This window comes from Bidens hawaiensis, unplaced genomic scaffold (genome assembly GCF_021521415.1).
Source record: "Bidens hawaiensis isolate Kalapana, Puna unplaced genomic scaffold, B.hawaiensis_p1.1 tig00003141_1, whole genome shotgun sequence".
NCBI classification, from domain to species: Eukaryota; Viridiplantae; Streptophyta; class Magnoliopsida; order Asterales; family Asteraceae; genus Bidens; species Bidens hawaiensis.
In genome coordinates this window covers 2,872,189-2,937,873 of record NW_027491170.1, presented here as the reverse complement: position 1 = coordinate 2,937,873, position 65,685 = coordinate 2,872,189, and the positions used below count along the sequence as shown (strand labels likewise).

Sequence of the window (65,685 nt, the reverse complement as noted above, 5' to 3'; positions counted from 1 at the left end):
ATCAAGCCTGAGCTCGAGCGCAAGCCTTGTTTGGGAAGATAGTATAGGCCCGTGAAGACTTAACGAGCCTTTTGTGTATTTTGAAAATTAAGCTCTTTTCGGACTTCTATGTATTAATTTCACACTAAACAACTGAACTTGAGCCGAGATTTGGCTTGTTTAAGGTACTGCACATGAGCTCGAGTTGAGCTTAGGCTTGTTTAAGGTACTGCACATATAACTTTTATTTAATATACTTATATAATTTCTATTATTATACATAAACATATTATAAAACTAATTAGATAATAAACACTATATTATATACATAATAAAATAATTAAAAATTAAATAAAAAACACTATATTATATAAAGAAAACTATAACTAAAAATATACATAAATAAAAATAATTAAAAACTTAATAAAAAACAAACGAGCTGAGCTTGACAATATACTCATGACCCAAGCTCAAGCCCTCTTAAACTAAAATGAGCCTAAATGAATGAAGTCGAGCTAGACTGAGCTTGTTTACACCCCTAGTTATTGGCTCGACCTCGTTTATTATTTATTATTTAAACTATATATGTTTTTAATTAATCCTATATCTTTAGAGAAAAAACTTAAACGAGCCTAAGCTCGTCTGGAGCTCGGTTGTACTTGTGCAGTGTGAAAATAATACACACAAGTCCAAAAGTGGTAAAACTTAAAAATAGACAAGGATCGTTAACACACGACGAGCCTAATCGAGCTCGATAACTAAACAAGCTTTATTTATCAATGGTATCACAAACGGATGCTAATTAATATGTATTATTTTTATCATCTTAACTAAACCCTAAGTAATTCAAAGCATACATAAACCCTAAGTAATTCAAAGCATACATAAATCCTAACTAAAGAGAGTATATCTGTATATATATATATATTTATATATAAGTAATACTAATTGAAAGAAGAACCTGGAAGATATTTAGGGCATCGGCGAGTGCGAGAAACGACGGAGATTCAGACGAAAGAGAAAGCAGGTGTTTGAATGACGTGGCGTCTTGGTAGGAGATGACGTCAGCGAATCGGTTCAAGTAGTCGGTTATCCGTCTGTGTGATTCACCCATGCTCATATGAGACGCCATTGTTAACACTGTTTTGATGTGACTGGTACTAAATTAGGGTTTATATGGAGTCAATTGGAAACAAAAATGTGGAAATTGCTTCCTTCGAATTGGTAATGATTTGTCGTTAGTGCTAACCGTTTCCAATAGGTTGTAAAACTCGAGTTATGGTTGAAGGCACAACAAACCCACCCGAATCCGGAATCGGGCCCCAGAAAACCCGAAACTGGTTTTTTTTACCTGAACCCGTACCCAACCCTACCCTTAGGGTACGGATAGGCCGGTAGGGTATTTATTTTAGTACCAAAACTCATAACCGAACCGGGCTCGATTTGTACCCAGTAATACCCGAAAACCCGAACCGGTTCCATACCAGGCGCCGGGTTTTTCCAATACCCGAAACTGGGTTTTTCATATCCGATCTATACCCGAAATTACTCGAAAAATACCCCTAAAAAGTGCAACCCCTAAAAAATCCCAATCTGTATCCCGAAAAAAAAACCCGAAATATGCTTTTTTCAATACCCGGAAATAGGGTATTCAAATACCAGGTTTTAAAATACATGGTTCTATACTCGACCCGAACCCGATACATAGGGTATGGTTTTTAAATACAACGCCCGAGCCCGACTCGAGTATTATTTGTGCACCTCTGGTTGAGCCGAGACCAGGCTTTAAATAAAGATTGTTTAGTTTTCGAGTCCAGACTCAAGCCTTGTATGAGAAACTCATTTAGGCTGGTCGAGCCTTGTGTAGTTTTAAGGTTCCTTATTTTTAACTCCTTACAATATTGTGATACATGACTTATCAACTTTTTCCTTCACACGATAAATAATCCCAGACACACAGGTGGACCACTAGAGGCTTCGTCCGTCCGGACTTGTGCCTGGATCGGGCTACCTTTAGCCAATGGGGTCCGCGTACGAAGTACCCGGCGTTACTTAGTTGGTCGTTCTAAAAAAACTATAAATTACAAGCAGGTTAATAAGTAATAAGCAATCCCAAACACACCCTAAATGTTGTCTTTATTGGACTTCTATGTGTTAACTTCACACTTCACAACCTTGATTCGTTTAATGTACTAAACGAGCTCGAGCAAGCTATTAAGGTTTTTCTCAAAATATATAAAAATAAAAATGAATGTGTATAAAATACTTAAAAAAGCGTGAACTACGATTTTCATCTTGCAGTTTGTCCCAATTTACGGTTTTAATTCAATAGTTTCAAATTTGTGTTTTTCGTCCCTGTGGTTTCATTTCACTTGCAATTAAACCCGAACTCACTAGCTCCGTTAAGTTTGCTCATTAAACTTTCAGTGTGCCACTCACGTAAGTGCCAATTTTGTCATTCACGACAAAATTAAGACCAGATGGTGTTTATTAGGGAAATATAATGAAAAAATTGTCTCTCACGTGAGAGACACGCTAATTGTTTAACGAACATACTTAATAGGGTTGCTGAGTTTGGGTTTAACTACAAGGGAAATGAAACCGCATGGACGAACCATGCAAATTTGACTAAAACCGTATATTTTAACAAACCACAAGACCCGTAGTTCATTCATTAAAATATGTACATGAATTAATTAACAAATAAGAAACGAGTCTATGACAAGCTTGAAAAAACAACTCATGAGGCCGAGCTCGAAACGAGACTAGTCGAGCCCGAGCTTGGCTCATTTACACCCCTAGTTTACGAGGATAATGATGGCACGAGAGGTTGTTTCTTGGCTAGTTGTATAGTTATGTCCCAACATTACTATATACTTATTTGTCATTTATGTTAGTGGGGTCACAATTGCAATCCTCACATTAATTTACAAATATGAGTAGTAATTGTAACAATCAATCAACAAATATGAGTAGTAATTTAAACAATCAATCAGACTTTTTTTCTAAAATTATCTCAAAATCAATCAGCTTCACTTTATAAACCTTTTTTTTAATCACAAATCACCAAACTTCATAGTCAAACACACCCAACCAGCTTTCTTTTCAATCAATCCCTACTACTATTTCAATTTTGGATCTGCCCGTCAGGTGTTCGATAAAATGTCTCAATGAGTTAATCGGTTTTTTTTGGGTTTACAGAGGGGAGAGCAACTGGCGGTTGCTCTCCTTTCTCCTCTTAGTTCCGGTTTTTACTCCCAAAACTCAGCTCGAGTTTGTTTGTTGGCCTTTTTGTCGTGAGGGGTTATGACAAAGGCTCAGATTGTCAAAGGAGCCCCATCGGTGGAGGTGGGCACGGGAGGTGGACATGGTTGTCAGTTCGACATCATTTCTCGTGGTGGATTAATTGATGAGGGTGCTATATCTAAGACCCTAGAAAATAGTGTGGTTTCGGGGGGTGTTTGGCCATGTCCTTTTAGGGGGTTCCATTGTTGCCCGGATGGACAGGCGGGGGTCAAAGGGGATCTCTGGGTTGATTGCGCATATCAAACGACTTCATTTGTCGTCGGATGAGCAGAAAGGGACCCTACGGGACGCCATTTCCACGGATTGTGATTTATTTATTTCAGTTGGGGAGGCTTTAAAGGCCTCGGACCAGTGGCTATATGGGTTGTGTATGCGTCCAAATGCTCTTAAACGGACGTGTCATCATGCTGATGGAGTCACCAAGTACAACGAGGGTGTAGGAGCTGTGGAGGAGTTTATTGTGGGGATTGATAAACCGCATGTTATGAGGGATGTTGCTCCCTTGGGAGGGATAGTGGTGGATGAGGCTCTCCTTGACCGCGTCTTCTCTCTTCCTATCACAACTGTTAAGAGCATCCCTCATAGTTGTCGTATGGCATTTGCTCAAGCATTAACTGCGGCTCTGGGTAAGGTGGTTGTTATGCCAGATTCTGTTGAGGCGTGGGTGAAACTTTTCTTGTTACCACGGTGCACGTTGCGTGTTTTCAGACCTTCTAAACGTCAGGAGCGCAGGTCCGGTAAAGTCTTTGCAATGTCATAGTATTCGACAGGCATTAACAACTTGGGGTGCTAAGGATGGTTTTGATGCGCTTATTTTATCCCTTTTTGCCACACCTATAAGAGTGAACTCGAGTCATGAGGAGCCTCTCGCTAAGCACGATGATGTTGCGGTATGCGCCAATGTGAAACAATGTTTACGAAAAGTGGCGGACGGGCATTTCACTGCCGCCATTAAAGTATTATGCTCTTCAGGGGTTGCACCTTTTGGCAATGATACTTTGAAAGCGTTAGTGGCTAAGCATCCCAATATGCCCCCGCCGGTTATGCCTGCTTCATTGCTTTCTGAGTCTCCTCGATCTTGTTGTTGATGAGGATTGTGTGCTTGGATGCATTAAATCCTTCCCTAAAGGGACGTCATGCGGACGAGATGGATTAAGGGCACAACATATATTGGATGCATTTTGTGGAGAGGGGTCGTCGATCGCTGTTGGGTTACTGAAGGCTACTACTGCGATGGTTAATTTATGTTTGGAGGGGAGATGCCCAAGGGTTTTGGCAGAGTTCATTTCGTCGCTTCCTCTCACACCGTTGCTCAAACCGGACAATGGGATTAGACCCATTGCCGTAGGTGCCATTTGGAGAAGACTGATCTCAAAGGTGGCTATGAGGGGTGTTGGGAAAGACATCACTAAATACCTGTGCGACTTTCAGTTTGGGTGGGAGTCCTTAGTGGTGCAGAAGCCGTTCTTCATAGCGCGAACAGGTTTTTAAGTAAGTTTCATTCTGATGGGTCATTGGCTATGCTTACTATTGATTTTTGTAATGCCTGCAACTTGGTGGATAGGACTGCCCTTCTTAATGAGGTTCGGGCCCGATGCCCATCTATTTCCTTATGGGTGAACTTTTTATATGGCCAACTGGCCAAGCTATATGTGGGGGATGGCCACATATGGTCCACCACTGGGGTTCAGCAGGGGGGCCCTTTGGGGCCTCTTCTTTTCGCCTTAGTTCTGCACCCACTTATTCATCTAGTCTAGAGTTCCTGTAAGCTTCTCTTTCATGCTTGGTACCTGGATGATGGTACAATTATTGGGGACTCTAAAGAGGTTGCTAAAGCTTTAGATATTATCAGGTCGGAGGGTTCCCGACTGGGCCTTGAACTTAATATTAAGAAACCGAAGTATTTTGGCCGTCGTTCAATGGGGTTAAGGTGCAGGAGGGGGTGTTTCCCTGTGAGATTGGAAGACCGGTGCTAGGTGTGAAACTCCTCGCGGGAGACGTTAGCCGGGATGTCAGGTTCATCAGTGAACTTACTATGAAAAGGGCTTCGCAAGCTGTGGAGTTGACGAGCTATCCCCCGCATTTGCGGGACCCTCAATGCGAGCTCCTTTTGCTCCGCTCATGTATGGGAGTTGGAAAGTTGTTGTTCGGTCTTAGAACATGTCAACCTATGTATGTAGGGGAAGCAGTTTCTGTGTTTGACAATGGCCTTCGGGGGGCGATTGAGGACATCGTGGTTTGTGGTGGTGCCTTCTTTGGAGATTTTCAATGGAGGTTGGCATCACTTCCGGCTCGTTTTGGAGGTTTGGGTTTATGTTCAGCTTCAGTCGTTTCTACTTATGTGTTTGTGGCCTCGAGGGCGCAATCTTGGGAATTGCAAGACCACATTCTTCGAGGTGTGGTATTGATGGGTTTGACTCCGATTATGGGAGTGCGATAGATCAGTTGCACGTTTCATTTCCCGATTTTGATATTAGCGGTTTCTCTAATAAAGACACCGCGCCCCCCTAAAGCCCAACATGCTTTGGCGAGTGCCCTTTATAGTGGAATTATCAAGAGTTTGGAAATGAAGTTTGATTTATCCCCTCATCAGAAAAGCGGTGTTTAAGTGTCTTCGGGCTCCTCGGGCTCAAGATTTATTAAATGTTCTTCCTATTGAAGGATTGGGCCAACATATATCGGCTGTGGAGTACCGGGCCATCCTGAAGTATCGGTTAATGATCCCTCTGTTTCCGATAGATGAGTCGTGCCCAGTTTGCCATAAGGTTTGTTTAGATTCTTTTGCCGAGCATGCGGTTCACTGCAAAGAGTTGCATGGGTTTAAGTACAGGCATGATTTGGTGAGGGATGTTCTATGCGATGTTCTTAAACGAGCCGGAATTTCGGCTAAAAAGGAAGCCCCCGTAAACTTTCTTACCGATATTCTTGTTTTGGGTGGGTAGGGGGAAAACACGCTTGTGTCGACCTCACAGGAGTGTCCCCTCTTGTTGGGGTTAGGGACAATGGGTTTGTAGCAGGCCAGGCAACATTGAAGGCAGCATCGGGCAAGGTTGCCAAACACGAGAGAGCTTGTTTGGAGAATCAACACGTGTTTATCCCCTTTGCCTTTTACACTTTTGGTTTCTTAGCTCCGGATGCCATGAACCTTTTGAATAGGGTTCAAAAAGTTGTGCATAGTAACGTATCGGCCCATAAGAATCGAAACTTTGTTTTTAGTAGGATTGGGTTTGCTATCCAAAAGGGGGTTGCGGCGCAGCTTGTTGCCCGCTTACCTGCCACTTCATTGTAAATTGTTTGGATGTTTCTATCCAACTCTTTTATTAATGTTTAAAAAAAACATTTTAAACTTAAAAAAAATATTATTAAGAGTTTGTTTCTTATGTGATAATGAAATTGAAAACGTAAACAAGGAAATTAATATTTTCCCCATTTATTGATTGGATTTTTGTACGCTCACCCTGTTTCTCATTTGAGTTTTAACAACCAAATTTAACTTAAGACCTCGAGTTAGCTCGTGCTCAATACAAATCGGAGCTGAAACATTTATAATAATTGTAATGACATTTCTCATTTATGATTTTGCATGTTCATTAACCTATACTATTTATCTTCCTAATGTATAAATAATTTACAATAATTGTTAAATTTCTTGTTGTATAAGTAACATTTGCTAAAGTATTAAAATTTATGCTTTCTTGAGATTGTTAAGGCATTCTTTGGTGACTCCCTTAACCCAGTTAGTAAAAGCCTTGATGTCTTTGTCCTCACTACCTGATTCGGCGAAGCAATCGTTGCATGCTTCGACATCGGTGGCGATACCAGCAATATCAACATTAGCCTTTTCAAGGTCTAGATCGTTGATGCTCTCAATGCTTATCTTGACACCATCAATCGCATATTCAAGATTTTCCTGGCATTGCGCAAGGCAATTCTTTGATGCTTCTGACCCGGGCCCCGATTGCCGTTTTGTGACGACTGTTTTGAATTCTTCGATTTTACGTTCAATTCCTTCTAGTTGTTTGTTTGCCACTTTAGCTCCCTGGCTTTGTGGTATCGCTGCCTTTTGTATCCCAATCTCGGGCAACGAGAGTTCCAAAAGTTCAGAAGTTGCGATTGGGGTGTCAGCGGTGGGTCCTGCTGTGAGAATAGTGACAGGCGCAGGTGTAGGGGATGCGTCTTTCTCGGATGGGGTAGGGGCAGGGGCAGAACCACGAGCTAAAATCGTTTTAGAACATTGCGTAAATAATATTAGTGTGAAAATAGAAACAAAACTTGTTGTCTGCTTCACGCGGGCCATTGTTTTCAATATTTGCAAAGCTTGTGATTCGAACAAATATAACGGTTTAAGGATTGGTGATTCTTATTTGTAATCAACTTTCTAAAAGTGGAAATTTCTTGGTTAAGGATACGAGGTTGAGGATCTTATTGTTTGTGGTTATTGTTAACCAGACAAAATTGACCATTTATAATGTTGTTCTCATGAATTAATGGTTAAGATTAATTAGTCATACATGGCTTTCTTTATGATATTCATGTGCGAAAATTTATTTTGTCTTTATTTTTGTTATAAGCTCTTTAATCGTCAAAGACTGGATTTCGATTAATTTAATAGGTTTGCAATACGAATCATCGATTCCTCGCAAAATTAATGGCTAATCAGTTGGAAAAGGTGTTGAGCTCGATTGTTAGCCTTAAAAAGTTGCCTTTTGTCAAAGTTTGACATAATATGTATGGTTTATTAATAACGAATGAAGTGATCATTTGGTACAAGAAGAATAAAAAGCTTATAATAATGATCTATTGAAAACGTGTGTTTCTTTAAATTGAGATTACTTTGTGAAAACAAATGTTTTTTTATAGATTCGACAATAAATGGATGCATTCAGTAAAAACATGTTTTAATGAATGGAGCCTTACTACTGAATTTCATACTCTTAGAGGTCTTAAACAAGGAGATCCTATATCTTTGTTCTCGTTTATTTTGTCGATGGAGGGTGCACATGTGGCTTCAGAAGATATGGTGGTGGACGGTTTTTTTATTGCTCAAATAAGGAGAAATGGGCTTATTGCTTCCGTTAACACGAGTCAATGGGAACGAAAACCTAACTTCAACATCCATCATGAAAGATCAGACAGGTCCTAGAAAACAATTTGTCATTTATGATATGCCATTTAATTACGTTTATATGAATGAATGACAATGCTACTTCTTGTAACCAATTGTTTCTTTAATCAAACAAATACTTGTTGTTCATGTTCATTTAAAAAAAATGAACATGTTCGTGTTCGTTTGTTTAAAATTTAAACGAACAGACCTACATAAATGAATATATCTGAACAAAGATAAATGACAAAAATGACCGTACATGAACTATGTAAATGAACACAGACATATATAACTGAATACAAATGACTCATCCATATAACATCCAATTATGCTATATTAATATGTATACAAACATAAACGAATTTGATATAAAAAAATATAAATAAACGAACGCTCACAGACATAAATGAACGAACACAAACAAACTTTTCGCTGAACCTTTACTGAAGTTTCGGTTAGTTTACCCGTCTGTCTAATATTAATAAAACTAGTTTGAGGCCCGTGTATTACACGGGTAATTGTTGAAAATTTTAAACTTTGACCAATAAGTGAAATACAGTCAACAAATTGATTATATATTATTAGTACAATTACAATTAAATTAAACTTACAGAAATTGCATAACTAAGATTACACAAATATGTTACAAATAGGTAAAAACTTATTTTTACATTACATTTGTGATTGTATTAGCAGGTATACATTGTTTATCAAAAATCAAAATCTTTAGTTCATGTTTGATTGTAACTCTTAATAAAGTAACATTTTAATAAAGTAAAATATAGGCCTGCTCATAACTCTTGATATAGCCATATATAATTGTTCGTGTGACAAAAAAAGGTTCTCCAAGTACATACGAACTTTAAATAAATGATAATATATATCCATGATACTAATAAAAAACTATTCATACACATAAATTATCATAGCTTTTAATCAATTAATATGATGTCATTTGAAAATTTCTGCTCATGTTTATAAAAAAAAAACAAGATTATCCCAAAAATCATATATCTAAACTTTGGTGATATAATCATCATTGGAATCTTTACAATTTGAAATTGATTGATCATGATAAATTTATTGTCATTAATATTCTGTGTATGACAAATTTTTAATTGACTTTATATTTTACAATAAAAAATTGTATACTCAAGCAACATAAAAACTGAAAATTTAAATATAACAAAATAATTTGTTTATTTAATATGAATGTAAATAATAGTGATTATTTTGAGTTAGAAGAATACTAAAACATTTAAAGTTGTATAAAGTGAAGGTAGTGATTCTTATTTATAATCGTTGAAAGTAGGGCTATCACTTTTACCCGTAACATGAAACCCAACCCAAGAAAACCCTACCTGAACCCCAATTAACCCGACCCGAGAACCTCGAACCCAAGAAAATACTAACCCAAACCTGAACCGAAGTAATTCCGGTTGGTTCTTGGGTCCGAATTCTAGGTTTCGTGTCAACCTGAAAACTTTTAGTTTTATAATCATATGCATTTTTAGGTATTAAAGGCTAAGCCTTAGCCGCTAACGTTATCAGGATTTAGTCTAAGTCGATTGTTCTCATTCCACATATTATGAATCGAATGTTTATTGTTTATTATTTTGAATATAATTCATAATAAACACTTTAATTAACACTACAAAATTCACTATTCGTCTCTTGTCAATTCATATGGAGAATACTTGTTATATGTAATAATTGATTTAGTAGAAATAAACCAATAATTTTAATGTCATATATTGAAATGACTTAAAAGATAATGACCATATATGAAAATTGGTTGAAATTACTTAAAAGATAATGACCGTATTGACAAGCGGCAAAATTGGCAGGGTTTTATTAGGAGAGAGAGAGAAAGAAAAACCTTTGCGTTAAATGAGAAGAACGATAGTGTTGGCATAAGATACACTTCACCTCGGCTCACTTTAGCACACCATACCATTCACAACACAAAACACACATACTGCCGTCATACACCGCCGGCAACCGCCACCGTCACCGCCGCCGGCGACGTCACAATGTCACTGAAGCAACTTCCTCATCTCTTCTTCTTCTTCTTCTTCTTCTTCTGTTTTACATGTTTACTTGCAGCCGAAGACTCGATAAGCTTAACCGAAGATGCTAACGTGGTGAATGTGACGGTTACTGGATCGAATAATAATAGATCTAAGGAGGATAGCTTTGCTGGAATGCTTGATCGTGCGCTTGAGAAGGAGTTTAACGAGAACGATGATGAACAGTCTGACGGTTAGTTAGTTAGATCTGATATTCTGTTGGTTAATTTTATTAATATTAGATTAATTGTGAATTTGTGATGTTTTAGTTGCTGCTAGGTTTAATTAGGAACTGATTAATACTAAAAACACTAACATTATTAAACAGTAATAATTGAGAATTAAGAGTGAAAATATTATCGATGCCGAGACTTCACATGAGGACCGATAACGCACCGAGAGATAGTGACTGCATCGATAGTTCTTTTAATTAATTAGTTAGTTAGTTAGTTAGATCTAATATTCTGTTGTTTTAGTTTGATGAATTGTGATGTTTTTGTTGCTGATAGGTTTAATTGATTGTGAATCTGTGATTTAGTTTCACATTGTGGAGCATAGGATATTCTGCTTGTTAATTTGATGAATTGTGCTGTTTTAGTTTCTGCTAGGTTTAATTGATTGTGAATATGTGATTTAGTTTCACATTGTAGACTATAGAAAGTTAGGTGTTTTTAGAAAATGTGCTTAGTTGATTGTGATTTCTGATTTAGTTTGACATTGTAGACTTTAGGATCAGATGTTAGTTCATGTTACTAGTTTAGAGGCTCATAGTTTTTAGATCTTTAGGGAGGACAGTCAGGTCTGTGAAATCATTTGAACTGTGAAGTCTTAATTGAAATTTTTTGATATGCATTAGTAATATGTAACTATAACTATATTGTTCTTTTAATCAGTTAGTTAGTTAGATCTAATTTAGCTGTTTCAGTTTCTGCTAGGTTTAGTTGATTATGATTTCTGATTTAGTTTGATATTGTAGAGTATAGATTTGAGCTGATTAGGGCAGACAATTAGGTACACATAGAAATTAGTTTAGTTGATTGTGATTTTAAATTTAGGTTAACTTTGTAAAGTAGAGAATCAGAGGTTTTGATATATTTAGGGCAGACAGTTAGGTACATTGAGAAATGTTCTTGTTAATTTACCCACACAAGGAATTAGGTTTATTAAATTGTTTAAACGGTGAAGTCTTAACTGAAAGATTGTGCTATGCGTAAATAATATGTAACTTTATTGCTCTTTTAGTTAGTTAGTCAGTTAGTTAGATCTAATACTTGTTTTTCGTCACTGTTCTTTTTAATTTGATAAACTATGCCGTTTCAGTTTCTGCTAGGTTTAATTGATTGTGACTTAGTTTGATATTGTAGAGTATAGGATCAGATTACTATTTTTTTGAGCTAATTAGGGCAGATAATTAGGTGCAGATAGATATTATGTCTAGTTGATTGTGATTTAAGAATTAGGTTAACTTTGTAAAGTAGAGGATCAGAGGTTCATAATTTTTGAGATATATAGAGCAGACAGTTGAGTTAGGTACATTGATAAATCTTCCTGTTAATTTTACCACATTAGGAATTAGGTCTGTGAAGTCTTAATTGAAATTTTTTATATGCATTCATAATAAGTAACTTACTTTGCCTAATTTATCTATCTTACTACAGCTACTGATCCTGGGAGCTTCAATAACAGTGTTGCAGGGCAACAGGTACGTCATATAATCCCATGATTTGAGGTTTTTTTGCTTAAGTTTCAAACTTTATGGCTAATAAAGCAAACTGTGCGCGTATAAATGCTATTGACTCTCTTTTTTGAAACATCAAGTATCATTCTATTCATTTGTAAAGATAAACTGGCTGAGTTAGGTGCTATGATGTTGTGCTCTGTCATATTCACATTAAATTCTGTACCAATCCTAAGGTTATGGTTTTTATCATTAGTTTTTGACAAGTTTCATATGTCAGGCAGTTCTGGAAACCGTTGCTAGAGTCAAGTCGAAGAGAAATGAAAGCAAAGAGGAGAAGTACGTGCAGCTCATTATGTTCACTTTTAACTATCTATTCACACCATAGCGCATAGATGTGATATTTATACCTCTTTTGATTCAATTTCAGTGATAACAAACTTAAAACGTTCCTCATTACTCTTGTCCCTTGGTTATGTGGAAACCAGTAGCGTAATATAACTAACCTTCACGTTACTTGGATATTTAGGTCATTTCAGCTTCACGATGTTTTCAATTTGGATAATGAAAACCGTCCTGAAGATACACCAAGATTAATAGATAGCAAGGTAACCTTTAGAATAAAATGTTCTTTTTCTGATATATGTTTGTTTATGTGTGTGCAAATATGAAATCCAAATTCTATCAAGAAATTCATCTTATCTTCCAATCTTTGCTCAGGACAATGTCTTTATCATGTCTAATCCCAAATCTAAGTATCCTGTGCTCCAATTAGACTTAAGGTACACTTTTTTCTGTTATAATTCAAGTTTTTCTAGAATTTGTTAGCTAATGCCTAAGTTTTAACAGATTGATATCGGATTTGGTTGTTGTCATTGTTTCCGCAACTTGTGGTGGCATTGCATTTGCTTGTGCTGGACAGCCGGTCTGGTCATTGTTGATTATATATATATATATATATGCTCAGTACTCCCATCTCTTCATAATTCTAATACATGTCTGCACATTATAATACAGGTTATTACAGGATACTTGCTAGCAGGATCTTTGATTGGACCAGGTGGACTTAGCTTTGTTAATGAATTGGTTCAGGTACGCATTGTATTAAATAGTATGCTAAGTTTCAATTTTTGTTCCTGGGTTTGACAAAAATTACAAAAGTTTTCCCTGACGTGACATAATTACTCCGCACACCCTTGCTTTTGTCTGTTCCATTACAGTTTTAGTCATTTTACCTAGACCAGGGAACAAAACTGTAAAGAAGTAGTGAATGGGTTGGCATCCCATGGATCGTCTACTTGTTGAACTTTGATTGTGGTTTCTTACTTTGATTAGCACACATGCACAACTCGTATATATTTTGTGAAAAAGAAATAAGATAATGAACAAGAACAGAATTGTATTGCTTACAATAACAGACTGTATTGATTAATCACAAACTGTTTGGACATCGGATTATATAGGGGTGAGGTGGCATTCCATAAAAGGTGCGACTGCTCGCTTATGACGGTTGAAGGCAACCGTCTAACACCGTTCTTTTCAGTCGTCAAATACCGTAATCAATTGATGGTATACAAACATAACATCGATTACAAACGGGCCTGTTTATAGTCTTAAAGCCCAAATACAAGTAATACAAAGTGTTTAATTTGTGCAAACTAAGATAAACGGGCCAGCCCTTTTAAATGGATTATAGGATAACAGAATGCAGGGACGCAGAGTGTAAATATGTCCACATCAGAGACAATTTTTGTAACTTTTGACAAATCCCAAGGACGAAAGATGTAATTTCCTCTGGTTACTTTGTGTTGATTCTTATCACTTGTGCATATATTCATGCAGGTTGAGACTGTTGCTCAGTTTGGTGTAATTTTTCTTCTTTTTGCATTGGGATTGGAGTTTTCAGCCGCAAAGGTTTTTCAACCTCCTCTTTTTTACACACATGCGAAGCTTGCATAAAGAAATTTAATCATATAACAGTAATTTACTGTGCGTGTGACACTCATAATCACGTTTTCACTCTTGTGTAATTTCAGCTTCGTGTTGTCAGAACGGTTGCCATATTAGGAGGTTTGGTCCAGATATTTCTTTTTATGTGCTTGTCTGGAGTAATTGCTGTGGTGTGTATATCTTTTATAGATTTCTCATTCTTATTGCAAGGCTCATTTTATTTTCTATAATGTTAAGATTTCTAAACGAAAAATTCTCTCTAGAATTAGTTTCATGTTTAGTGAATACTCAAAACCAATATAGTTTTTGTTAGTGGACATTGATAGTTAATTAGTTATTATCTTTCTTTTGCAGTTATGTGGTGGTGAAGCTTCTGAAGGTGTATTTGTTGGTGCCTTTCTGTCTATGTCATCAACAGCAGTGGTAGTTACATATGACAAAACTGAAATATCCAAAATATTACTTTATTAAAGTATTAATTCGTCATTAACAAATATATTTGATGCCGTATTTTTGTTTTGGTATACCCAGGTTTTGAAGTTTTTGATGGAAAAGAATAGTATTACCACTCTTTATGGGCAAGTGACAGTTGGCACACTTATCTTGCAGGTAAGTTTCTTCTTTTTTATATTCTCTGTCTAAAGGTTAAAGTAAAAAGGGAATAACTTTTGTCAAAGATTTATTTTTGTGCATACAACCTCTATTGTTAATAGATGTATCTGTATATCTTTTTATATTTTATTCCAAATTTATGCATTACTTATTCTTAATGTTTTTTTTGGGTGACAGGATTGTGCAGTGGGTTTATTATTTGCACTACTTCCAATCCTAGGTGGCACTTCTGGAATTTTTGAAGGCATGTTGTCTATGGCAAAGACGTGAGTAAATGACTCTGAACCTACTAATTTTCTATATGCAAAATTGTACTAAATTCTTAATGTAGTAGTTAACTTACAAGTTTTGTTTACTGTTAACTTTTTCTAAGTTTATAAAGCTCGCTCTCTTCATTTGTTATCAGGTTGGTGACCTTAATTACATTCTTGGCTGTTTTGTCGGTATTCTCCCGAACTTGCATACCTTGGTTCTTTAATCTAATGATGAGCCTATCATCCCAGGTAACTAATGTCCCTTTTTAATGCGATTAAATTTGTATACTTTTTGATATAGGCCTGTAAACGGACTGAACGTTCAGTGAATCGTTCGGCGGGAAGTTAGTTTATGTTCCTCTAATTAAATGAACAAACATGAACACAGGTTTTGTTTGTTCATTTACGTCCATTCAACCCATAATAAACAGGAGGGCATGTTTATGACATGATGAATTTAGACGTTGACATTATTGGATACTTGATGTTTGTTCAATTATGCTCACTTACGTTTGTTTGTGTTTGTTTGCGTTCACGAACTGTTTGTTTAGAATTTTAACGAACGAACATGAACGAAGACACATGTTATTTTCTTAAGGAACAAACATGAACATAATTTTTTTTTTAGATTAATTGTTCCTGCTTGCTAAAGTTAAATGAATAACTATGAATATGCACCCGTTTTTGTCCATTCGGTTCGTTTACAGGCCTAATTGATATCTAACAGGATTAATTTCTCTTCATAATGATTCATATGTTATTTCATTGACAATTTGCAGACCAATGAACTTTATCAGTTGGCATCTGTAGCTTTCTGCTTGATAGTTGCATCGGTTAGTTCCACAATTTCATAACGTTTTAGCATCTTATGATAACTACTCATTGTTAATTATTAAAACAAGTTATTATTATATTATTTCAGTGTAGTGACAAATTGGGTTTAAGTCTTGAACTGGGAAGCTTTGCTGCTGGAGTGATGATATCAACAACCGATCTTGCTCACCATACTCTTGAACAAGTAAGATCAACTTATCAACATAGGCTCAACCATTATTATATTCATTTTTTTTTGCAATTATTTTACTTCAGGTTGAACCCATTCGCAACTTTTTTGCTGCACTTTTTCTTGCAAGCATCGGGATGCTTATTCATGTTCAGTTTCTATGGAACCACATTGATATCTTATTAGCAGCTGTTATACTGGTGGTGGTTATAAAGACTTTTGTAGTTGCTACAGTTGTCAAAGGATTTGGATACACTAACAAGACTGCTCTTCTTGTAAGGCTTTAGACTATCTATAATTATACTTCTTAATTTAGAGGTGGCAAAATGGGCAGGCCATTCGGATTAGGTTTTTGGGTTTTTGAAAACCATTCGTTTTACAGTTTTCACAATTTGGTTTGTTTTAGGTTTTGGTTTTGGTTTTGGTTTTTATAAGTTTGCCATTTGGGTTTAAGTTTTTTGGGCTGAAAAAAACTGGTCCAAGATAATGAATTTGGATCTGACTCTTTTGGTCTAAAATTTTTTTGGTTAATGATTAATTGATTATTTCACAGTTGGGATTAAAATATTTTGGATATACCATTTATTAATTTTTATATAAATTACTCAACATTTAAAAATAGAACTATAATCATAAATTCAATAACAAAAGTCCGGATTTACGGGGTCGGTTATAAAATTCGGTTCCATTTTTACGGGCTCGGCTCGTTTTTTTTTGTTTTTGGCACATGCAAAGCTGAAAATGAGATCGGAAATTCGAGTTCTTTTAAAAGAACATAAAATCAAACCATCAATGTTAGGTTGGGTTCGGTTATATCGGTTATTTCTGTTTCATGCACGCCCCTAGTTGACTTTTTTTTTCTGTAAACTATTGGTGTGTCAAATATGTTTTTCCAAATTATATTATTTCGGTGAGAGTATAAATTTTGGATAACAATGTATTAGGAGGTTACGTGCTATAAAAGTACACTTTGGGACACATCGTTCAACCTGCTTCTTTTTTAGCCAAATATTTTATCTTTTTTTGACAAACGAGCCTTAGTTAATAAGTTTATGTAGGTTGGAATGTCCCTTGCCCAAATCGGGGAATTTGCTTTTGTTCTGTTAAGTCGTGCCTCGAATCTTCATCTAATCGAGGTAATATTTCAATTATTATTGTTTTATGTTATCACAAGATAAGAAATTTATAAATGAAAAAAACATGCATTTTGCAGGGAAAGTTGTATCTACTGCTTCTAGGCACAACAGCTCTCAGCCTGGTATGTATATTTTACACGTGGCAATTTCGACACGCAAGTTTTTATTAACCATATTTCCTTTTGCAGGTGACGACGCCGTTTCTTTTTAAACTGATTCCAGCTGTTGTACATCTTGGAGTATTATTGCGTTGGTTCACACCCGATATCCCCACAGAGGTACCGTACCACACCTTCATAATAATAATATTATACGCATCGTCGTAAACGTATAGATTCTCATAATGTTATAAATTATTTTTCAGATGCTGAAAAAAGGGGAACTGATGCGTTCAGACACTGCCAAACGTATTAGTTTAATGGTAGATGTCTCTCATGATTTATAACATAATTGTAAATATAAATTACGAAAACAAAGACGTTACTTCAAATCTCTCAGGCTGTACCCGATGCACAGCAAATACTTGGGACAAATGCATCAAGAGTTGACCTGATCTTAAAGTCAAACCTGAAGGGACAAGTTTAACATATCGAGTGAAAGAAAATGATAGCCATATACATGACAAAACTAATCGAGCCTGCATCACTATGTACATATATAGATATACGCCTCGGATTATTCGGATTTCATTTTTTTTTATTTTTTTGTAGAAATTGTAGGTTTTGTAATGTAAACTGGATTTTCTTTGGTTCAAACGGATTCTGTATGCAGTGAGAAAAGCAGAGGTGGCGATTCTGAATCATTTATAGATAATAAATAGCTTAATGTAATTCGTATTTAACCATCTGAATTTCCTTCTCTTTAAACCCACATCATGACAACCCACTAAATGCGCGTTATCAATGAGTACCCGAATCAACCATCGCATCTTTAATATGTCCAACTTCCCACCAACTTGTTATATATTTCTTTTCTATAAGCACACTCCCGGTTGCAACTATATTTGAGGACGTGGTGGCGTCTTCTATCACACAAATCATATGATCATCACTATATGATTTGAGTTCTTTGATTCGGGTTTGGAATTCATTGTCTGATACAGAAATATACTGGTTTGAGACAAAAGATTTTAATGTCGTTTTGATGGTCGGCAGTTGTTGCGACTTAACCATGAAAACAACAATGTTTCAAGTTGAATATTACAATACCACAACACTAGCTCAAGAACACAAACACATCTCAATATGCATTAAGCAAACAGCTTTATCATCTCAAAACGTCGAAAACAAACCATAACATCTCAAATCCGCATAAAAGTCTACCCACAACTATGCTTATTCACAACATGTATTGAAAACAGTACTTATACCTACAAAAACAAGCACAAAAATCATACCAATATCTCTACCGGTTACTAGACTTCAGCTTGTGGCGAAAGAAGTTGAATCAACATGTTATTGAGTTCTTCACCGTCTTTCCAGTAATGAAGCTTCGGATTGATAGGTATTGTTGCCCTTGAAAGTATATGGTATAACATGAAGTCATATCTAGCCATCACATGCTCTCCTTCTCTAAGCTTCAAACTCGGACACACATCATCTTTCCCGTCTCCAACGTATATCACGCCTCCTTTCTTCACGTCCGAATCATGAATTTGATCAATCACACTCCCCTGCAATATTATTAATAAAGCTCAAATCACCCAAGATTTAACAAAACTAATGACATAAACTTAAAACAATAGGACACTATCATATTATCATATTATTATATTATTATATTATGTTATTATTAATCACCTTGCACAAATTTGCAGGGCAGAAATTGCAGCCGTGGGGGGGAAGATAAGATCCGCCCCATGGTACGGAAAGATTCTAAGCCTGCCGTCTTCGTTAACAGCAGTCGGGTTTGTGATGATTTCGGAGAAACCGTCGTAAATCCCATTGTTTTTCAAGATTGTTTGAATGAAGAACTGATTAGCATTACTAAGCACCTTCATTTCACATCTGAAACACAAACAGTTTCTATAATCATTATAACATCATTCATATAATTAAAGATATTACGCCCTGCTTGCGGTGCGCACATATAATGTATATATGTGTGAACCCTTGGGTGGGCAAAAGTAAAATTGCACTAATTTTGACGTTATTTGTCTAATCTCGTGAAAATAACGTTAAAAGTGGCGGAAGGTTAATCAGGCATCATGTGGTGGCGTTGAAAGCCGAAAGACAACGGTACATGCACCAATCAGCCGGTGTCCCGATGATTGTGTCTTATGTGTCTTATGTCCAAGGCTTGATGCAAAACTACTATCGAGCCGGGGGTCTCACCGGAAGCAGCCTCTCTATCCCTATGGGGTTGAGGTAAGGTTGTCTACATCTTACCCTCCTCAGACCCTACCATAGCTTTGCTATTGGTGGGATATACTGAGTACGATGATGATGATGATGACAGATTGTGAAACAAAAAAGTAGATACCTGAGATCATGAGCCGATCTGATGGCTGAGATCATTTGTGGATCCATCATTTTCCAAGAGAATGCAGCTCCTCCATTCAAAAGGGGGTGGCGGCGCAGCTTGTTGCCCGCTTACCTGCCTCTTTATTGTAATTGGAACTATTTTTAATATAATTTAACTAATAATATACATATATCAGTATTTGTAACCATCAAATTTAAAATATCTATATCATTGATAATTAATGAACATCTTAATGGATACTATCAGAAACATGGATTTGAAGAACACTAATTATGAAAACTGGATCCTAAACAAAATCAACGAACTAAATTTCACATAAACGAGCTGAGCTGACCCCGAGCTTGGCTTGTTCTGTTACTCGGCTCGTTTCATACTCTTTTTCTATAGCTTGACTCAGCTCGTGGGCCGTGTTTTCAAGCTTGACCTTGGCTCGTTTATCATTTATTAATTAATTAATATACTTTTTTTTTAATTATTGTTCTGTAAACGGGCCTAAGTTTGGCTCGAGCTCCTACAACTGAATGAAGATATTAGAAACACGAATTACCATGAGTTGGTTCCATGAGAATTTGGTACGAAGGTGGTGGAACAGTTTGGTTAATCTCATCTCTAACACCACCCACCGATCACAGTCGCCGTTGATTATCGTCCGGTCAAAATCCCACACTATTATCATTCTTCTCCGACGGTACTGTTGATTAGCCGGTGATTGATATTATTATTATTATTAAGTGGTGGTTGGTTGTTATGTTATGTTATGATGAGTGTTGAACTCTTCAACAAGACGGTTATTGCAGTTATTAAAACCGTTATGATCATATCTATTATTATATTCTTTTATAATAACAATAATAATAATAATAATGGGTTATCGGATTTTAATAATCTCAATTAAATGGTACAGGCAGATAATAACTCCAAGTCAGTTTATGGTTCTTGCTAAAAAACTTAATAGAGACCATTGAGGGCTGACTTTTTAAAATTTAAGACAGCAGTGACGATAAACTGACTTAAGATTATTATCGATAAGCATAATATGAAAGAGATTATTAAAATCCAATAAAGTTATAATAAATAATAACTGTAAAAATAATAAACCTTTGAAGGGTGAAACTAAAAAGATATAAAAATAAAGGGCAATTTCTTATAATAGTAACCAACTTTTAAAAGTGTTTTAATTAAATTATTTAAATTTAAAAAATGTTATAATTAAATTACTCATCTTTATATTTTAATTAAATTATAGATTTTAACATATTTTATACTACCACCGGATTACTATTTTATTCTTTCTATCGACTCCATTCAAATATTTTAAAGTGATCACATATATAACAAAATCCGTAAATATAGTTTCATTTATTACTATAAATAATTATTATTATTACTATCTAAAATTTTATCTAATCTTATTATCATTTGAATATCATGACCAAAATCTTGTCATTGGCATGGTCATCTTAATTAGCTTTAACTCAACTGATATTACAGGAGAAATGAATATTTAGGATTGAAACAACAAGGTTAAAAGTTCAAATACGATATCAATCGAGTTTTACCGCAGTGAGACTTTGGGTGACGGGTCTTTCCCCGAAACAGGAGATGATGGTGGGGTTGGTCTACCCAGTACTGTCTGCGATCATTAGCGTATAACTGTATAAGAGGCCCTTTTCATTGGGTTACTCCTGATACGCTGACTTTATTATTTTAGTCAATAAAAATAAGAAATAGTAATAATAGCCATGTCATGGTATTAGCACTTAAATAGAAAAATAAATATGTGGTTAAGCTAAATTCGGTAATTAACTAAAATCAAGCCAATGAAACACTTTTGACTCAATCCAATATCCCATTTTATTCTTCACACCCAACCCCTACCCCCCAATGAGATGCCAGAAACAAAAAATATTAGTTTTTGTCATTAGCCAACTTGTAACATAACAAATAACAAAACAAACAAACCCAATTTCATATACAAAAGCCTTGTTTAAGAGCCTACATAATATGACCGTTTTGATTATTCAAGGCTCGGCTATGGCTTTTTTGCATTCTTTTCATACCTAAATCATTAACCCGCAAACTCGCCTCATTGATCTCCATTCATTAATGGCTCGTGTATTCGATCCGTTTGTGATCCTATCGTTCGTTTTTATTTTCTCCGTTTCCATGGTTACGGGCCAAGGCCAGGCCCCTCTTCAAGATTTTTGTGTCGCGGATTTAAAAGGCCCCGGTATGGTTATTATTTCATTTGTTAATTATTTAAAGGGTTTGTTTTTAGTTTAATAATAATAATTAGTTTTTTTATGACAGTTTTGGTAAACGGGTACACATGTAAAAACCCGCACGCGGTTCAAGCCAATGATTTTTATTATGGTGGGCTCCACATAAGGGGGAACACATCGAACCCAATGGGATCGAAGGTGACCTTGGTTTACGTGCAACAATTGCCCGGGTTGAACACATTAGGAATCTCATTGGCACGTGTTGATTTCGCACCAGAGGGACTCAACCCGCCCCACACGCATCCCCGTGCCTCAGAAATCATTACCGTGTTGGAAGGTAGTCTCGAGGTCGGATTTATCACATCAAACCCCGAAAATCGACATATTACTAGAGTATTGTGTAAAGGTGATGTTTTTGTGTTCCCGAAAAATCTTGTACATTACCAAAGAAATACTGGGAACACGAACGCGATCGCAATCTCAGCATTGAGTAGCCAGAACCCGGGAGTGATGCCGATTGCGAATGTGATTTTCGGGCCGAAACCCGAAATCGCGACCGATATTCTCGCCAAGACTTTTCAAGCGAATGATGATGTTATACTGGACCTTCAAAAAAATTTTTAAACAGATGTAACAATATTTTTTATTTAAAATTGCATTTTATTGTATCTTTAACTTTGGTTATATATTCCATGTGACAAAAATGTTTGTTTTTTTAACATGTACGTTAAAAAAACTAGTTGTTTCTTTGAACCCCAAAGTGTTGTCTAGACAGCTAACACCTCGGATTCGCTTAAGACCGGGCTTTATGGTCAGACATAGACTAGGCAATGTATATATCATGTACGTAAATAAACATATATGAGCATATACCATTACGACATGCTTATACTTTATCTACATTTTAATGTAAATATTTGTTTAAAACCAAGTGATGTGTAATAATATACAAGTTATCATGCATAAATGTACAATCCGTTAAAGCCTTCTTAAAAGTTTATGATGAAGAAGCATCTGATTCGATTGGATCCAACTAGGGATGAGATTGAGACCGTACCCGTACCTATACCCGTACATGTACCCGAAAGTACTCGTACCTAAAATCAGTAAATCTTGGTACCCATACCCGTACCCGAACTATATGGTACGGGTACATGTACTTTGGGTACGGTATTCGCTTTGGTACCTCTTTGTTTTTTTTTTTTTTAAAATCTCCACTAAATTAGGTATCGGTAACGGTATGATACCAACAATCAATTATCTATAATACCAAAACCGAAATAACGCAACCAAAATATAATACCAAAACTAAAAATGAAACAAATCAGCCATAATATAAAATCCATTCCCGTTTCCTTTTCTTAGTTTATTGCTTCCACAATTTCTATATGAAAACAAGAGCGAAAGTTAATACATGTTATTTAATTATATACACAATTAAACATACATGAAATATAAAAATATACGAATTCACAATATATAAATATACACATATAAATTGAGAATGAACTTATTCAACTAATATATATTATGTTTTGAAAATCCTGCTTGAAAGTTAAATCATGAGTGTTAGAAACATAATAAAAGTCCCTACATATTCTAAACGGGTACCAGTACCCGTAATACCCGTACTTGTACCTGTACCTGTACCCGAAAGTACCCGTACCTATAATCAGTAAATTTCCGTACCCATACCCGTACCCAATAGATACGTATGAGTACAAGTACGGGTACAAGTACAGGTACTGAACATGTACGGGTACATGTATTTAGGAAAAAAAACTCATCCCTAGATCCAACCCAACCTGATTGGCGACTCGTGTAGAGAAGTGAATCTTAGGGAACAAGTTACTAGGTCGATAAAAGATAGTTGACTATGTTTTGACTTCAGAAAAGTGCTAGCGTGAAGCTTGTCGACCAAAGCTTTCGGTTCAACTTATGTTAAATGAAAAACCAGTTTCGTTCTTGAACCATTTGACTATTACTGTGGATTCGATAAACAAGTTGGTTCTATGCTTCCTATCGTAACTAAAATCTACAATTATTTTTTATATGTAGCTAATAAACTCAAGCAAAAAATAGCTAATAAATAATGTCTTTAGTTTTATAAGAGACATCGATATATCATTTTAGCGCGGTGGCAATAAAATCATTTTCCTCAAATATAAATAGAGAACAAAGTTGTATCATTAAATATTAATACTAGCTTTTAGCCCATGTATCACATTAAATACATTATATGTTTGAAAGCTATCACACATTGTAACAGAATGTTAGCCGGTATCGATTCGATTTGTTATGATAAATACCTCAAATACAAAATTCAAGAACATAAAAAAGGGCATGGAAAACCGCTAATGAGCCAAAATAAAAAAAAATCAAAATATAATGAAATGCCTAAAATACCCTTCATCCTAGTGAACCCCAACAATCAAATAACTACCAACATTTTGTAGCTATTGCATTTGGGAAGGCATGATTATATTTTCATTTTTAAAAATTACAAGGTATACAAATAAATCATCTCTCATGTTCCTACGTATATCGACACATATATACCGGCCTTCCCATATCTATACTTGTATCTACGTTGGATGACTTTTGTCTAAAGAACCTGTTAGCTCCCGTGGGCACGAGGTTGAGATGCCCGTAATTTTATCGGTCTAAGTTTCAAGCCCATATTTTCAGGATAAAGAAGCCCAGGATCGATGCAAGACGGGCCAAGTGGGCTCCTCGGGCTATTACTATACCGGCATGGTCTATACAATCCAAACCCCTTTAAATAATATTCAAGCGGGATCAACATTGCATGAGGTTGTTCTTGTGTCACCATTGATCCACATGCATGTACCTGCATCAACATATCATCATTAAAGACAATAATAATACCAAGAATTAATTACATGAATGGTTCTTGTAGTTTTACCAAGATGATGATAATTTTGTATGTTATTTTATTATTTATTTAATAACGGGCATTTTGGACATTTCACATGCACTTAACGTAACAAGTTAACATCCATTAACTCAAGGGACCATTAGTGCTACATTTTGGCAAACAATTGGTCTAAAGTTGTATTATGGTCAAACCACATGGACTATCCATGTAATTATTTCTAATATTAAGAATAAATTACTAAGATGGTTCATGTGGTATACATGGATTATAACGTTAAGAAAATATATTAACTTAAAAAGAGTTGTGATGAGTAAACATTAAACAAGCATACCTCAACTAAAGTAGAACAACTTTCACCCAATTTTTCAGTCATGTGTAGGGCTTCATCATGAAATGGAGAACTGTCGCCAACGAATATAATCGTTTTGCATTCTAAACTCTTCAATTTTTCAGTAATGTCGGGTCGCCTACTCATTAACAACATTTATAGAATAAAATTAGATATTTTTATATAATCTTGTTTTTCTGCATATCAGATAGACATACGGATTGAACCATTCATAAGTAAATAAGTCAAAATTGCCACATTTCCTTACAAATATAAGTGAACTCACATGTACCTTTACCTATCAATCGCTTGAAGATACCGCCACACGTTAATGCTATCTCTCTCATCCAGTAACTTTAAAACAAAAATGACACGTATTTTATAAACAAGTCGATTAATATTTTAAATGTACAGCTAACCTTCCTGCATGCTACAACTATATCTGATTCCGGGACATCTACATTACCGCAAACTTCCTGATTTAAACCATATAAATTTTATGGTTAAATTATATAAAATAACAAAAAAGATATTAATAAGAATATACCTTACTGAAGTATCTGTGAATCAATAACTCCTTCACTAAGTCACACATACCATTGTAATATAATGTTTTTGATATTAACTACAAATAAAAAAATAATTTCGGGTCACAATAATATAACTTTTTTTTTTGGTTTATAACTTATAACTAACCTTATTGTAGAACCATTCGTTCCAAGAAGGCGGTCTGCATAGAGGGGAAATAAGTATCAAACCGGTAACTCTTTCACTATACTTTATCTGAAAAAAAAAATTATCGGTGAAACATTATGAAGGAAAATGGTTTACACTATAAATGTGCTACATATTGACTAGAAGTCCGAAAATGGCAGGTCAGGTAATGTGTCAAAATGGGTCACTTTTATTTAGTTCGGGCTGGAATACTTTATCTATAATTATTATATATTTTTACAATAATCTTTCCTTTCTTGAAAAAAAATATGCCCTTGGGCGAATTTCGACGCGCTTGATAATTTTATTTAAAACTAATTTTCTAATATTACCTGTTTGGCAAATAAAGATAAAACATAACCCGAACTGACCCATTCAAAACTTCATTAAGTAGTAGGCCAAAACTGCCGAACTTTAACGATGAAACTTAATAAAAATATTACCGAAAATAGCGTAAGGATATAAGCACCCGCCATTGCTCCCATACACATCACTGAACCCAACCTGCAAAACTCATAATACTCAACACATTAACTTGATTCTAAATTAAATAATCTTGTACCAATTTTTTTATTTACTAAATGAATATATTTATACCTAAAATAGTTGAGGACCACAAGGATTTGATCACAAAGATCCTCAATAGAGGGCACAGGATCATCTACACCGATCGATGCAGCTCCTAACTGTAACAACTCGAGTGCGAGTCAGAGAAGATAATATTATGTTAAAATGTGAATATGCATCATGTAAAATATAATGTGAGCATGATACTCTAAGGGAGTGTTTGTATTTGCATTTTGAAATTTATTATATATCCTGCTTTCGATTATATGGTTATTTAGGAGTTTGTTGCCCGTTTACCTGCACTTTATTGTAATCAGTTTTTTTTTTAATTGAAATCAGTGGAATTTGACGAAAAAAAATTAGGAGTTAATTAGTCAACTAAATGGAGGTTTGGCCCCGCTGTCAGACCCAAATTCAACCAATTTCGTCAACTAAGAATTTTACCCTTTTTCCGAATTTGGAAGATTTTAATTTTTATTTCACAACCGCGCTTTTTTCTACCACCTGATATATTACAACTATTTACTGATTTTTTGATCCGGGGTCTCACCGGAAGCAGCCTCTTTATCCCTTTGGGGTTGAGGTAAGACTGTCTACATCTTACCCTCCTCAGACCCTACCATAGCTTTGCTATTGGTGTGATATATTGAGTACGATGATGATGATTAATTTTTTATCATTTAACGTCCAACATGCATTTTTAAGCGCACGCCCAAACACTCCCTAAGTCTCGGTGCTTCATAGTCTTAAACAAAAAGTCACGAAAACGGACCTCATGACCAGGTGGACTAATGTGATAAACGCAGAAGTTGTGGAGTAACAAGGAAGCCGATTCAGGAGAACCGAAGAGTCCTTGGAAACACGACATGTCTGCCAATCATATGCGTAAACATTAACATTTTTTTGGCATATCCATGAGGTGCAAAAATATTAAAAAAAAACAGAACATTATGTTAATAAGATATGGAGTTTCTTACGGTTTAAGGCTAAGTCTGGATAAGTTATCAATGCCGGCTTTTGTTGATCTCCATACATAGTAACAGACACAGAACCGCAGCCAGTCCGAATGATATGTTCCTAGAATAAAACAAATCTTCCATATGCTTAAATATCTCAAATAAAATACCTGGATTGAAAGTTAAGATATCTATAGTAACAATAAGAATTCATGGGATGCAAAATGTTTATCGGAAACAATTACAAGTATACAACGGGGTTTCCAAGGAGTCACCGCCCCCCCCCCCCTTGGTGGGGTCAGGGGGCTGGTCAGGTCAGCATGGAAAAGTTTTATTTTATTTTATAATCTGAAAGCAAGCTCCATACACGATTCATAAAGCTAACTAGCTAACCAAGGAATTACGAAACCCAAAACCTACAAGTTGGGTGATGATCATGTCGTTTATGCAAAAAAAAAAAAACAAGAAGGTTCGATTATATGCAGGCAAGATTTAAGCTTGTGCTAATCATGCAACATTAATAGATCAATTCCGAACGAAAAATTGTACACTTAATTATCTTTCTAACATTTGCCATGCATTAACTTAATGAAACACCAAATGAATAATAATCATATCACTAGGAAGATAATCATAGGCACTAATTAACAACATTTACATAAAGATGGAAAAATAATGAATAAAGAAAAACCTTCCCGCCAAAACTGATAGATGGCAATGTGACGGGCATGGAATGTCCATTCCCGGAATTTGGCATGGCCAGTTTGGCTTCCGTGTCAGAAAGCCTTTGTATTATGTCAAGCCACTTTGGTTTCTGTTCGGGTATTAATATTTTCTCTCTCCAAAACTTTGTATGATGTAATAAATAGTAGCCGTTGGTGACCAACCGTTTTTTTCTCCCATTTTCCCTCCATAATTTTAGTGGATTCTTTATGATTATGATTTATTAACAAGCTAATTGCTTTGGGTATCTTTAAAATGATTATTAACATGTATGTAAAACAAATCAAAGACGTTATCAATAGCTTTTGTTAAAACGACACAACCCTTTGGACTGATGGTGCAAATACCGGTTAAAGTCAATAACTGGTTCACTAACCTGTGTAACCGAAACTCATATCCGGTTAAAAAAACAAACTTTATTAAAAAAGATTCTAAACGAACTACTAAAATGTAAAATAAACTAACTTCTAATAAAATATCAAAGAATTTAAACGACAAGCATTGTTAAAATATAAAAGAAAAATGACAACGCATTTTAGCTGATGATGTGTAATCGTCGTTGCCATTTTTCAATTATTTTTAAATTGAAGGGTTCGGAGGTTTCAGTTGATGATTGTGCTTCGTTTTTAGCTTTCGCTGTCTTACAACGTTTTGCCCATTGAGCTTCTAAAGTGGAGTTTAGCATGACTTTAAGGAACACGTTGCAATTCTTGCAACGCGTTGTTTCATTTGTCCACATTGGACATAAGTCGAAGTTTGTGAAAATTTTGGTGTTTATTTTTGTGTCTAGTACCAACACGGCATTTTTTTTCGTTTTGAGAGGATTGAGCACTTTAAGTTTTTTGGTTTATTTAAATGGTTAGGATTTGCACCACTACCTTTGTCAAAGATAATTTAATTTGGTTGACAGATATTCGGTTACTATAGCTAGTAATAGTACGTTATTGATGATTTAAGTTGTTTATCAAGTGGTGAATTGATATTAATTAAAGATTAACAAAACATGTTTTGGATAATGGTAAACCATAACTTTGTTTATATAGTCACCCTTATACTCGTTGGACTACAACTCGAATTGCTATAACAATGGCTCAAGTAATTGGAAATTGCCATGCCCACATTTGATGTGTTTACTACAACCTAACTACTGCTAATCTTAGTTACCGTTGATTGTCAATTTTTCAATCATTTTTTATACATCATCACATAATGCAAATATGAAGCAATTTCCAATACTTTTTAAACAAGGTAATTAAAATATTTTTTTTATCATGGGCACACATCGCCACGAGACTTAGCCCTTTGGTACCTCATAGCTACCCTAAGGTTCATAAGTGCTATAAACAGTGGCGGAACCAGAACTTTTCAACTAGAGGGTCGTAATAGAAATGCTATAATCGTTAAACATTAGTGTAAATCAATTGTTCTGTTACCAACAACCGGTAACCGATAACCGTTGATAATATTTTAAAAACATTGTAAAAGTGCTCACTTAAACAACATTACAAAAATATTTTTTTCTCAAAAGTTAACCTATACATCATTTGGTTTAAACAAGGGCGAGTTGCCTACAATATCATTTCCTGTGATTCAACTTTTTCTCTACTTTTATTAATTATTATTTTCGTTAGCATTCAATGATATGATAAAATAGATAGTTGGTTTGGTTTTTGACAAATCTAAAATTATACAATAATATATATATATATATATATATATATATATATATATATATATATAAACTAAGAAATAAATAATCATCAAGATATATACAAAAGCAAAAATAGGTTTGACTTATATCTCTAACCTGGCTGAGATCGTGTGAAAGTAGGAGTCACAGTGCATAAGTACAGGAGGCGCACAATAGGTAGAGCAGGGAACAGTAATTTTTGTTTTTGTTTTTGTTTAGACTCCAGTCATAGGAAAAGTAACAAGTAAATATTAGGTTAAACTTATTTGACAGGTTTCTAGTTTGTCAAGAGTTTTTTAACAGATGGCACGGGGCTGGTTTAAAGGCTTTAAACAGGGAATTATCAGATCATAATCCGATTTTGTTGACAGTTTTTGATACTAACTATGGGCCCAAACCATTCAAATGGTTTGACTCTTGGTTGGACAGGGATGATTGTTTTGATGTCGTTAAAAACGCTCTCTCCAATGCTTATTATGAGGGTCCTGCAGATATCTCCTTGTTTAAAAAGCTTGCTGAGGTAAAAAGGGAATTAAAGAAATGGTGGAAATGTGTGTCGACCAAAGAAGGGGAGGAGATAAGTCGGCTTCAGAAGGATATATCTTGGCTGGAAAATAAAATGGAAGACGGGGCTCTTGATGAAGAAGACTTATGGATTTGGGAGGAGAGCAAGAAAGAGTTGGCTAGTTTAACGATGCTGAAAAATAAAGACTTGAAGCAGAATTCGAGAGTGAAGTGGGCCTCCTTTGGTGATGATAATTCAGCTTACTTCCATCGTTGTGTGAATGGGAGAAAAGCGGCTAATATGATCCCAGGGGTTTTGGTGAATGGGGAGTGGATTTCAAAACCTTCTTTAGTTAAGAGAGAAGTGTTGCGGTTTTTATAGAGAGATGTTTAAAGAAAAGCTTGTCAGTAGGCCGGGTTTAGTTTGTCCTGGTTTGAAAAAAGTATCCGAAGAAAATATTAGTATGTTGACTGCTCCGTTCTCGAAGGGTGAGATCAAAGACGCCGTGTTCGAGTGTGGGTCGGATAAGGCTCCAGGTCCTGATGGATTCAATTTTCGTTTCATTAAATGTTTTTGAGAGGACTTAGAGGAGGATTTTATGCAGGTTTTTTCCAAGTTTCATGACACGGGTATGATCAACAGAGAGTGCAGTTTGTCATATATTACATTGGTCGCTAAAAATAAAACGCCTCTGGGTTTAAGGGACTACATGCCTATAAACCTGGTTGGGGTTATAAATAAGGCGATATCGAAGGTAGTGGCCGACAGGATTAAGAAAGTGTTGGGAGATGTGATTTCCGATTCACAGTCGGCGTTTCTAAGGACAGACTCATCCTTGATGGTCCCCTTGTCCTTAATGAACTTGTTGGTTGGATGAAGAAGGTGGGGAAAAAGGCGTTTATGTTTAAGTTAGATTTCAAGAAGGCGTATGACAACGTGAATTGGGAGTTCCTCATCTCCATCATGCAACAAATGGGGTTCCCGGATAAATGGTGTTCATGGGTTAGAGGTATTATTCAATCTGCTCGGTCCGCGGTTCTTGTGAACGGGTCCCCGACGTTCGAGTTTGATTGTAAAAAAGGTCTCATACAAGGCGACCCCTTGTCGCTTTTTTTGTTCTAGATAATCATGGAGGCTTTGGCGTCTTTACTATCTAGAGCGGTTCAGTTGGGGGACATTGAAGGTATTTCGGCTCCGGGTGATGGTCCTATTATCTCGCACATGTTGTATGTTGACGATGCTCTCATCATGGGTTATTGGTCCCCCGAGAATATTGTTCAAGTTACCAGCCTGCTGCGTATCTTTTATATTGTTTCCGGGATGAAAATAAACGCCCACAAGTCGTTTCTTTATGGTGTGGGTATTCCGGAAGCCGAAGTTAGAAGTTTGGCAGACTCTATGGGATGTAGTGTTGGTGTATTTCCATTTCAATACCAGGGGATTAAAAACGGTGCTAACATGAACCGTATCTCCCATTGGGATACGGTGATTGAAAAGGTTAGGAGCAGGTTGCAATCTTGGAAGGCGAAGGTCCTCTCCATTGGAGGTCGGATCACGTTAATAAAATCGGTGCTCGCGAGCCTACCGGTTTATTATTTATCTATATTTCGAGCGCCTAGTACGATGGTAGAAATCATTAAGAGATTGATGTGAAAGTTCTTATGGGTTGGAAATAAGGATGGGAAAGGGGTTCATTGGGTTGCTTGGGAAGTTGTCACGAGACCAAAAAATTTCGGGGGGTTGGGTATTTCTAAGATTTCCGAGGTGAATGCGTCGTTACTGGTAAAGTGGGCGTGGAGATTCATAAACGAGCATGAGAGTATGTGGCGAAAAGTTATTATCAGTCTTCATGGAGGTCGCAATAAATGGGCTTTTGTTCCTGTGAAAAAGTCTCTAGGTGGAGTTTGGAAATCAATTGTGTCTGTACTAAACAAAGTTCGGTTTGATGGCAGAAGGGTTGAGGACCTCTTTTATTGTAAGCTTGGAGATGGGTCTCGTATTGATTTTTGGAAGGACGTGTGGTTCGGTTCAACTCCTCTGTACAGACGATGGCCGCTCCTTTTCTCAGCTGACAGGAACAAAAATGTCACGGTTGTTGCTCGTTTGAAGACATAAGGCGATCAGACATCGATTGAGGATCTTTGGCAGCTGGGCATGACTTCCGTTGAAGGGATTTCTGAGGTTCCAGATGTGGCTTACATGCTTTCGGTAGTTCGAATTACTCAGGTTGTTGACTGCGGGTTGTGGGATCAAAACGCCCACAACGGCTTCTCTGTGGCAGCAGTTAAAACAGCTATGCGTCAAAATGCTTATGGGCATCCTGGTCAAGGAATGCGATGGGAAAGTTGTGTGCCAATCAAAGTTAATGCGCTAGTTTGGAGGCTGGAAAAAGAGAGAATCCCTACACGGGTTGAACTGGTAAAAAGGAAATTGAATTTGCCTAGTGTAAATTGTCCGATGTGCAATGTTGGCGAGGAGACAGTCAACCATATTTTTGTTGCGTGTGGTTTTGCTTTCGGTGTTTGGAGCAAGGTGTGGAGTTGGTGCCGCCTAGTTCCGGCCTCTAGTAACACTATCGAAGACTTGAAGACTTGGCAAGATTTCTCCTTGGTGGCGGGTAAAGGTAAAAGGATTGTTCGATGTGTTATTATGGTGACATGTTGGGCTATTTGGAAAGAGTGAAACAAGAAAGTCTTTCACAATTCGGACCCGAAGGTAATTGAGGTTGTGGCGGTAGTAAAAGCCATGTCGTTTTTATGGTTAAAGGCTAGATCGAATATAGATAAGATAGATTGGATTGATTGGGTCAAGTACCCCTTGTATATGTTGTAAATGGTTTGTTGAGGGGGCCTTAGTTTTCAGGTCTCTCTCGTTTTTTTGAATGAAGTTTAATGTTAAAAAAAAAAACTTATTTGGGCTTTTAAATAAAATAAAATGGGTTCTTGGGTTAAACTAGGTATGGTTTAGAAAAGCCCATCAAAACTATAACACAGTGCAACTTGTTTCTTTTTCTTTTTAGCCGTTCTCTTCTCATCTCTCACAGTCATAGCTTCGCCGGCCCGCCGTGGCGCCTCTGCCACCATTCTTCGCCGGAAAAACTTAAAAGCTCTACCTTTCTCTTTCAATATTAAACCCATATAGGGTATAATCAGAGGGTCAAACTGTAAAAATCATTTCTGTGTAGGACTCCGGTATACTGTGTATTTGGTCGGCCGGAGGGTCAAGTGACCCTCCTGACCCCCTCTAAATCCGCCGATGGCCATAAATTAATAGTTTTGGATAAACGTGTACTCGACACCTCCTAACACCAAAACTTATCTTATAAAAACATTTACAAAACATAGAAAAAACTCTCAAAATAAAAATATTACTTTTCAACTACTCATTTACTTTTCCAATTCCAAAAATAAACATACACTCTTTATGCGAAATGTAATAAGTTAACGTTTTAACATTTTATAATGTAACTAGTTTGATCCTCCCGTGTTACCGGGGTTTATTCAAGTTTTTGTTTTAATCGTTTTGCTATTTATGATGATTTATTTATGTTTTAACGTGGTTTAGTTTTAATTTAATACATATATATTAGTTTCTTATTATATTTTTTAGCGTTTGAGTTTTTTCAATTGAGATGTGTAGATTTTTTAGATTTTTAACGAACAAACATAAACGGACACGGGCATGTTGATTTTTTTTAAAATGAACAAACATGAACACAAATATTTGTCTAATGAAAAAGAGATGTTAATGTAGTTGACAATGGTGGGTAGTATCGGAACTTAACCAGCGATAGAGATGATAGACCGGCAATAGAGTACATGCAAATAGGATAAATTAAATTAGGGTTTAATGATAGTGTTTACCAATAAATGAGATCTTATAACCCATTTGAGGGCTATTAGGGTTTGGTAAGACCCATAACCCGAGTAAATTATTTTTTGATGATTAAGGGGTTATTTCACAAATAAATGAGATATTATAACCCGTTTAGGAGTTATCTGGGTTTTGTGAGACCCATGACCTGAAAAAATTATTGTTTGATTATGAAAGAGTTTCATAATTAAATGAGACGTTATAACCCATTTAGAGATGATCCGGGTTTGGTAAGACTCATACCCGTGAATTCGGGTCAAATGCATGAGAAGCCTTCATTTAGAAATCAAACAATCTGTTGGCTCTAGAGAATGAGGGGAACAACCTAAGAGCGACACGTATGATTTTATTGTAGGCAATTATATTGATAGTCAGATATAAGAAATGATATCAAGGTTTTAGCATTTAAAATAACAATATTTTTAAATAACCTTATTTAGATGTGACAACTTTCCAAAATCTAAATTTGGGTTGTCATGTAGTACATGAATTGACCTGTTCAAATAAATAGGCCGTATTCGGGTAATTTTGCTCAATTAAACTACTTGAGCTTAAGTCGACTATTTAATTAAACAGACCATGTTCTATCGGCTATCTTGTTTTTAACCTGCTTAATTACTTTTTTACAACCCGCCAACCCAATAACCATCTTGACAATTTGATCACTACCGTTAACCATTTAATAAACAACTTAAATAGACCATGTCCATAAAGCACACGAATAAATATTACCGACTTGAAACCAAAAAACCAAACAAAATTTATATCACTTTGGGTTTGTTTTTGTGTTTCGTGAAAACCATACTGAACCAAAATTACTTTTTCGTTGAATCATTTATGTTTTATAAACAAGGCCATTTGTTTTAACTTTAACATTAATCAGTTATGTTTTCTCGATTTGAATGAGAACAAATAATTTTAAATCTAATTATCTTTTGTTAGCTCTTAATATTTTAGGCCAAAATAAATTACTAACCCGATTAACAAAACCGTGACCAAAGCTGAATTTAACCCGAAAACCGAAACCGAACAGTTTTAAAAACACAAAAGACCAAAGCTTTGTTTTTCAGTTCAATTTTAGCTCAAAACCGAACCAAACCACATCGTACACACCCCTAAAAATAAGAGTCATGTTTCATTAAACCCATATATCCGAACCCGAACGGTGGCGGATCTATATAGCGACATAAGGGTTCACGGGAACCCACTGAGTTTCGAAATTTATATAGGATACAGGTATAATTTATGATAGTGAACCCACATATATTTTGAGAGTGAACCCATAAACAATTCAGATTTCTGGTCTAGTGGTATCACTCTTGTCTTTCAAATCCGGAATCCTGGGTTCGAATCTACCTCCTAGCGTGAAATTATGTTTTTTTTTTCTTTTTCATTCCAGCTTGCTAGTTAGAGTTTTCATTATTTTACTCTTTACCCTCACATCCCCACATTGTTAACACACATTATACATACATAACATGACACAACAACATTGCAGCCTCAAACCCAAAGTGCCCACCATCAAACATTCAAACTTCGACAACCCACCTTCGCGTGTTGCGTCTTACCGTCGTGACGCCCTCGAACCTCCTCTCCATCTCTCCTTCACTTCAGTCTTCATCGTAAGGTATATTTTAATGTTTTGCTTCAATTATTTTTGTTTATTTATTGAAATTACAATTAGAAAGAATGATTATGTCGAAGTTTGTTAATTGAATTAGAAGATTAGTGATGTTTAAATTTGTTTTGGTAGAATCTCAAGATTTAAAAAGTCAACGTATCTTTATTATGTATGGTATCCTTTCCATGACGATGTTTATTTTTTGTTAATTTATCGTATTTATGTTATGTAATGAACCTTACCCGACCCGAACCGTTGAAGCTTGAAACGACCCAAACCTTTGAATTGACCCGAAATTTTTTTTATGGCCAGTCATATATAATTAGAGCATTTAAAAACAGTGAACCCATTAACAAAAAATCCCGAACCCGAACCCGAACCCGAACCCGAACCCGAACCCGAACCCAAAACCTATTTTTCTTTCTTTCTTTCTATATTATATACTCTCTCAATTACCCCCACTTTACATTCTCAATCTCACTTGTATTAAACGCCTCTGCTCTCGTCAGTTTACACTTCAGGTTATTATTATTATTGTTATTATTATTATTCATCTAGGGTTTTCGATTCACATTGATTAGATCTTGTTCATGTATCATGTTTTCGATTGAATATTATGAACAATTGAACATATAATACGTCATTAATAATATTTAGCCCTAATTGTTATTCTATAGTATGTTAACGCCTCGTTTCGAGCTCTATTTAGACTCCGGCTCAGCTTATTTATTATTCTTTATATTATTATATATTTATATATATTTGTAGTTATAATCGTATAATGTATATAGGGTCGAGATACTTAACGTACGATAGGTACGCGAGACGCTCAAAGGCAAAAATACCGAAACGCTCAACCAAAAACCTAAAACGCTCAAAAACGGGTTTCGTGAAAAAAGTAAAAAGTTGATCGATTAACGATCCAAAACTGTTTTTTGGGTGAACCAATGATTAATTGGATATGGATTGATGATTCCGAGATGTTGGGATGTGATTTCATGGATCGATTTGTGAAAAAAGGGATTCGCGTACCTATTGTACGATAAGCTATTATTATTGTATTGGATCTTTTCTCAATGTATATATAACAAAAATATATGTTATATAATTTATTAATTTTTGTCGTAGTTTTGTATATAGTAATGATTATAAATTTATGTATTATTAATATTAATTGAAAATTACATTAGTACCTATGTAGTCAATGCCGAAAATATTGGATATCAGTCAAGGACCGGTATTTGAGATATCGGTAATTTTAATATCATGTAAAATTTTGTATACAGAAATTTAACACTAATAATTCAGTATGCTAATACTCTTGTACCATTAACAAAATAACCATTTGCAACTTACAAAACACTAACAATTTTAGCGAGTAGGATCTGATCAAGACTTAAAACACTAACATTCAACACTAAAAATTTACAATCGTGAAAATCGGTGATATATCGGTCAATATCGCCGATATTATTGGTACCGATATTTTGCGAGTGGTCCGATAACCGCTATAACACTGATATCAACTGCATAGATTAGTACTAGGCTCAGTATGCTCATGAGTCGGTTCAGGCTCGTTAATTAAACAAGCTTATTGTTATGCTTTAGCTCGTTTAAGCTTGTCTCGAGTTGACCTTTTTGCGAGCCAATCTTGAGTAGCTCGCAAGCGGCTTTGCTTGTTTACACTCCTAGTGGCCTCTAATTAATATTGAACATTTAGACAAGTTTATATATCCTATTTTTTAAATATATGCAAGGGTTGATCAAGAGCACTACGTATTATCAACCGAGAAATTTATCTGTTTTAACTAATTACTACCTCCGTCCCGGTCAAACTGTCTTAGTTTGAAAAACACAAAGTTTAAGGTAGATTAAATTATTGTTTTCTTTGCTTACCAAATGACAATAATGCCCTTAGAAATTGGGTCCATCAATATTGTTTATTATTGTTAGTTGTGTGTGTTTAAGGGTAAATCTGGAAATTGGCTAATAAATTTTGAAAGTGGGCACTTTTAATGGGACGGAGGGAGTACTAGCTAATGCTTAAAAACTAGGTTTCAGTTTGTAAATGTTTATAATATATGATTATACAAGTAGACTTTTTTTTCATAATAATGGATTGCTGCTTCTGGTAATAAGTTATTTTGGGTTGAAAGTTTATATTAATATGGTTGTTAAATGTGTTTGAATTATCGAAGATAGAATGGCTTCAAAGTTAAAGCAATTGCAGTCAAAGGCAACACTAGCTTCAGAGTTCTTGTCCAAACATGGAACAACTTATTACAAGCAATTGTTGGACCAAAACAAACAGTATATTCAAGAGCCCGCCACCATTGAGAAATGCAGCGAGTTGTCCAAACAATTGTTTTACACTCGTCTTGCCAGGTTAGCTATCTGATTTTAGTTTCTAGCATAGTTATTAAAAACGATCGCCTACTGCGCCTAGGCGCTATTTTTAGGGTAGGCGATGATTTAGCACTTCTAAATAGGGAAGGCGCAATTCTAGGAGCAATGTCCGTTTATTTTTTTTATTTTTTATGATTTCTTTTGATTTTTCATTAATTGAGTTATCTAAAAAAAGTCAAATTTACTTAATTTAATCCAATCTTCCTATATGGGTTATCGAAAAAATTCTGGTTGATGAATGCTAAGGTGATTTTTTTTTTAATAATTATGCTTATGTTTCTTTTAGTTTAATTTCCTTTTTAGTTTTCTAAATTGCCATTATATGATTTAAACTTTAAAACTAAAATTTAAAGGTGGGCTTTTTAGTCTAGAATATTATTATTTGTTCTAGAAATTGTTGAGCATAATTTGTAGTCTGACTTTAGCTTTTGGTATTGGATAATTTTGGGGTTTTGAACTTTTGATTTTGGATAATTTTTGGCATTGGAACTACGTGATTCAAGTTTTAGACTACATAAATATATCTTTTATTTATTTTTCATTGTGCGTTTTTTTTTCTCGGGCCCTTGCTTTTTTTGCGCCTTTCGCCTAGGCCCCAGGCAAGGCCTATGCGCCTTGAGTGCGCCTAGCGCATTTGATAACTATGGTTTCTAGTTTTATGATGTACTCCCTCTGTCTCGGTCAAAATGTCTTAGTTTGAAAAACACAAAGTTTAAGGTAGATTAAATTATTATTTTCTTTGCTTGCGAAATGACAATAATGCCCTTGGAAAGTGGGTCCATCAATATTATTTATTAATGTTAGTTGTGTATGTTTAAGGGCAAACTTGGAAATTGGCTAATAAATTATGAAAGTGGATATTTGTAACGGGACAAATAAAAAAGGAAATGTGGACACTTTTAATGGGACGGAGGGAGTATGTGATTTCTTAATTTAGAAACTGATATAGCTTGTACGTCAATATAAGAGGTTGTAAACATATTTATATACAGCAGGCAACTTTTAACGTGTTTGCCTTGATTATTTTCTTGCGATTTTATTAAGTTTACCCGATTGACTCGCTAGAAAGAATAACATATGGTTTAAAATGGCATCATCTGTCATCAGTAGGCGTGTAGACGAGCCGAGCTGAGCCCAAGCTTGGCTCGTTTAACTTACAAAGCTCAAGCTCTACTTTTATAGCTCGAGCTTGGCTTGTGAGTAGTTAGGTATGCTCAAGCTCCGCTGATTTATTATTGTTAGTTAATTTTATATACATTTATAATTATACTTTATATATGTATAACATGTTATATATTGTATAACTGTTTTTTATTATAATTTTATGTATTAATACTTATTATATAAATATAAATTTAGTATATTAAATAAAAATTATATAAATTTTAGGCTAGCGAGCTGGCTTGAGCTCAGTAAGTGAAGCTTAGGCTCGGGCTCGTTTATTTTTAGACTTGAGCTCCTTTAAGTTTGGCTCATTTCGAGTTTTAACGAGCCGATCTCGAGTAGTTCTCGAGCGGCTTGGCTCGTTTACACCCCTAATAATAAGCCAGCTAGAATATGATATTTGATTTCAAGATCAATATAATACTAATTGTCGTTGGTAAATCTACTGTGAATCAACTAGGATAAAATGTGCTAGTGTTTGGATGTGTTATGTTTTGTTTAAGGTTTTAACATTAGGATATTCAAGTGTTTGACAAATATGATATTTAATGTTTTTATAAATAAAAAAAATATATATTAATGTATGTATTACAGTTTTCGTAAATCAAATTTGCTCTAAAACATTCCAAATGACGAAAACGCCTAAAAATTTGTTAAAACAATACAAAAATACCTTGTATTAATCTATCAAAAAGCAACGATTTGGTTATAATTGCTGTTTATTAACTTTTAATTTTTCTCTGGTTTTGTGCAGTCTTCCTAACCGTAACGAAGCATTCTGGAAGGAACTGAATCAGGTGAAGGATTTATGGAAAAACAGAAAAGAGTTGCACGTTGAACGAGTCGGGATTGCAACTTTGTTTGGACTCGAATGCTTTGCATGGTATTGTGCTGGTGAAATCATTGGAAGGGGTTTCACATTCACCGGTTACTATGTTTAAACTTGCTGCCATTTTGGTTCATAAAAGTTCGTCTCAGAAGCAAAACTCGTTAAGTTTTTATTTTTATCAAAAGTTTTCTGTTTCATTAACGTAGCGGATTTCTATAACGAGGACATTTTTTTTTATATTAGAGCTGAGAAAACGGTTGAAATTTGGATTAATAATCTGCATTTTGGATAACTTGATCACATAATATGTGTAATGACTAGTTAGTTTTGTTTGCTTTGATTGTTTTTGCTTTACTCATTTGGTTTTATTATAAGATTTTTGGGATGATAAAAGTTTTATTTTGTTGCAAGTTTATTTATGTCACTGCAAGCTTGGTTTTAAATAAGTCACAAGAAACTATACTATTTAACCAAAGGAAACCTTATAAAAAACCTTAATTGAATAAAATTATTGGTTTGAATAAAATGTTTGGTTTAAATATAAACTGAAAAATCTTAAAAGAAATAATATAATTTGGTAATGTGAAATTGATAAATAAAAATGTTAATTTTTTTTTCTACTGTTAACCTTTTCTTCCCTTTCTTAATGTGATAAGATATTTAAACACATAAAAAAACTTTATAATAATTAAAAGAGAAAATTGCATAAATAATCCATGTGGTTTGACTATATTGTAAGTTTAATTCTTAGATGTTAATATTGCAAATTTAGTTCAAAAAATTGTGAATGTGTACATTCCGAGTTTTATTTGGTATTTAAATAAATCAGGTTTAATTGGATTTTAGAATATAAATGTAATTATCTAAAGGATGAGGGAGTTAAGTATCATTATATGAAAAGTTAAGAATGAAGCTTTATCTATAAATCCGGCCACCATCTTATTATCTCATCATATTGGTTTCTTCGAAAAGTTCTTAAAAAGAGAAACACCCACCACTTTAACCTCAAATCCTGTTTTTGAGTGAATAACCCGCAAAGATCGGATGATTCCCGAATATCTAACCGTTAGATCGGTTCCAAATTTTTAAGCATGTTCCCAACATATAAATGCAGATCTCATCCAATCGGATCTTGAATCAGAGGCATGCAAGTCGGGTTTCTAAGGACAGGAACGTAACAATGAAAAATGAAGATTTTCGGCGACTATTCGGGCTTTTCGGTCACCATAACAGCGAATTCCTGCGGTGGAAAGCAGAATTGTTCGTAGATCTTGGCGAGACAGTTCCGTGGCCGATTAAATCACCTAAATCAGAGCTCGTTTGATATTTTTGGGCTATTCGAGTGTTTTCGAACATAAACCTCAGAGGTATGTTTTAACTTTAAAACTTGATAGATTTACATAGTCACTAAGGGTGTGTTTGGGATTGCTTATTTAAGTGAAAAATGACTTTTGATTAAAATGACTAATAAACTTATGAAATTTAAAAAGATGTTTTTAAAAGAATGTTTGGATTAGCTTATGTGTTGGGGAAACAAAAATGACCAAAATGGACACTCTTTTTTAAAATGAGTGTAATGGGGTTTAAGGGTGAGAGGGGTGTAATAGGTAAATCAAACTCATTAAGTTAATAAGTTACATATTCCTAACTTTTCAAAACCCCACTATTTTGCCTTCACCATAAGTTAAAATCCATAAGGCCTTATGGTTTGCCAAACACCTTATACACCTTATTAACTTTTCAAAAAGTTTATAAGTTATAAGTTGATGAAAATAACTAAATAAGGAATCCCAAACACCCCCTAAACACATCACCATACCAACCAAAAAGTAATAGATTTACATCGTCTTAATATTAAAACTTCCAAATTACAAGAAGTTAATTTGAACATAACAACCAAAACACATTAACAAAATAACTAATAATGTTCTTTGCTATTAAACCATCATCAACATCTTGAAAACTTCAACCAAACGAAAATCATTTTTCCTAACACACCTGAAAATTGTTACAACACAATAGCAGATTATATAAAATATAAACCAAACAAAACAACATGTATAATAATTAGTAACATATAAACATTACTAAAGTTGTTATATGGAACCAATAAATCTTAACTTCCAAATTATAGTTATTAGAAAGTGTAAAGAGGTATTGACCATATACTACTTGTATTAAATCTAACAACAATATCTAAAGAATTTATATTTTACCTTAAAGTTCATCATCAGACTCCAAATTATCTGGAGAATCTTCATATTCACTTTCATAGTTACAACATTCTTCTAACCATTTCACCTTCAAACTCACTTCCGCTTCCAACTCAAGATGTGCAACTTCTTTTCTTGCATTAGATAACTTCAACAGGTCAAGTTCTCTCAACATGATCAAATCATCACATGACACTAGTTGTTTAGGCTTAAAATTCTTATACTGTCAATTCTCAAACCATATAACAACCTTGTTTTGATAAGGGTAAGAAAACTACTCACTTACATGTTCATAAGGTAAATACATTCAACAATGCATAAAACACTTGCCCTGCATAGTGTACATCCAAATATAGAACAAACCCACTTGAAATTGTAAATATATAAATTTAATTTGACCCAAAGTCACATGAAACATGAGTACACAACACCTGAATTACACTAACTCAATAAGTGAACCTAACCTGAAGCAAACTAAAACTGGATTAAACAAAACCCCACATACCCGAGCCTGATTTAACACACCAAACTTATTTGATTCTTTAAATTCAATCATAACAGCAGTTCTCATTCTTTGAGAACGCAAGGCAACTAATTCATAATCGATTACGTTTAAAAACTGCTAGGAAACTAATTTGCAGTCGATTACATTAAAAAACTACGTTGAGTTATATAAAAAAGTCAAAATGTCACAGCAGTTGTAGCAAGGTGTGAATACCAGAAGAAGAAAACGTTGTTGCCTGCTCAACACTTCAAATTCCCCCAAGCAAACGTTTAATTAGATACTTTGGATTTAAGTTACAACAAACAATGAGGAACATACCAATGCTTTGTTAAGAATAAAAACAAAACGAAACAGAAGGAGCTTGTCGAGCTAACAAAAAACAAAAAAAAAAAATGATTCTAAACAAAACAAAGGGCTCGGTTAAGATACAAATATAGCATATATTGTCATGTCATGAACCATAGTATCATCAAAGCGTCGCCAATTGTTACTGTAAATTCATTTATGTTGACGGTAGCTCAGGTCCACTGGTCACACCATAAACTGGAATATCATCATAGCCAAAAACCCAGCGTAACGCGTGAGGTACTAAATGCTAGTTTATGTTAGTTTGTAGTTTTTTATTGTATTTTTAGAGTATTAATAGTTAAAATATGAAAATTATTTCTTAAATGGGATCTTCCTTTCAACCCACAATTATCAGTGTGTTCACGTGTCTCTGACAACTTATTGCATGCCAGATTTGCGGTTCTTGTTGGATTTGATTATTGCATGTCTTGCAAGCTCAGGAGCACTATCCTTTTGGCATGTTACACATGCATTATTTATGGTGCTTTTAAATGTGTTCCTTAACAGGTAAATATGTTACTAATCAGGTTCGTGTTTGTGTTTGAAAAAAATGACATGATTTAGTTATTGTGTCGTGTTTGTGTTTAACACAACAGGTCATCGTATCTTATCGTTTCGTGTCTTATCGTGTCTCGTCCGACATGTTATGACAACTCTAATAAGTCATGTAATAAACGGAGTCAGTACCGACCGAGTCTCTCAGCAACTTACGAGTTGGCTCTAACTAGTTCTCATTAACGCTCTGTTCTCGAGCTCAATTATAAATGAGAAAAGAAAAGAAAGGAAAAAATTTTCTTTTATTATCTTTCCCGTTTTATCTTTCCTTTCTTTGTTCTCGATTTATTCCAAATTGGAAACAAAACAATTCCTTACAACTTACTATTTATTTCTTCTTCTATCTGTTTTATTTAATGAACTTAAAAACATAATTTTCTCTCTTCTTTTTTTCCTTATTTTAAAAAAACATGTGAAACACAACAATTTTTTTTTAACAATTGTGTAAAGTATAAACAATATTGGATCTAACAATGTTTTTAAAACTGGACGGGATTACAGGACTGATAGAACCGGTGAAAAGTGCTTTCTAAAAGGGATTACTTAACTGAGAAAATGTCTGACACATGTTATAACTTAACTAAGATAATAGATGACAGTTTGTTAAAATGACTAAAAGGGAGGTCTTTTATCATATAAACGACAACGAGTGAGAACTGATTTTTTTAAATGTCTCAATTCATAATTTAGTAATGTTTAAAGAAGAAAGATTGAAATTTAGTCGATAAAAAACAGATAATTTTAACCAACGTTAAAATATTTGATGGTGCACTGCATTTAGTCTCAACAAATGACCAAGAATTATATTATTAGTTTCTCAACGTTAAAATATTTGCTGATGTGGTGTCAAAATTAGAAAATTTCTAGACGAAAATAGAAAAGAAAATAAAAAATAATATATTATTAGTTTCTCGTTCTCTCAACGTAAAAAAATGGGAAATTCACGCTTATTAAAAACTTAATATTTTATTATTTCATGCGGAATTTAAGACAAATCAAAATGGTTAATTTTTCAATTTAAAAAAAACCAAAAATCTCAATTAAAAAAAATGATATTACAAAGAAAATTAAAAATCGATTAAACTACTAACAAAAAAAGAAGTTTAGTTTTAAAATTCAAATTATATTATAAAAAAAAATTTAAATATATAAATATATATTAAAAATTATTAACTTGTCGTCCTAAACTTGAGTTATTTAAAAAAGTTCAATCATATCTTTAAACTTTTAAAAATATATAAAAAGAATAACAGTTTAAATTGGTAACCATTGATGTATATATTTTTAAATGAATAGTAAACAATTAAAAACAAAAAAAAAGAAATGTTTTTCTTATAAACTTAACCCTCTCAAATCAATTATTTCAATTAGCTCTCTCTTTCATCAAAATCCACTTAAAATATTCAAATTACATACAAGTCTAACAAATGGCTCACATACCGCATTTCTTGCCACTTATGGTTTACCCCGTTATGATATATCGGTCAAATAAATAAATAAATCACGCCCAAACATGAATGTGTACGCCACATGGAGAGAAATTATGGACTTTTTACGTCAAGACGGGAATTAACGTAAAAAATTAAAATAAAAGACAATGTTCATTTTGGTTAAACTCCTTGGCCAATTGACGTAATTCTTCCTTATTTTAACGCATAGGATGATATGAATACTCTACGTAGTTATTTAACGTGCTAATTGTGAGAATCAAGTAAAGTAATTATATATACAAGTAGACCAATTATGTAATTACATCATAGAGTAATGAGAAATTCTGTAATTACTTTATGATGCAATTACATAATTACTCTACTTGATTATCACAATTAACACGTTAATTTCATTTGTATTTCGTTTAAATATATATATAAACGAAACTTTTAAAAGCTCTCTGGTTGCTCTATACATTCTCTCAAGCCACTAGATTTCTTTATTTGTAAATGGAGGCTTCTCATACATTTGACTCGAATTCACAGGTTTGGGTTTCACCAAATCCAAATAGCCCTTAAACGGGTTATAACGTCTCATTAAATGAAAATTTAATCTCACCAAATATTTGATATGAAAATTCTTTAAAGTAGGGATATACTAAAATTAATATATGATATTTTCAAAAAAGATATTATTTATAATTAAGAAACAATTTAATAGTAAAAAAATTAAGTGGGTAATGAGTCTCACCAAACCAAGATAACTTTTAAACTGGGTTATAACATTTTATTTATTTGTGAAACACTGCCATCTTCATCACTTATACCTCCACCACCACCACCACCACCACCACCAGGCCAACCTTGATTCCAGGTTTACAATGGTTGTTACTGATGACATATTACTAACATACTATACTATTTAAATTTATAAAAGCATGCTTGATTTAGTTTTTTTTATCTTAATGCTCTCTAATACAAACCTAGATTAAGAGTTTGCTCATTTAAAATTTAAATGGACTGTTCATGAATATAAACGAACTAAACGAATATAAACGACCGTAAACGGGCATAAAAGAACATATATGAAGAAGAACACAAACAAACATAAATACACTAGAATGCATACAGACGGACAATATAAAACATTAAGTACATAATTCATTCCATATTTTATTCAAAAATGAGCATAAACGAACATAATTAAACATAAATAGATTAAAATAGGTTCAAGTATATTACAAATTTTCTTCCAATAAATTATGTTAAAGTATAAAAAATATATTTACAATATTAGAAACAATAAATGTGAAAAATAAAACCTCATAATAAAAGGGTTAAAAACTAGTAATATATAAATTTGTGTCATTGAAAATTGGAGGTCCAAAACTCTTAACGTACTTTGTTTGTTGTGGAGCTGGCATTGGCACTAATACTAGTATACTACTACTTGCACCAGGTCGGATTGGTTTGATTTGGTTTCGATTTCAAGTTGTGATTCTTTTTTCTTTAGTTTGACAATGAAGGAAATTTCGACTTTGCTTTTGTTGACGTGGACAAAACAAATTATATCAACTATCACGAACGTCTAATAAAGCTAGTGAAAGTGAATGGGATCGTGGTGTATGACAACACACTTTGGTTAGGGACGATAGTACAACCAGAGTCATCTCTGAATGATTATTTCAAAGAGGGGAGAAAAAGCATCTTAAAGTTTAACAAGTCACTTGCAGCTGATCCTCGTATCCTCTATGGTTCCACTAGGTGATGGTCTCACTATTTGCAGGCGTCTCTACTAGAATTTCATGTAACGTTTCAATGTCGTTTTTAATGATTTCAATGTTGAATTGTATGTTTTATCTTGTTTTGCGTGGATCACTCGTAGTACTTGCTATTTACAACTTCTTATGATTTGAACAAATAAGCTTTTTTTATTTTAAAAATAAAATAAAAGGTTACCGTTTGCATTATATTACGTGAAATGTTCTCCATTGGTTTAAAGTTTTATCAATGTTAGTCTATGTATAGCCCAAGATCTAACATCATGAGTCAATAACAGAAGAAGCAACAACATGCCTTCATCTGCCTCAACTTAATACGTGTAATCAAGTTGTTCTTCTGTTTGAAGAATAATTCATCTTTAACATCTTTTTAATAAAAAAAGGCCTCTGGATTCAATTATATTGGACTATTAGTTTATGAAAGTTAGGGTGTGATTTATGATACGGTATAAACCTAATTTAAAATAAAGCCGTTTAGCTAAATGGGCTGGATTTGGATGATTTCATGGCTTTGTAGATTGAATGAACCTTTATCACTTTACAAAAAATAAAATGTGCCTTCTATTTTTTTTAACTTAAATGGTAAGCTATTTTATGTTAAATTTATAAAGATTAAAAGGGAAAATAGCAATGTGGCATCGACTTTTATAAAAACGCATTTACAATATTATATTATATTATATTATATTATATTACTAGCTTTAGAAACCTGTGTGTTACACGGGATAAGTTAATGTATAAATTATAATGAATATCTTATACAAATAAAAAATAATAATTAAGTCTCTTTATATTATTTAATTTTTAAGACTTATTAAACATTAAATATTTGTAAAAAAAAAATAAAATAAAATAGTTTATTATAGTTTTCTTAGATGTCTCAAAAATTGAATGTTAGTGTACACTTTAAACATAAACTCTTTTATATATATTTTAAAATATCTTTTATGACATGTAATTATTATAATAACATTTTTTTATATTAAGTATGTTTACAATATAATTTATTATATTAATATTTTTTTATATTAAGTATATTAACTTTATAATCAATACTATATATTGAAATTTTTTTTATTTTTCATCAATAAAAGAGAAGTGATTTTGAAGGGAATTTGATGGTGAGAATTAATCTTAGAATGCCATGTGTCAAGAATTATTTTCTTTTATTAGTATAGGTAGATATTATATTATATTATATGAAAATTATATTATATTATTTGTGACAACTGCCAATTTTCAGGTTAACTCCGTTAACTAAACTCGGTTAATTTCGGTAACCCCGTTAGAAAACGCACATGCACGTGAGCATACACACGAGTCAGTCCGAGTATGTTGGTGACTGATGACGGGGGTAGCCCAAGGAAATAATAAAATGGCTGGAACACATTAACGCTAAAAGGGTTAAAAGGTTAAAAGCTTCGTTTCCCGCCCAAACTTATGTAAACAAGTACCCACGTGCTACAGTACGATGTCACATCACTGTTCACATCCTTGTCCCCTCTGAACAAAGGACATGCTCAGATAAAGTAATATTATTTTAACTATGGACTAGCGGTCCAAAGCTTCCCGCCCATAAAGGTCAACTCTCTAGGCAAACTAGATTAGTTACAATTGGACGAAAGGCAAGTCTCTTCTCCTATATAAGAGAGACTTAGCCATAAACATAAACACAACAGATTTGGGCAGATAACACCATCTCCCTAACCTTCTCTTATTCCTTGAGAAATATGCTCTTAGCTTATTTCTTTCTTACTTCAATAACTTCATAGTTTCACCAAGAACATCATCCTAAAACCGATTCCAAACATCACGGTTCTTGATCTTCGGTGATCTATAACAACAAACAACTAATTAGTGAACCTCCTTCTACGTTTTGCAAACATAGAGGGACACCACGACCTGCGTTAGGTTAACCTGAACCCTTGATGCTTGTTAGCCTAACCAGTCCATTCACTATCATTGGTCTTATCTTTGTTGTAGCAACAAGTTGGCGCCCACCGTGGGGCTACGCCGCTTACTTTATCATAAAGACCAGTAGTGTAGCTCCATCACCATGTCGGAAGGTGGATCTCCTGGAGAAGTCAATCAAGTGTCAAGAACACCGATACCAAGTGCCGGCCAAAGAAGCTTCGGCGACAACCTTGATTTTTTCCACTCCGGGAGGAACTTCGACGGGACCTTTGTTCCTTGATTTTTCACCTTTTCGAACTCCAACCCCTTCACGATCCGGAGTTCCTTCTTCTCATGCAGGAGTCACAAACACTACGGAACGTGTTGACTTGACAATGGAAGGGGTATCACGACATTTCTTGCAACTAAGACATCTTCTTAACCAACACGTGAGCCAAGAAAGAGAAAAGGGGATAAGAATAAGGCTAGATTATGACGAATCAGAGCCCTCACTATCGCTCGGACGTCCACCTTCTCCTTTAATCAGCTCACGCCCGGCTGCTTCTCTTTTTGAAGCTGGTCCAAGTGTAACCTGTCAACCCTTTAACCCATCTCCCTACACCTATGGGAGATCAAGCCCAATGGCTTTCCCTTTGTTCACTTCACAACCCCTTGGACATGAGACCACTCTCGACCAAATATGGCAGTCACCAGCTTCAAGTGCTCCTCCTATAGCCACTACGTGGGAGCAGGCCATGTCGGTCTTGCCCTTGGCTTGAAGTGCAACGATGAGCACTTCCATGGGAGCAAACCAAGAAGCAGCAGCACCTGAAAGCCTTCAAGGCTTTAACCTCATGCCTCAGATGATGGCTCAAATGATGGCACATTTCCCTTGGACCCAGCTCATCAACCAAGCGCTGGGTACTCACCAAGGAACAACAAGTCATAATCCCGCTGTGAGGCTAGATGAAGATCTGGCAAAGCCTTACAAGCCCGGTAAGTTATCATGTTTCTCTCAACAAATCACCGATTATGACTTTCAAACAAAAATCAAGATGCCCCCCATATAAGAACGTATGATGGGACTGAAGATCCCGAAGACCACCTCCAAGTTTTCACTGGGGCAGCCAGAATTGAAAAATGGTCCCATGCTGAATGTTGCTTGATGTTCATGCAAACATTAGTCGGATCGGCAAGGATATGGTTCAACGACCTTCCTGCTCAAAGCGTTCGAAGCTTCGATGATCTGAGCAAAGGCTTCTTGGCCCACTTCTCACAACAAAGAAGGTACGTCAAGGACGCCACTTTCATTTTTCAGATAAAACAAAAAGATGATGAGAGCCTTCGAGACTTCATCGAAAGGTACAAGAAAGAAGGGTTACAATATGTGGGGGCTGACGAAAAAATGAGGGTGGCAGGCTTCATGAACGCCATCACCTCCAAGCACCTCACAAGGGACTTTAACAAGTGCCTGCCTAAAACCCTTGAAGAAGCTCTTGAATGAGCTGAGGCACATATTCGAGGTGAGGATGCCGTTGATTTCAAAGAGCAGCGAAAAAGAGCTCCCAGTTGGCAAGGCAACAGCCCCAACCGAAAGAGAGGGAATTACACTCCTTATGACAAGTATCCCCGGAGTTCAGAGCAACGAAGGCCTGAAGGCCGGAACCCTCCAAGCAGGGAGAAGACTGTAAACTTCACAGCCTTAACCAAAACCCCTCAGGAAATCCTTGCCACAAAAGAAGTGAAGCACAACTTTCGACCTCCTCGACCCTTGCCCAAGAGCAAGAAAAACGAAAGTTCCACCCAGTTCTGTGAGTTCCACGAAGAAAAAGGTCACCACACAAACGATTGCTTTCAAATCAAGAGAAGAATTGAGGAAGCCGTCAAGTCTGGAGAATTGGCTCATTTGGTGAAAGGGGTCAAAGACAAGATGGCTGAAAGAAAAAGCAAAGAAGTGAATATGGTGAATATAGACCAAGGTGTTCCCCACAAACGACAACGCTTGGAGGCTTGGGAGCTTCAATGCATCTGCTTCCCACCGCCTCAAGGTAACTTACTCTCAAACCCCCTAACGGTGAAAGCGAACATGGGAACACTCCAAACAAACAAAGCCTACATTGACACAGGGGCGGCCACAGAGATCATGTATGAAAGATTCTTCAACCAGCTGAGCAAGGAAGGACGTTCAAGGCTTCAACCCTCCGACTCATCTATAAAAGGTATCGCCGATGTACCCTTGAAGCCTTTAGGCCAACTAACCCTTGATGTCTGTTTTAGTGAAGGTAGGATGAAAAAATTCAAGCCACTCACTTTTGTGGTTATCAACACACCTTCCAACTATGATGTGATCATAGGAAGGCCAGGGCAATGTGTGTTCAACATGGCTGTCTCGGTTAGTCAAGGTGCTGTGAAGTTTCCCACCGACATGGGAATTGCAACCCTTCAACCTACTCATGAGGTTTACACGGTTGAAGGGGAAAGCTCAAAAAGCAAAGACGAAGAACAAGGCTTAATCATAAACCCCAAGTACCCTGAACAAAAGGTACGGGTAAACACAACCCTCTCCAAAGAAACACTTTCACACCTTGAAAAGATGTTAATGAACTATAGCGATGTTTTTGCTTGGTGCCCGAAAGACATGACAGGCATCCCTCGAAGCATTGAAGAACATGAGCTAAAAATACCCCCCGATGTTAAGCCTGTTGTCCAAAAGAAACTGAGCCTGGCTCCTGAAAGAAGCCTGGCGGCATGCCAAGAGGTTGAAAAGCATGTACAAGCCGGGATCCTACGTGAGGTCAAGTATCAATCTTGGGTGGCTAATCCAATCATGGTTCGAAAACCTGATAAGTCTTGGAGGATGTGCATCGACTTCAAAGACTTGAACAAAGCATGTCCAAAGGATTGCTATCCCTTACCCGAGATGGACCTCAAGGTTGACTCTTTAACCGGCCATCCCTTTAAGTGTTTTCTCGACGCTTACAAGGGTTACCTTCAGATTCTCATGAAAGTGGAAGATGAAGAAAAAACCGCTTTCCACACGGACAAGGGTATTTTCTGTTACCAAAAGATGCCCTTTGGCCTACGAAATGCCGGTGCAACCTACCAACGTTTGATCGACAAAGCATTTGCTAGACAAATTAGCAGAAACTTGGAAGCTTATGTCGATGATCTGGTAATCAAGAGCAAAACCGAGCATCAAATGCTTGAAGACATAAGAAACCTTCCAAAACTTGAGAAAGATCAACATGAAGCTTAACCCGGGAAAATGCTCATTCGGGTTCGAAGAAGGCAAGTTTTTGGGACACATCGTGGGGAAACAAAGCATAAAAGCTAATCCCAACAAGGTCAGGGCTGTTCTCGAGACCAAATCCCCACAAAGCAAAAAAGAAGTAGAAAGCCTGAATGGAAGGCTTGCAGCCTTGAAGCGTTTTACCTCCAAGCTTGCTGAGAAGTCCCTACCCTTTTTCAAAACACTAAAGGGTTGCACCAATAAGAAAGATTTCAGGTGGACAGAAGAAGCGGAAGAAGCCTTCAACCAGATGAAGCAACACTTGGCTTCACTTCCAGCTATTGCAGCTCCTGAAACGGGAGAATTGATATCTCTCTATCTCTCAGTTGCTGAAGAAGCATTAAGCGCGGTTCTAACCATCGAACGAAACAAAGTTCAGGTACTCGTTTATTTCTTTAGTAAAACACTAAAACTGGCAGAGGTCAAATACCCTCATTTGGAAAAACTTGCCCTGGCCTTAATTCAAACGGCCAGAAGGCTTCGAAGGTACTTTCAAGCACACCCTATACAAGTGGTCACTGACCAACCCATCAAAAGTGTGCTTGAAAAACCAGAGAACTCAGGCCGATTGGCCAAATGGGCTGTGGAACCAGGTGAGCATAACATCACCTATGTCCCAAGAAAAGCTATCAAAGCCCAAGTCTTGGCGGACTTTATTGTAGAAATTCCAAAGCAAGTCATTCCTGAAATACATACAACTGCCACTACACCTTCTGACCCCGAAGCCTGGAAGCTTTTTACCGACGGAGCTTCCAGCATCGAAGGGTCAGGAGCTGGGCTCGTCTTAATCAACCCCGAAGGGTTTGAATTTACATATGCTCTTCGACTTGAATTTCATACCACCAACAACGAGGCTGAATACGAAGCATTGATCGCTGGTCTGAAGATTGCCAAAGAGATGAAGATCCACAAGCTGCAAGTCTTCACAGACTCGTTACTTGTTTCAAGTCAGGTCAATGATAGCTATGTAGCCAAAGAGCCCAACATGAAGAAATACCGTGAAAAGGCAAAAGGGTTGATGACCACAGGTCAAGAATGTACCATCAAACAAGTCCCAAGATCACAAAACAAAAGAGCCGATGCCCTAAGCAAACTAGCATCTCTCACATTTGCACACCTCACCAAGAAAGTATTGGTGGAAGTGTTGAAAACTCCTTCAATTCAAGAATTGGAAGTTCAAGATGTAATCACTGAAGAAGGTCCCAATTAGATGACTCCCATAGAAAGGTTCCTAAAAAATGGTGAGTTACCTTTGGACTAGACTGAGGCTGAAAGGGTTCGAATCAAATCCAAACAGTATGTGTTGCAAGGAGAAACGCTTTATAAAAACGGCTACCTTGCACCACTACTGAGATGTGTAGGCCCTGAACAAAGTCAATATCTGATCAAAGAGGTTCACGAGGGGATATGTGGATCTCATTTTGGGCCAAGAACGGTGGTTGCAAAATTGATGAACCTCGGATACTTCTGGCCCACCATGCACCAAGAAGCAACGGAACAACTCAAGAAATGTGAAGCTTGTCAAATTTATGCACCGGTTCCCAAAAGCCCTAAACACGATCTAGTCCCCATCTCCTCAGCTTGGCCCTTTCACAAATGGGTAATGGATATTGTCGGTCCATTCCCACCGGCCAAGGGTGGGGTAAAGTTTTTGTTAGTAGCAGTTGACTGCTTTACCAAGTGGCCTGAAGTCAAACCACTTGCAAAAATAACGGGCAAACAAGTCATCGACTTCGTATGAGAAACCATCATTTGCCATTATGGGCTGCCAGGAGTGTTGGTCACGGATAATGGGAAACAATTTGTTGAGAAGCCTTTTAGCACATGGTGCAAAGAGTTCAGAATCACTCAAGTGTTCAGCTCAGTTGCATACCCACAATCCAACGACCAAGTTGAAAGAACAAACAGAACCATCGTTGAAGGAATCAAAACAAGGCTGGGAAGGCACAACAAAAATTGGCTTGAAGAACTCCCAAACGTTCTATGGGCAATAAGAACAACCGAAAAGACAAGCCACAAGCGAACGCCTTACAGCCTAGTGTTCGGATCGGAAGCCGTAATCCCAGCCGAAGTCGGAGTTGTGAATCAAAGAACACTCAACATGGATCTCGAATCAAACAACAATGAGACCATGTTGAATTTGCAACTCCTCGAAGAAATTCGTGATCAAGCCGCAATACAAGAGGCTAAATACAAGCAAAAAATGGAAGCTTATTACAATGCTAGAGTAAAGCATGAACGCTTCAAGCCTGGAGACCTTGTACTCCGAAACAACGAGGCCAGCAAGAAAGAAAATCAAGGAAAACTTGGCCCGAAGTGGGAAGGACCATACACAATCCTCGAAGCCACAAGGGTGGATCCTACAAGCTAACCGACACAGAAGGCAAAAGGCTTCCAAGACACTGGAACGGCAAAACCCTTAAAAGGTTCCATGCCTAATCAAAATGTAAAAATATATTTCAAGATATGTACAATTCTCCTTTTTGTGAAACAACAACCTCTTGAATGAATGATAAACTTTTTGTCATAACTTGTCTTTACTATCCTATAATCAGGTTGAGAACCTAGCAAGAAACTCCATGGCAAGGGCCATGTAAGGGGATGAGCTCCCAGGCCACATCGCTCAATAGGTTCAAGGGTTGAATGGACCTATATAAGGGGTGAATTCCTATGTCAATCCTACTCCATGAGACTTAGAAAATTTTTTCAACTAAAACTTGTCTCATGGACAGGTCTGAACAGCCTACACCAATTCGTTCCTTAAGCTTACAAAAGTTTACGAAAACAAAAAAACATATACTAAGTAGTGATATAAAGGATAGCTAACATGTGCTTTTTACCTAATGAAGCCTTGAAGCTAAAGTGACTGCAGCACTAAAACTTCTTAAGGAAAGTTAGCTAAAATCACATCAAACTAACAAGACAAGCAACCAACACACAAATACATAGAACATCATAGTTCATAAACAAGGCCATTCCAAGGCCATAGCTAATAACATTCATACATAGTAAGCCAATTAAGGTTAAACAAGGAAATCACAAGGATTCCCAAGAAAATGTTTAAAGGGCCAAAAAGGCCAAACACAACCACAAGGCAGAAACTTTAAGAGTTCCATGCCAAACCTACAATGTTTAGAGATTACATAACATTGTTTTAAAGTGCTAAGAAAGCTACGAATAAAGTGTTTAAACATCAGGAACAGGCTTTGAGGTACTAGCCTTACCACCCTTAGCCTTCTTGGACTTCTTGACTTGTGGGACAACATCAGCAACAACCGATCCTTCAAGGCTTGCCACATGAGATCCGTCGCTTCCCCCAGATAAAGTCTCCTCACTATCACCGGAACGGGAACACTTTTTCGACAGAAACTCAAGCACCTCTTTAGCAACCTTCTCATCAAGGCCGGCTGGTTTCAAGCCCTGCAAAACTGAAAGATTCTTACCATAGCATGATGAAACTTCACCCACATAAGGGTAAGTGAGCCTTTCCATCGCATGAACTGAACCATTGAAAAGCTTGTAAGCTTCAGGATTGAACAAGGGGGACGGCTCCATAGGCTGACCGGTTTCATGATGATGGAAGCCTGCAATGAAACCTAAATGCTTCCCATGGCTTGCAGCTTCGTGTAAACATCGCCCAGCACCGAGTTAAACTCTTTAGAATGAAGCAAGCAAGATACAACCTGCTGAACCCCATGCTCAATCAACCACTTGTTGTCATCAGAAGTCTGGGTAACCGAAGCCTTCAAGCCTTCCTTCTCCATCTCGAAGGCTCTCCTCTGCACCTTAAAGGCTTCACGGTCAGCATCCAACTTGGCCCTATCAGCCTCCATGGCTTTCTTTAACCCTGCCATCTCAATCTCATGGCCACGAGACAACTCGTCAATCCGTTTCACATACACCTTCTCCTTCTCAGAAAAACCTTCAACATCCTTCTTCATGGCCGTCATAGAGGCCTTCATATTTTCCTTCGTCTTCATAAATCCTAAATACTCCTCCATCCCTTTTCAAAAGCGAGTTACACCTTCTGCCAAAAGGGCAGAAACGTTACAAGAATTCAAGATTAAACTGGATAACAAGGAGTCACCATCAATCTTGGAAATAGTATCACGAACTCCCGGAGGAGCAAAATGGGCTAACGCATCAGCATAAACTTCGGGATCCTTGAAACTATCCCCAACCTTGACACTCCACTCTGGCACATAAACCGCATCACCATTCAACCCTTGAACCACAGACATCATGGCTTTCTTCCCAGCCGACTTCCCCTTCTTAGAAACCACCAACCCTTGCTCCTTCTCAACCTCCGTAGTTGGACCTTGGTCTTCAGAAGCCTGAATGTCATCACTAACCTCAACTGGTTCATGAGAAGATTAATTGCCAACAGACTTCAGCAAACGTCATGTGGAACGACGAGTGGAAGACTTTGGAGCAGCAGTTTTGGTGAACCCTTTAACGTTTGCAACCCCAACATACGCAGCATCCTCAAATCGACCCTCCTTCCCTCGAACAACCGAATCCTCCCCAACAAGGGCCGCAACATCAGTAAACCCAACATCCGAAGTGTCATCACTTTTCAAAAAGACTAAGGCAGACATAACTACAAAACACAAAGAAAAATAATTATCAAACGTACCAACAAAACAAAGCAAAAGCGGAAAATACAAATGCATACCCTTATTATCCCTCATAAGCACGGGATCCCGATTAGGCTTATCCCAAAGTTTGCTAATTCCTAACAAAACAAGAAGATGTTCGGGGAGAGGGCGAAGACGCGAAGGACATGTTCTAATTGATTTCAAAAAGGCGTCGTTTAACTCAGATTCGGCCAGTTCTGGTTCATTTAGAACGGCTTCGGGTTGTCTCCAAACGGGTTTAAATGGAAGGATAGAATCAGAAACAAAGAAAAACCGGTCCTTCCAAGAACCGAGGGTTGTAACCGCCGAGGAAACCAAACATATATCAACCTTGGTATGTTCGAACGTGTACCAATCACCATTTTTCGCTAAGCGAAAGAAACGGCGAAAATTCAACAGCGAAGGGTCATAACCTAGGGCTCTACACAAAACTTCAAAACGCAAAACCCTAGCAAGCCCTAACGGATGGATTTGGCCGAATGATATACGATAATACTCCAAAACATTAAGAACAAAAACCAAAAGAGGTGTTGGAGGTTAAAAAATTCGAAATGACGGCAATATAGAGCGATAAAACCCGTCGGACAACGATCGATGGAAGAATCGACCAGCGGAGCAATCGGTTTATACTTTAACCCTATTCCCCACTCAATACAAAACGATTCAACCTCTTCCTGGGTTAATCAGGAAAAACTGATCGAAAGATCCTTTTTGGCAACCATAATTTTGAAGAAGAAGGACAGATCGAAACTAACCTGGTAGTGGATTGAATGAAACTTGAAAGTGTTTATGGTGGAAATTGTTAAACAAATCTGGAAGAAAGTGAATAGTTATCCCATTGATAACTGTTAATGAAAAGCAGTTATTGGAAACTGTAATCTGACAGTTACAATCACATCAACTGTCACATCAATAATTAAAAAAAACAACCAAAACTGAACAAAGCTTCGAAGCCTACAAGCCTTGAAGCCTTTAAGCAATAAACAAAATGTGTGCAAAAGTCAGAAGCCCTTGAGCATACTCCACAAACACCTCTGACTTCGGGGGCTGATGACGGGGGTAGCCCAAGGAAATAATAAAATGGCTGGAAGACATTAACGCTAAAAGGGTTAAAAGGTTAAAAGCTTCGTTTCCCGCCCAAACTTATGTAAACAAGTACCCACGTGCTACAGTACGATGTCACATCACTGTTCACATCCTTGTCCCCTCTGAACAAAGGACATGCTCAGATAAAGTAATATTAATTTGACTATGGATCAGCGGTCCAAAGCTTCCCGCCCATAAAGGTCAACTCTCTAGGCAAACTGGAGGGGAACTAGATTAGTTACAATTGGACGAAAGGCAAGTCTCTTCTCCTATATAAGAGAGACTTAGCCATAAACATAAACACAACAGATTTGGGCAGATAACACCATCTCCCTAATCTTCTCTTCTTCCTTGAGAAATATGCTCTTAGCTTATTTCTTTCTTACTTAAATAAATTCATAGCTTCACCAAGAACATCATCCTAAACCGATTCCAAACATCACGGTTCTTGATCTTCGGTGATCTATAACAACAATAACTAGTGAACCTCCTTCTAAGTTTTGCAAACGTAGAGGGATACCACGACCTGCGTTAGGTTAACCTGAACCCTTGAAGCTTGTTAGCCTAACCAGTCCATTCACTATCATTGGTCTTATCTTTTTTGTAGCAACAGTGACCTAACAAGAGAAATAAGTTATCAATAAGAATAATGGAAAATACATACGAATAAATAAAAGTGTTACATGCTATATGTGTGAACTAGTATTCAGACCTCTCCGTGTTGTGGAGGGGTCACAAAACCATGAAAGAAGAGTCAGTGTAATCACTCATGATAACACAACGTTTGACCACTCTTAACAGAACAAGGAAATTACAAATCAAACTTGTCACAAAGTTTGAAATTGCAAGACATACAAATAAGAACTATATTTGACTTTCGACACGAAGGTATCTCAAATTTGTCTTCCTAAAATTCAGTTGCATCATGAAAATAAAAACAAAATAAAATTTTTAATACGTACATAAAACAGAAACATAATTCAGAAAAATAAAAGTTTTAACTTGATCACCTCAAATACTCGCTGGTGCTGCATTTGTATTTTCATTCCACTTTGTTATCATAATTATGCAGCCAGTGGCGGATCCAGAAAATTTTCTTACAGGGGTCAGAAAATGTTTTAGTCAGTATTCTGTTGACCATAGCTACATAATTTTACCCGAACCGGTTCGGCCGATCATGTCAAGTAATTGGTATATAATTTTTTTTGTCCGGTTGGGCCCCTCCGATCGGCTAGAATCGGGTCGGCTAGAGTAATATAGAAAAAAAGATAACCAAACAAAAAAAATACCTGAAACTTCTTTAGAAATGCATAAATAAAATATCATATGTCCAAAATTGTTCTTTACGAGTTTTCATCTTTTGTAACAAAAACATCATAGAGTACCCATGCCTTTTTCAATAAAACTAATATAACTATCGTTTAAATTCTCATCATCAATTCGATTACTCAATCAGACTTCACGTAAAAGTATTTTCATCGTTTGCAGTTGCGACGAGTAATACGCGAGCTAGCCTCAATAAACGATAAACCAATACAAATGAAGTTGGTGAGCAAACCAACGAATGTAGAAATTCAAAACATTTTCTTTGAAGATTAAAAGCTCTTATAATCCGTTGAACTCATCTAATAAATTACTTGCGCTATTTTAACCTTTTTAAATAAATTAAATATAAATTAGGTTGAGAGTTTTGGGCTTGGGTTTAAAACTTAAGAACAGAATGATTGGGCATTTGGGCTTAAATTTATTTATATACATTTATTATTAATTATAAATGTAAATTTGTAAATTTATTTTTTATTATGGCCGGTCTTGAAATTTTATGGGGATCGTTCTCAAATTTTTACAGGGTCTTTTTGTCGTTCTCGAAATTTCATAGGGGTCGGTGTCAAAATTTTACAGGGGTCGGTCAAGATTTTACACATATATATCACTAAAAAGAAATTTCTCACAGAGGTCGGCCGACCCCACCTCAAAGGGTTGGTACGCCCCTGTATGCAACCCATAATCTTAAAATAAAAATCTTAATACGGACATAAAACAGAAAACATAATTCAGAAACATAAAATGTTTTGATCACCTCAAATACTCGCTGGTGCTGCATTTGTATTTTCATTCCAATTTGTTATCATAACGAACCAGCTTTAATAACGAACTGGATTTTATAACGAACTGTCTTTTATAACGAACTGGGGGTTCAGTCGTCAGTTCCCCGTTAACGAATTACTTAACGAATGGTTTAACGAACCGCTTCAAATTTGTTATCTCTTCTTAACGAATGGGCAAAACGAATTGCTTGTTAATTCGTTATTTCTCTGCTAACGAACTAGGGTTAGGTCAGAGAATGTCAGAAACATTCTCTAACACCCTTTAACCTCGTACCCACATCTCAAAGCGAGATCTTAGTTGTTTTCCACCGTTCTTCACCGTTTTTCATCCCGTTCGATCCAGATCTGAGCTAGGGTGACCCCTAAGCTCATCTTTTGATCGCTTTATACCTGATTCCACCCGAATCTCGTGACTTTAACGGTTTAGGGTGTCAGCTCGTCGTTTCGCAACTAGATCTAGCGAGTTTGGATCCATACAATATCATACTATCATTACCTCGGGTCGATGTTTAGTTTCTTGCTATTACAGCTAGAGAAAGAGAGAAAGAGAGCTTAAGTGTGTGTTTTGGGTGATGTATGGAATGGACGAGAATGAATGAATTATGGGTTAATTAAGGTTTATATTCCATGGGTCATGGGCTTAAGCCCATGATCTTTCTCATTTCCTTATTAACCCAAGTCCATTACCCATTTTACTTAACCCCACACAAGCCCATCCCATAACATCAATTATTATTATTATTATTATTATTATTATTATTTTATTAACCGAACGGAAAACGGGATGTTACAAGTATTCCCTCCTTAAAGAGGTTTCATCTCCGAAACCTAACTATTACTGAAACAAATCAGGATAAAACTTGTGCATCTCTTCTTCTACTTCTCAAGTGGCATACGATCCTTTGCGATGCTTCCATATTACTTTCACCAAAGGGATAAATTTATGGCGAAGCTGCTTCTCCTTGTGGTAGACTATCTCTACCGGCTGCTCGATATAGTTTAACTGTTCATCGACCTCAATGTCTACTAATGGCACGTGAGACGTGTCATCAGCTAGACATTTTCTCAAGTGAGAAACATGAAAGGTCGAGTGAATTCCCTTTAGTTCCTCAGTTAAGACTAGCTTGTAAGCTACCTCACGCACACGCTCTACAATCTTAAACGGTCCAATTTACTTTGGACTTAATTTCCCTCTATTTCTGAAGTGAATAATTCCTTTCCAATGCGAGACCTTGAGCATCACATTGTCACCAATGTTAAACTCGATCGGTTGTCGTCGCTTATCAGCATACGACTTCTGTCGGTCTTGAGCAACTTTCATTCTTTCCTTGATCTAATCGAAACTTGACGAGGTTTCTTACACAACTTCTAAGCTTCCAATCTCTTTCTGTCAAATCTCTCCCCAGCATACCGGGGTTCTACAACGTCTACCATATAACATCTCAAACAGTGGCATACCAATACTTGAATGGTAGTTGTTGTTATAGGTGAACTCTACCAGATGCAAATGATCATCTCAACTTCCTCCAAAGTCTAAAACACAAGCACGTAGCATATCCTCAAAGGTTTGGATAGTCCTTTCAGACTGCCCAACTGTTTGAGGATGATGCACCGTACTGATGTTCAATCTTATTCCCATATCTTGATGGAACTTCTTCCAAAATCTCGAAGTAAAGCGAGTATCTCTATCAGACACTATTGACAACGACACTCCATGTTTAGCCACAACTTCCTTTATGAACACATTTGCTAACACTTCTGACGAGATAGCCTCTCGTATAGGCAGAAAGTGATCACTTTTAGTCAAACGGTCCATAATCACCCAAATGGTATCATGATGTTTAGCTGTATAGCTTAGTTATGAAATCCATGGTGATGTTTCCCACTTCCTTTCTTGTATCTCTAAAGGCTGCATCTTCCCATGAGGCTTCTGGTGCTTAGCTTTGACTTGTAAACATGTTAAGCACTTACTAACATAGTCTACTACATCATTCTTCATCCCTGGCCACCAATAATCTCTATTAAGGTCTTGATACATCTTGGTGGATCCCGGATGAATCAATTATCTTGACTTATGAGCTTCATCTAGGATTCGACCTCTAAGATTTCCATGGCATTGAATCCACATGCGGGTCAAACATAGTCTTCACACCATGAGTGTTATCTATCAGCTTGTCTTGTTTCCTGAAAATCCTTTCTTTCTTCATTAATCCTTCCACTGTTAGTACCTCAGACTGCGCCTCGATGATTTCTCCAAAAAGATCTGAGTTGATAAGCAACTTATAAGACTTCACTGTTGCAATGACTTCTTCATTCTTACGGCTTAGCGCGTCAGCAACTACATTAGCCTTACCAGGAGAGTATTTGATATCACAGTTATAGTCTTTTATCAACTCCAACCACCTTCTCTGCCTCATATTCAATTCCTTCTGCTCGAAGAAGTACTTCAAACTCTTATGATCGGTGTAAATAGTACACTTAGTACCATACAAGTAGTGTCTCCATATCTTTAAGGCATGCACTACTGCTTCTAGCTCTAAATCATGTGTCAGATAAGTACTCTCGTGAACTTTCAACTGTATGGACGCATAAGCCATCACTTTTCCTCGTTGCATCAACACACAATCTAACCCACGATGCGAGGCATTAGTACAAACAACCAAATCCTCGTCACTATCGGGTAGAGCAAGGATTGGAGCTTGTGTGAGTCTTTTATTCAATTCCTCAAAAGCCTCCTCCTGAAACTTACCCCAACTAAACACTACAGACTTTCGGGTCATTCCGGTCAATGGAGCGGCTATATTGGAGAAGCCTTCGATGAATCTTCTATAATAGCCAGCCAACCCTAAGAAATTGCGTATATTAGTCGGGTTCTGTGGAGTCTTCCAGTTTGTTATCGCTTCAATATTTAGTAATCCATTCAGGATTGGTTACGTGACCTAGAAACTACACCTCTCGCAACCAGAACGCGCACTTCAGAAATTTAGCATACAGTTTCTCTTTCTTCAAATTCTCCAATACTTCTCTTAAATGTTCAGCATGGTCAGATTCTCTCTTTGAATAAATAAATATATCATCAACGAAGACGATAACTGATTTGTCCAACATCGGCCGATATACCCTATTCATCATGTCCATAAATGCCGCGGGAGCATTCGTTAGATCGAACGACAGCACGAGAAATCGTAGTGCCCATACCGCGTCCTAAACGCTGTCTTAGGTATGTCTGTTTCTTTAACTTTCAACTGATGATAGCCTGATCTAAGGTCTATTCGTGAGAACCAACTCGAACCTTGTAGTTGATCAAACAAATCATCAATCCGTGGTAACACATATCTGTTCTTCACCGTAAGCTTGTTCAACTCACGATAGTCTATACACATTCTCATACTTCCATCCTTCTTAACAAACAACACCGGTGCGCCCCACTGGGAAACACATGGTCTTATAAAACCTTTATCTAGGAATTCTTATAGTTGGGAAATCAATTCTTTCATCTCGGATGGTGCCAGGCGGTAAGGTTCTTTTGCGACGGGCTGGGCTCCTGGTACTAAGTCTATCTGGAATTTTATCTCGCGCTTCGGTGGCAACCTTGGAAGGTCCTAAGGGAACACTTCTGGATAGTCTCACATAACAAGAACATCTTTTACTACTCTTGCCTTGGCCGTAGCTTTGACAACATACGCCAGGTAGGTACCACACCCTCGCCTTAACAATCCTTCGGCTTTTATCATCGAAATGACATTAAGTCCTGAACTTTCTTTATCACCATAAACCATTACCGTACCACCATCTAAGGATTATAACCTTATTAACCTACTCTTACACACTATCTGAGCCTCAAACTCAGATATCCAATCCATTCCCAAAACCACATCGAACCCTCCTAAGGTCATGACATACAAGGTGACAGGGAACTCATGTCCCTCTAATTCTATCTTACAGTCTTTAACCATTCTCATTATTCTAACTGAGGTCTCACTCGTGGTTTCTACTTTAAAGTTTTCAGGCACACGACAACATTTAATTTTTGCTAGCTTACTAAATGTCGTAGCTATAAAACTTCTATTCGCACCTGAACAAACAATACTAAAGCAGAAATACTGTTCACTAAAAACGTACCTGTCACAACATCAGGAATCTGTCTGGCTTGTTCCTGAGTTAACATGAAGGCTCTAGTCCTTGGCCTTTGATCATCATCTTTCTTTCCGCTTCCTCCAGCTTCACTGTCAGTGCACTCCCTTGCCATATGACCAGTCTTACCACACTTGTAACAAACGAGCTTTGCAGTGCTATCTGGAGCATAATGCCCCATCTTCCAACATTTGTAACAGGCATTCGATCCAAGCCTGCACTCTCTGCCATGAGCTTTACCACACTTGTGACTTACATCTGTACCCTTACCCCATTTGCACTCACCACCGTGCATATTGCCACACGTTTTACACGACTTTTTCTCCCACACTCTCTGCTTCTTATCCTTAGGGTTTCACAACTGGGTACCGGGTCGTTTAGAATGAACAACCCATTTCTTCTTCTTCTTCTTCTTCTTCTTCTTCTTCTCTTCTACCACCACTTCATCCACAGCCAGATCATCGTAAACCATCTCTGCGAGTTCAACAACAGAGTCGAAAGTAGCAGGTTTACTGGTCTTGACCAAAGTGCGGACGTTCTGTGGCATTCCTCTTATGTAGCACTTGATTCTTTTGGCTTCGGTGTTCACCATGTCAGGCACCAACCTCGACATGCGGTTTAATTTAGTAGTATACTCGCGGTGTGTCATCTTATCCGCCTTCAAGTTCAGAAACTTCATCTCAACCCTTTCAACCTCAGCATCAGCACATAACCTTCTCATCACTAACTCTTTCAGGTCATCCCATCTCATCGCCTTAACTTCATATCGAGTCTTTCTCTGCGCTCTACCGACTCCCACCAGTACATAGCTTCGTCTCCGAACAACTAGGTTGCATACCCCGTCGCTTGGTCAGGACGACACTCGCTAATTCTGATAACCTTATCCATGGCGGTTATCCATTGAAGAGTAGCGATTGCATCCCCCAAACCAGTCAGCTTCGGCGGGTCGCAACCTTTGAACGACTTATAATTACACCCACCTCGGCCTCTCCTCCTGTCATCAACATTCACAGACCTAACCTCACTCGGTCGCCTTTCTCCCTCTCGTCATCCTTCTTACCATTCTCTCCTGACCTCTCAGCAGTTCTTGCATGGCTTCCAGTAGACTTTTCAGGTTGCAGATTCTTCACTGCAGCAACTACAGCTTGAGCAATGGCTGCCTGAACAGCAGGGTTAATTTGATACCCTTCATTGTTTCACGGATTTTGCCCAGCTGCACTTCCTTCTTCCATTGTGTTAGCAGCTAATTCTACAGAAGGTTCTCGGACAATACGTGGCCTACCACGACGTCGCGTACGACCTCCTTGACCGACGACCTTTCTTGATCCAGCCATTTGTATTCTATAAGGAAACATAAATGTCATCACTTAAGGAACCATTTAGTACAAGGATAGTAAGGCTAACAGGTAATAACAGTGGACAGCTGTGATTAGCTGATCACGTTACTTTCCGTGTCCTATACACTCCCCCTTATGAGTCTATTTGTGCTGGTTCTTCTTTTAAACAGTTAGACAATCAAACAGTTCATGTAATCACATACTCCTATCCCTAGAATTTAAGCTAGCTTCCTTACACTTTCTTACATTATACATGAAATTAATCATACATTTTACCTTTACTGAGCTTGCTTG

General features: G+C 36.4%; 7 protein-coding genes and 1 pseudogene across 8 annotated transcripts; 6 read left to right on the top strand and 2 right to left on the bottom strand.

The window, feature by feature from the left end:
* The first annotated feature begins 10,345 nt into the window (after positions 1–10,345).
* LOC143622498 (K(+) efflux antiporter 4-like) lies at positions 10,346–18,036 on the top strand. Its single transcript, XM_077093628.1, has 21 exons — positions 10,346–10,654; positions 12,120–12,163; positions 12,420–12,478; positions 12,669–12,747; positions 12,860–12,921; positions 12,989–13,064; positions 13,157–13,231; positions 13,982–14,053; positions 14,176–14,259; positions 14,444–14,512; positions 14,621–14,698; positions 14,879–14,967; positions 15,108–15,204; positions 15,735–15,788; positions 15,878–15,973; positions 16,045–16,233; positions 17,017–17,094; positions 17,172–17,216; positions 17,283–17,372; positions 17,459–17,515; positions 17,593–18,036. The coding sequence occupies exons 1-21, from the start codon at positions 10,426–10,428 to the stop codon at positions 17,677–17,679; spliced, it is 1,809 nt and encodes a 602-aa protein (XP_076949743.1). The 5' UTR covers positions 10,346–10,425; the 3' UTR covers positions 17,680–18,036.
* Positions 18,037–18,282: 246 nt separating this feature from the next.
* On the bottom strand, positions 18,283–19,622 carry LOC143622476 (thiamine phosphate phosphatase-like protein pseudogene; annotated as a pseudogene). Its single transcript, XR_013151711.1, has 3 exons — positions 19,576–19,622; positions 18,894–19,100; positions 18,283–18,766 (listed from the first exon to the last, which is right to left on the bottom strand). The product of XR_013151711.1 is annotated as a thiamine phosphate phosphatase-like protein pseudogene (transcript).
* Positions 19,623–21,327: 1,705 nt separating this feature from the next.
* Positions 21,328–22,733, top strand: LOC143622444 (putative germin-like protein 2-1). The gene is made up of 2 exons (XM_077093591.1): positions 21,328–21,808; positions 21,889–22,733. The coding sequence occupies exons 1-2, from the start codon at positions 21,685–21,687 to the stop codon at positions 22,422–22,424; spliced, it is 660 nt and encodes a 219-aa protein (XP_076949706.1). The 5' UTR covers positions 21,328–21,684; the 3' UTR covers positions 22,425–22,733.
* Positions 22,734–24,417: 1,684 nt separating this feature from the next.
* On the bottom strand, positions 24,418–27,379 carry LOC143622443 (pollen-specific protein SF21). Its single transcript, XM_077093589.1, has 10 exons — positions 27,286–27,379; positions 27,081–27,178; positions 26,339–26,427; positions 26,185–26,245; positions 25,724–25,810; positions 25,575–25,652; positions 25,447–25,503; positions 25,326–25,381; positions 25,031–25,166; positions 24,418–24,651 (listed from the first exon to the last, which is right to left on the bottom strand). The coding sequence occupies exons 1-10, from the start codon at positions 27,341–27,343 to the stop codon at positions 24,418–24,420; spliced, it is 954 nt and encodes a 317-aa protein (XP_076949704.1). The 5' UTR covers positions 27,344–27,379.
* A 1,291-nt stretch (positions 27,380–28,670) lies between these two features.
* LOC143622475 (uncharacterized) lies at positions 28,671–30,563 on the top strand. Its single transcript, XM_077093609.1, has 2 exons — positions 28,671–28,741; positions 29,951–30,563. The coding sequence occupies exons 1-2, from the start codon at positions 28,671–28,673 to the stop codon at positions 30,561–30,563; spliced, it is 684 nt and encodes a 227-aa protein (XP_076949724.1).
* A 747-nt stretch (positions 30,564–31,310) lies between these two features.
* On the top strand, positions 31,311–32,297 carry LOC143622474 (uncharacterized). Its single transcript, XM_077093608.1, has 2 exons — positions 31,311–31,751; positions 31,860–32,297. Exons 1-2 carry the CDS (start codon positions 31,311–31,313, stop codon positions 32,295–32,297), a joined length of 879 nt encoding a protein of 292 aa, XP_076949723.1.
* Positions 32,298–32,336: 39 nt separating this feature from the next.
* LOC143622473 (uncharacterized) lies at positions 32,337–32,864 on the top strand. Its single transcript, XM_077093607.1, has one exon. The coding sequence runs from the start codon at positions 32,337–32,339 to the stop codon at positions 32,862–32,864; it is 528 nt and encodes a 175-aa protein (XP_076949722.1).
* Positions 32,865–36,102: 3,238 nt separating this feature from the next.
* Positions 36,103–40,435, top strand: LOC143622442 (uncharacterized). The gene is made up of 3 exons (XM_077093588.1): positions 36,103–36,197; positions 37,875–38,061; positions 40,001–40,435. The coding sequence occupies exons 2-3, from the start codon at positions 37,880–37,882 to the stop codon at positions 40,185–40,187; spliced, it is 369 nt and encodes a 122-aa protein (XP_076949703.1). The 5' UTR covers positions 36,103–36,197; positions 37,875–37,879; the 3' UTR covers positions 40,188–40,435.
* The last annotated feature ends 25,250 nt before the right edge of the window (positions 40,436–65,685 follow it).

Bases quoted from the DNA above. Each gene is read 5' to 3' on its own strand.
- LOC143622473 (XM_077093607.1), top strand. From the start codon at position 32,337: ATGACTTCCGTTGAAGGGATTTCTGAGGTTCCAGATGTGGCTTACATG.
- LOC143622442 (XM_077093588.1), top strand. From the start codon at position 37,880: ATGGCTTCAAAGTTAAAGCAATTGCAGTCAAAGGCAACACTAGCTTCA. The intron at 38,062-40,000 runs GTTAGCTATCTG...GGTTTTGTGCAG, and splicing joins TTTTACACTCGTCTTGCCAG to TCTTCCTAACCGTAACGAAG.
- LOC143622444 (XM_077093591.1), top strand. From the start codon at position 21,685: ATGGCTCGTGTATTCGATCCGTTTGTGATCCTATCGTTCGTTTTTATT. The intron at 21,809-21,888 runs GTATGGTTATTA...TTTTTATGACAG, and splicing joins CGCGGATTTAAAAGGCCCCG to TTTTGGTAAACGGGTACACA.
- LOC143622474 (XM_077093608.1), top strand. From the start codon at position 31,311: ATGGAGGCTTTGGCGTCTTTACTATCTAGAGCGGTTCAGTTGGGGGAC. The intron at 31,752-31,859 runs GTGCTCGCGAGC...GTTGGAAATAAG, and splicing joins GGATCACGTTAATAAAATCG to GATGGGAAAGGGGTTCATTG.
- LOC143622443 (XM_077093589.1), bottom strand. From the start codon at position 27,343: ATGTATGGAGATCAACAAAAGCCGGCATTGATAACTTATCCAGACTTA. The intron at 25,504-25,574 runs GTATATTCTTAT...GGTTTAAATCAG, and splicing joins TTCACAGATACTTCAGTAAG to GAAGTTTGCGGTAATGTAGA. The intron at 25,167-25,325 runs GTAAAGGTACAT...GTTAATGAGTAG, and splicing joins TATCTTCAAGCGATTGATAG to GCGACCCGACATTACTGAAA.
- LOC143622475 (XM_077093609.1), top strand. From the start codon at position 28,671: ATGACTTTAAGGAACACGTTGCAATTCTTGCAACGCGTTGTTTCATTT. The intron at 28,742-29,950 runs GTTTGTGAAAAT...CTTATTTGACAG, and splicing joins CACATTGGACATAAGTCGAA to GTTTCTAGTTTGTCAAGAGT.
- LOC143622498 (XM_077093628.1), top strand. From the start codon at position 10,426: ATGTCACTGAAGCAACTTCCTCATCTCTTCTTCTTCTTCTTCTTCTTC. The intron at 12,479-12,668 runs GTACGTGCAGCT...TTGGATATTTAG, and splicing joins AATGAAAGCAAAGAGGAGAA to GTCATTTCAGCTTCACGATG. The intron at 14,513-14,620 runs GTAGTTACATAT...TGGTATACCCAG, and splicing joins CTATGTCATCAACAGCAGTG to GTTTTGAAGTTTTTGATGGA.